At 32.5% G+C, this 72089-nt stretch overlaps 2 protein-coding genes across 2 annotated transcripts; one reads left to right on the forward strand and one right to left on the reverse strand.

Annotated features, from left to right (window-relative positions):
* Positions 1-9494: 9494 nt before the first annotated feature.
* LOC129225942 (adrenodoxin-like) lies at positions 9495-19257 on the forward strand. The gene is made up of 4 exons (XM_054860488.1): positions 9495-9804; positions 13099-13211; positions 16705-16846; positions 18194-19257. The coding sequence occupies exons 1-4, from the start codon at positions 9644-9646 to the stop codon at positions 18321-18323; spliced, it is 546 nt and encodes a 181-aa protein (XP_054716463.1). The 5' UTR covers positions 9495-9643; the 3' UTR covers positions 18324-19257.
* A 2530-nt stretch (positions 19258-21787) lies between these two features.
* Positions 21788-53932, reverse strand: LOC129226415 (kielin/chordin-like protein). The gene is made up of 7 exons (XM_054861016.1): positions 53818-53932; positions 52130-52261; positions 49743-49946; positions 45742-45762; positions 37252-37479; positions 25416-25460; positions 21788-22172 (listed from the first exon to the last, which is right to left on the reverse strand). The coding sequence occupies exons 1-7, from the start codon at positions 53864-53866 to the stop codon at positions 22039-22041; spliced, it is 813 nt and encodes a 270-aa protein (XP_054716991.1). The 5' UTR covers positions 53867-53932; the 3' UTR covers positions 21788-22038.
* Positions 53933-72089: the final 18157 nt, after the last annotated feature.

Raw genomic sequence — 72089 nt, forward strand, 5'->3', positions numbered from 1 at the left:
CATTTTCAGAAGAAAAAAAAAAGAAAAGAAAAGAAAACAAGATTAAAGATTGTAAGAAAAACAATTCGCACACTATGTTTTTCTCTATTGAAATTACCTGCACATATTTTATTGATTTAGAAATTTAGCAAATTTCAACATTTCTAATAGAAGCATTATTAAAAGTACATGCAATATACCGACAGCCCGGTAATCACTTTCAGAGACGGCAGTTTCGTCTGCGTTATGGACTCATCAGTCTGACTTGGGTTTTTTACCTGGCCCCCCCGTACGTGCCAGGGTAACAGTAAGTTACCCTGGCACATAAACCAGGCTAGAGCCAAGGCAGAATTACATGCAATGCACCGACAGCCCGTTTTTCACAGACTGCACTATTTTGGGCGCCGGGAACTTTGGGCGACGAGCATTTGGCACAATGTGCTCGGTGCCCAAATGCTCAGTCCCCAATGTTCTCGGCGCCCAATATACCCGGCGCCCAATCTTCCTAGACCAAGAATAGGAGATTCGGGATTTCTCCATCGTAAATTTTGCGAAATTGATGATGTCCTAAGGAATCAGTTTTAATTTATTTATGGTGTTTAAACAAACGGGTGGGGCTGAGGGGGACGGGGCTCTTTTCGGATTTTTCAAAATTGAAGTCTTAAAGGCTCAATTTCAAGCTTTATTTGGCAAGACTGGGAAAGGGGGTGGATAGGGGACAGGAATGAAGATATTTCTCGAAATTTCTACGAACTTTTTAGAAACATCCTAAGGGGGGGGGTGAAAAGTTCTTTAGGTGGCGCTTAGCTCCCTTTTTTTTCCACGCCAATTGACAGTCACAACAGTGAAGTAATTAATTTTAGTAAATGAATGGTTAAATCGTTAAATGTGTTTAAAAAAGTAATTTTTTTTTTTTTTTTGGACTTTCAGGAAAGTATTATGCATATTTTTTCCAAAAATATTATTATCAGACACAATTAGAGGTAAACCAGACCCATGTGCACCGACAGAACCAAGTATGGGGGGAGGGGTTGCACTTGCATGCAAATCGCGTACAAAAAAAAATTTTTTTTCATCAACTTTTTTTTCTTGTTTATTTTTAACTAGCTGCATTGTCCCGCTTTTTGCACGTTCTACCTCGAAACAAAAAAAAGTTTTGTCAAGTGACGTGTGTTTAACATTCATGCTTCAATTAGAGAAAAAAAAATAATATAAAATTTCCCGTCAAAATACATTCTCAAAGAAAGAAAACGGCAAATCAAAAGTTCCCGAAAAAAATTAAACGCAACCCCCAAGAAATACAACTAAAATCCTAAAAAAAAAAGAAAGAAAGAAGATAAGTCGCTAAATAATAATCGAAAGGGGAAAATTTTACCTTAAAACAAAAACAAAATTTTACTAAGCCACAACCGAGAAAAAAAAAAGGGGGGGGGCAACCTTCTGAACGCTAATTTAAAATGAGATCACGCAAACGATAATTTTCCGCTTTAAAATTTCTGTTCCATTACGCTTCACAGTGCTTTTTAATTTTTTTTGTTTGATGATTTTACAGCTTTTTTTTTTTTGAAACTCGAAGGAAATGAAGTGACTCTATGGGTGTTTTTCGCGGACTTTCGAATGGGACCTGAATCAAAGAAATCGGATAACTATTTTAGGTGGAAAGAACCATTTAATGCCATTTTCGGGCTTTAAAATTAAAACTCGAACGGTTCAGTCCTTTTTTGGCGTTCGAACCCCCCCCCCCCTACGTTCTTTTTCGGGTGCCCAAGTACCTTCCTGCCAAATTGGTCGAGATCCGACGCAAACTGTGGATTTGTATAGAGAACATACACACATATATACATACACATATACTATATACACATATTCTTTGTTTTATTTATATAGATTAATTTATTTACTTTAAAGCGAATAAACCATACCCAGTGGAACGACAGCCCATGAGGGCCCAAGACTAATGTGCCCATATCAGTTTTCCTAACTAAGGGCTGTGGGGTGCAAAAGCACAGGGGCAGATTTACAGTCTATTCAAAGGGGTGGCGGTTGAAAACTGTGAGAGCCCCCCCCCCGACTCGTTATATGCCCTCCCCCCATATCCTGTCTTTTAAATATTAATCGCTTCTAACGAATTTTCATCCCCTTGGTAGTGTCAAATCACCCCTTTTGGGGGCGATCCCCACCAGGGTTGGAAACAACTGTTCTAAATCATAACAATATCTTATCATACCAGTATAGTGTTGTCCTGGAAGAAAAAGGTTGAAAAACACATATAGAATAAAGAAATTATCAAAATTCAAAAAAAGGGGAAGAGGCGAGCTTAGGTTCAAATTAAAAAGTGGGTAACGCTGTCCATCCTCGACTACACTAACTTTCTAAATTTAATTTAAAGCAAATTGTGGAATGTACTTGATTAAAATTAGTAGCGATTGCTAGTAATTCTTTCAATTGTATATCATTAGTTTCAGAAAATGACGGTCACGGAAGGAGCAGTCGCCCCCCACTAGTAAACCCGCCACTGCAAGAGCAGATGTTTCGGTTAGGTGGTCAGCCTATAACGTGGGACCCCCAGTGTTTAGTTCCCAAGCACGCTTGGTACTCATTTTATCAACCAACTGAAGGGATGAACAGCTGAGTCGACCAAGCTCAACCCGGACGTGTGGCGTGAAAGTACTAAGCGTTAGTGCCGCCATTCACGAGCGAGCCGAATAGAGCCGAGCCATTCGGAGTCGTTCCATTTGGAATGGAATAAAATTGTAACCGCATTCACGACCGCATCCACACCGCACCGTGCCAATGTTTGTTTTGAAATAGAAAATCGCTATTCCTGCATTTATTTGAAATTATTTGGATGTCCTTGGTCAAATAACGTCAATTTAATGATAGCTAGTCCTCAAATAGCTTTGTATACGTTTATCTCCTGGCTTCATCAGCCAAATTTCTTCATTTATTTGTGTAAACGTGTCTTGATTTTTTACTAAGATGAGGTTAAGCATTTGTATTCACATGTTTGTATTCACAAGATTTTTCGTTGCAAACATAGATCAGATTACCTTTTACTGAAATTCGCTAATCGTTCGCCACAACGATTGACGTTTCTCGAAATGTGCTATGCAAAACTACCTTGTTTAACAGACATTTGAAGGTAAAAAAACTTACATTGCCCATTTTAAGATAATTTATTTCTTAGTTTTATAGCAACCAACAAGGAGAGAGCCATTAACTGAGAAGCATTTTCTAAGTCCTTATCGTGTACTCTTAACTTCATAAAAAAAGTCGTCTCTTTCTTTTATGATCTATTTGAAAAACCTGACACATGTGTACATACATTTACAATTACTCAAAAAAAAAAGCAAACAGCTTGTCGCATTTGCTTTAATGCTGTAAAATATAAGTTTGTTAATATTGAGTTACTCCCCTAAATTAAAATTTTTCATTTCAATAAGTAATTATTTTACCTTCTCGTCCGCAGCAGTATTATATTTTTAATGGCAATTTTGTTCACTATGCATGCAACTGAAAAGGACGCATAACATGTTTATGGTAAGTGACATAAAGGGATAAAGAGAATTCGTCCCAATGGTCATACGATGGTGATTGCCTGTTAATTCAAATTTGGCTTTCGCTTTTGTTGGCTTTTAGGATGTATCCCTCAGTAGTGGAAGTAAAAAAAAAAGAAAGGTTTGTATAATTTTTGTTTTGCAATAATGACTTTGCTTTATCATGCACTTTCATCAGTGGCGCACACAGGAATTTTGCAAGGGGGAGGGTCCAAGGTCGAAAGCGCAATTCCTATCTCATACACCAATATGCCGTCAAACATATCGACTTGATTTTATCAGTGCCCGAAAATGGAAAACAGTAAAAAATAAACTTGAATAAGTAATTAGCATCATTGAATGAAATACACAAAATAACCAGAGAGCAAAATAATTTACACTTTTACATTTCTCATAATTAAAAAATAGATTCAAGTTCATAGAATCTCTTTTCAATTCTCTTTCTATAATGTCAAAACTAAAAACAGGGTTATTACAGTGTATTCATTTATAATCACCGTTGCACTTCTAAAAGGCAATGCATTATGTGAAAAGTGCATAATATTTTAAAAAATGTTTTAACACGAGGATTTTAGTTTTTCACTCATTGGAACTGAAACAATTGTTACCTGTGTTTGAAATTATTTCACATGCGGGGAATTTAATCAGGAAAAAAAAAACGAGCTATGGGAGGGGTCCGGACCCCCTTGTGTGTGCCACTGACTTTCATACTACTTTTATATTTACTGTTTTGAAATGTTGAAGTTATGCAATTTTAATTTCTAGGAAAACAGTTTTTCTTTGTTTAATGATTTCTGCACAAAAAATTATCTTATAATTTTATGTTTCCTTTAGTTTGTGGTAGGGGCTATGATCACTTGTGATTGAAAATCGGACATTTATGGAAACTATTTTTATGCAATGCAATTTTTAGTTTTAATTTAAAAAGAAAAATTAGATTTGGTGTATGTACTTTATTATTTTTCTCTATGATATTGTTTCATTTATTACGGTCAGGAAAGGGTGGGGAATTGTCATAAAATCCTGCTTTTCAACTTATGTACGTAATAAATATTTAAGACTTCCTGTAAAAACTTCACATATGTTTTGAAACATTACATTAAGAGAACAAACACATTGCATTAAGTTTTCAGAAGAAAAAAAAATATATTTTATTCACTTTCTTTTTCATATGTAGTTATGACTGCTTTACCCCATGTGGTGAGGTAAAAGGAGTGGTACATGGGGCAAGGTGGTCATAATTAAACAACAGATATACGACTATTTTAAAAGAACCATAAAAGTTAAAACGCTCGACACAGCTAGTTCTTTGAAAGAAATCGGCTTGATTTAATTAAATTATATACATTTTTAATGCCCTGTAGTCATAAGTTGGCTCATTAAAGATTTATAGATGGCTGATGCACCAAAAAAGATGCAGGAAGAGATGATTAGGGTAAACTCTTCATCATCAACTTTTAATGAAAATTTGACTATGTTGGATTTTAACGTGATTATTAATTAAATGACCTTCTCAAATACATTTGGGACATAATCTCAAAAATCGAGGTGGATGGCCACAGTAGAGACTCCCTCCTTCCATTTCAATTTGTATAAAATTACATGAGAAAAATGTAAAACATATTTAAGTCTGTTTTTTTCTGTAAACACAATAGTCGATCTGTACTTTTATTTTACGATTAGTTAATAATTGTGAACTTAGAAAAGTGGAGACCAATGCGTCTTTACTTTTGAAAGTGTGGAAGCATTCGCTAGATAGAAAAATAGTAAGTAGTAACTGATTATCTTGATTATTTGTAGTTAGGTAATTAATATGAAATAGTTTTTGCTCTCATGCATCACTAAAATCTCCCGCATAGTGCTTAAAAATATTGATTTCTGTAAGTTTCTGTTGTTTTTTTTTCGTTTTGAATACGTTATTTTTTTTATTATTCATTTGCAAATGTTGATTCGAAAGTTTGTTAGCTAATATATTTTTCAGCTTGATATTTTCTTTAGACTTATGTTTGATTTTTTTAAAAAAGGAAGAAATAATCAATGGTTTTGAAGAAAAATTATAAATTTTTGGCTTTGTACGAGATGCCTCTGAGATTAATGATTTTATGGTACATGTGGGGACAAAAAGGGCGTCTTTTTATCCACTTGGAATTACGAATTTTCAAAAAAAAAAAAAAAGATTCCGATTTCCCTAGTACACAAGGTTTACCCTAGGTTAGCCTGGTACACAAGGCATACTGATTCACGCTTTTGGATACAAGTTGGCATTGGTTGCCTTTGTTCACAGTACATGAAACTTTTTTAAAAAATGAAGCTTTCTACGCAGCCAATGTCATGAAAATTCTACAAAATTTGAGCGAAAATGAGAGTGTTCCGATTTCAAAATGTTGTATAAGTAAATAACACCATTGCTTTTTCTAAGTAAAGAATTGTCTGCAGTAAAATTTGGAAATTGAAATTTAATTCCTTATTGATAAAATCTAAATATATATATATATTTTTAACATTCTTTCGACTATTTATATTTTAGTAACATAGTCTTTTATTTGATGTGTGCAACTTTACACCACCTGGCAATAAATGTTCACTTTAAAAGATTAATGTATATAAATGCTGTATGAATAAACTTATTTTGTTATTACGAGAATTTTTCTTATTTCAATCTATGTTTTTTTCTGTAAAGCCAGTACCTTCATAAACACACAAATAATAAAAAAAAATCAAAAGCATTTGTTTTTGAACGAATAAAAGACAAATAATTAGCATCAATATTTTCAGAATATTGACAATTAATGTTTCTAGTTTTCTCTAAAATTAAATTTTGTTTATAAAATTGACAGTGGTTCCATAAATCTCCTACTGAAAATAGAACACTGCTACAGTGTATAATTACTAGTGAATTGCCGGATCATAAAAATGTAGATCCGCAAATACATATATGGACCTTGAATTTTTAACCCAATTTGATCCTTGTCCAAGTGTAAAATTTGAGATGAAAGGTATTCCCGTAAGGGTAAAAGCACGATTTATTTAAAAAATCAATCCGTAGCAGAAACATAATCAGGAATTTGATTTATTCTGAAAATAAGTTCTACGAAGAGAAGGGGAGTGTCGGTAAGAATGAGACTGCATTGCATTTAAGACGAAGTAAAATGTGAAAAATTATTTCTAGCTTGGTCTGTAGCTATTACTAGTAGCTGCTACATCTGCTGGCTAGAAATAATATTTCGGCATATAAATGCTGTTGTTCCATTCCTCTCGACCTGCCCTTACCGACATAGCACTGCCAAGAATATTTTTACGAAGAGTAATCGGAGAATTCTGTCTCAATTTTTCGAAGAATGGCTGGAAGAGTCGATAGGAGGAATAGTACAATTCCTAAATCAGTATAAAAAAATGCTGAAATGTTACCTTATAATATCTTTAAAAAATGTAAAGCTAATTCAAATTTAATTGTATGTTATTTTATAGTTATCCACATGTAGAATTTCAAATATGTAATAAGAGTTTATGGCTAAAAATCCATTTAAGATCTACTAATCATGATATGGATACAAATCTTTATTTTCTTTTGGATATCTGGCACATCGCTATCAATTAAAGACATACAGTTAGGGCAAACCTAACCTGGCAGTATTGTAAAGGCTATGCAAATCTCAATCCAACCATTTCATTGCTGCCAGGTAAGGTTTTTCATAACTAGTGCTGCAAAGAAAGTCGTGCCCCTTCTCCCCCCCCCAGGAACATTTGGTTTTAATATATATTGTCATTCCAAAACTGTTATGACCAAAAAAAAAAAAAATCAATCTGCACTAGTGCAAAATTTATAGCACACATTTTTCTTAACATGAAAATATGCACTTGATTATTCATTTAATTGCAAGAACTTAATAAGGTCTTCGTAAGAAAATTTAGCTGAGTGCTAAGAACCATCAATATCTGCTCTTACTATTAATTTCAATGAAATCTTTATCACTAAGAAAAAAGAATTCATATTGTTTTGTTTGTGTGCAAAATATTAGAATGACTTTCTTTTTTTTTCTTTGAATTCAAGAATTTAGGCATGTAGGATTTTCTTTTTTTTTTTCAATTGATGAAATTGAAACATATCAGAATATGCAGTTTTTAGTGCAGCATTATGTAGCACTAAAAAATGCTTACATTACAGTTATGAAAAAGATATTTAAAGTATGCTGTAAAAAAAAGTCAGCTTTAGTGGTTACTAACTAAAGTTGATGAACAGATACGTATAAAATTTTTAGCTTTTTTTTTTTGACAAGTATGAATAATGTGCTGCACCAGTTGGTTTTAGCCATATAAAAAAAACCTCACCTTGAGTACAATCTATTGAACCTAACAACTGTTAATAAAACCTATTTATTTCATATTGTTACTTTTATAGGCTCTAATTTTTGAAAGTAGTGAGATCTTACGAGTTAATCTTTTTCATTTCCAATTTCTTGTTCTCCTACCTCTGTTTACGAAACGCATTTTCACAAACAGTAATTGGTTTAAATAATACTGCTTTTATTTTGCAATTTAAATACAAAATTCCCTAAGTATTATTCAGTTGTGAGAAAATTATTGAAAAATATTTGACCCTTGTCAGATTCATTCTCATGCGTTTCATTCAAAACAAATACAATATGCATGTAGAACATATGACGCATTTCTTAAACGGCAACATTTTGATATTGAATTTGCTTTCTTTTCCAATTGCAGAGCTAAAAGTTGAAAAAAATATATCCATTACATGAGAGAACATGATTTCATCAACAAAAACAAATATTGCATCACGATTTTCACCCCTCTGCTACCTCTCTCAAACCCAGGGAGCTCAAATCTCATTGGTTGATATCAATTAGTCGCTTCAAGTACATACGATCTCGACTTCCCACTCCAAGCGGGTTTTCACATTCACGATGCGATGGAACGGTCGAAAATCGGCGCGGTGCGATGGATTTCAGCTCGGCTGGATATCCAGCGAGCCGCGATACGCCATCCAAATGGATGAGGCGTTCGGCATTCACGACCGGATTTTGGAGTGGTGCCGCGCCATTCGGATGAATGGAGCGCCCGTGAATGGCGGCCCTTAGAGCCACTGGGCTTCTTTAAAGCGAATAGTGAGTTGTATTTTTAGCTTTGTTGAAACTATTCGGCGAAAAAAGTTAAGTAAAGGAAAGGTTTTCAATATGTAAAAAATAAGTAAAAGGAATTTAATGTTAAAAAAATCTAAAAGTGATATTACTTTTTATAAATCAACTAATTTTATTTTAAAAGCCTAGGGTTGAAAGTGAAGCTCTTGAAGCAGCCCACTACCGGTGCTCATGGACTGGAAAGTGAACCATATTTCCCTTGATATATTTTGTAGTTTTTCCAAAGTATTAGTACACTGGTGTGCAAAAATTAAGGACGAGACGGTTTTTTCAATATAACTTTGTACAAAAGCTTTCCAAATCAACACATTTAATACCGTAAGATCCCCAATACGTAAGGACATGTGTAATGCAAGCAACACTTACTAAAAGAGAAATCAGAGGGATAAAAAGAAGCTTTATTGAAAAAGTAGCATGGAGCGCAATGCGACTGAAGGCAGAAACGCCAGGCATTCTAATATTTATAAAACATTGAGTCCTCTGTGCAATAAACTTAATCATGATGAGTTTCGTGCAGTCATACACAAGCGTTTTTTTGAATTATTTAAAAATAATTGCAGCATTTATAAAAACACAATAATAAATAAGGCAAATTCTAAATGAATAAAGAACTTTTTCCTGGTAAAAACAGTACTGAAAGGAGTGCCGGTGTGAAGATTTCTGCAAATAGGAGAAATGCGCCGGAAAAGCAGCGCTATTCTGTGAGCAGCGCTACCTTTCGAAATTTTGAGGAAACAGCGCACTACCACAATTTTCGGTAATTGTTACAACTAGCACAAAAAAGAGCATGACGGGTAAAGAGAAATTGGCCACAGGCTTTTTTTGTTTTTATCAACACATGTAAAAACCAATACATAATCAGAGAGGTGTGCGATTGTACGGATTGAAATAACAGCGCACTTCGCTGTTGGAGATCAATTGTTTTCAAGAAATTTTCTTATAATCTATTTCAAAATGTTAAAGTCATCTCAAGTTATCAAAAACCTTGTTGCAGTTAACAAAAATGTTACTTCAAAATTGTTACAATCCAAGTTGAAGTGTAAATGTTTTGCACATTCTTGTTATAACTCATACCGATTTATATCCACATCGTTTACATTAATGAAAAAAGCTCGGTAAGTATTTCTTTAGTTCATTTCACTCTCTACAAATGCTGAATATCTTGCTCTATAAACTCTAGTGTCTATAAACTACTTCCTTTTTGATCAAGAAGAGATATAAATTTTTTTTTATTCTAGCACTGACTCATTCGGAATCCCCCATTTGTAATGTATTATTTGTCAAAAGCATTTGGTTAAAATTCCTTTAAATATGCTTTTTGGAATAAAATATATTTTGTTTCATGAAGGAACCTTATTTTCACAATTGATTCAGTTTTGCATCGACGTTTTTTTTCTGGTGTTTAAGTTTCACTTAACTTTTTGTTGCACTTGTGAGCACAATTACTCTGCTCATGAACTTTAATTTCATTCATTTCGCCTCACATAACCATTTACTTCAAAAAATCTTGTTTGAAATAATACCTCTTGTATTTTCCTATCAGTTAGTGATGTTTTGTAACATAATTATCGGCAAATTTGGAGTTGAAGCAAATTTAATCTATTTAATAAGTTTTCAAATATCATTGGGGGAAAACAAGATTTGCAGTAGCCTGTTATTAACAGGCCTGAATCCTGGATGAAATGCAAAACTGCCAAAAAAAAAAAAAAAAGAAAAATCATATGGGCTTATAGAGTCCTGTATTATGATGCTTTTTATATTGTTAATAACAGCATATATGTAAAGTTAATGCAAGTGGTGTGCAATTATGGAACCAACGTTATTGTGATAGTATCATGATTAATAGTGATACACACAGAAATATTTCAAGGGCAGGGGAGGGGGGTTCCAAAATTGAAGGCCCACCATCCCGATATCATACTGCAACTTGTACCTAAACAGAAATTCTTTTGCTTTTAATAACTACTGAGATCAAAAAACGATAAGTAAAGAAAAAATAGTGAATAACTACTCAGCATTAGTTAATAAAATAAATTTATTAATGATAAATACTTAGTTAAAATTCCAGAAAGAACAAGAATGAATGTATTTTTGTCATAGTTAAAAATAAAAACAGAGAAGCAAAATCATCATTTATAGAACAATTTATGTTCACATGCAGTTCAATTTCCTAGGGGAATGAAGGGGGAAAATAAATTTTTATTTTACAGTAATTAAATCTGAAATTATTTTTACATTAGCTTGGAATTATTTTATGTAATACATACATAGGATTATAGTCAATCAAATAAACTAAAGGGCAATGGGTGTGGTCCGGACCTCCTGTGGGCACCACTGATGATTAATGAATTTGTTAATTATGTTTACACAAAAGAAATTTTCTTAGTTCAATGGTTTTTTTTTCTATTCAGTAAGGAGAAAAAGAGTCTAGCTTGCTTTTGCAAGTGCAAAGGGACTATGATATTTGCTTGCTATAGTGTTTAAAAAAGAAAGTTTGAAAAAAAAAGCCATAAAAATTCATACATAGGGACCCTGATTTAACGAATTCATCAGGATGGAAATTTTTATGTTCTAAATGGGAGCTATTTATACTATCGGTGTGAGAAAAAAAAATGCACATACCTTATCCAAAAACCCTAATAAGCAACTGCACAAAAATATCCATAATTAGAAAGTGTAAGGGAGGGTGGACACCTTGGGACATGGCCCACCTTGGGACACCATACATTTCAGCTTAAATTTTGTAAACAGAAATTGGTTTTCTTAGGACATCATGACAGCAGGATCAACTCTTCAGTGTTCTTTGGAATTTCTCACATCAACGGTTAAGCACCAATCTAATTTTCTCTGTTTTCAGAGGTTCAGAGTTGCATTCAATGGGTGGTTTCATTATTGAAATTTTCAAGTAGAAAATTAAATAATAAAAATCAAAGCATATATGGAAATTAAAACATGTCCTTTCATAATAAATTAAAGATTAAAAAATGTATTGTACTGCTAAACCTAGCTTTTAAAAATTTGATACATGATAACAACCTAAGTGGGGCAGGTTGGGACACACAGTGGTGGGGCACGTTGGGACAATGTCTCATCAGTGTATAGTACAGGAAAAGCCTATTTCATTGTACTTAATAAATTTGATGAAGGGTTTAAATGAACTAATATTGAAAAAACGGCTTCTACTCTTAAAACCTGCTGCAGAAAATGTTCTTAGTAATAAGATTTCAATTGGAGAGGCTGCTAAAACATAGGATTGCATAAAAGAGCTCTTAAGATGGTATATTGTATAAGTAAATTTAAAATGAATATAGAACCTACCTAATGAAATTTGTTAGGCTGTAAGTTTGGAAACAAAGATTTTTTAATCAATTAACATTAGTATTTTTTATTTATTTAAGTTTTTTTGGTCGTGTCCCAAGGTAAGTGGGGCAGGTTGGGATGTTATAATGACTTTTTATATTTTATTATGAAAATTTAATGTGATGAAATAATGGAGTAAAATAAAATTTAATTGAAGCAAATACGTCCAAATCACATGTTCAGTAAGTTTGTTGAAAATTGATTTTCTAAAAATCATTGTCTAAAAAGTATCCCAAGGTGTTCCCACCTTCCCCTACACTCTTTATTCAGTATTCCGTGACTTATTACACTAATTCAAAATTTTAAAATACTGAGTAATACATGTTTGAGAATTTCCTTGATACTTGACTCGAAACTGTTCTTTTTCGACTTTATGGAGAGAAGAAAATACTGTGTCATTTACAGCCTGCTGCATGTGACATGTTTTTACAAAAATTTGAAATTTTGAATTAAAATTATATTTTTTACAATCATGAGCATTTTTGTGTGCAAGAGCGTGTGTAGGATATGGATGCAACTGCTCAGCAGGAGCCAATTCCAGTGGGCAGCACTCTGCTGCTCGTTGGAGGAAAAGCATCGCAAGGGGCCGGTCAGTAGGTAGAGCCCATGTCCAAAAATCAAAAACGGAGACAGCCTCCTTCAGCAGTCAAATGAAAACAATAATTAATTTGTAATTGCTCTAAATAAGAACTGAGCTGAAAATCAACAGAAATTTTATGAATCTCAAAAATATTGCTCTCTTTAAGCAGAATTTATTTGTTAAAACCCATGTTATACTCTTATGGACTTAACAATGTACCTTCCAAATCCTCTTTGCTAAAACTAATGGCTCATTAAATCAGGGCTCATTATAAGCAAGTTCAACTGTGTTAAAAATTAAAAAAAAAAAAAAAAAGAAGCAAAACTGTTTGTAAACTTTGAAATGATTATGAATAAATTTTTTTCTCAGCTGGCTATTCTGTGATGTGCTTAAAATGATGTAAAAATATAAAGCTTATTGTATGAGTGTTACTGATGTTTTCTTATGTGCAATATTTTTGTCCTTTTAGAGTTCCTATCACATTTGTCAAAGTTGATGGTACTCAACTGACTGGCATTGGAAAAGAAGGAGAATCTCTGCTAGATGTAATAGTTAACAATGAGTTAGATTTGTCTGGCTACGGTGAGTTTCAACTGGAAAAAAAATAATGTTTTCATCTTTATTTATTTTTTTCCATAATGATTATACCCCCTCCCCTTCCCGCCGTCCTTAGTTGCTATTATTTTGTCCTTTTTTTTTTGTTAAAAGTCCGGGACACAGGAGGAAGAAATTTGACTAATCAGATGTTTAAAAAGTAGAAGTTTCAATACAATTCCATTACTAATAGGTATGTAAAAAAAAATCATACTTCTTTTTAAATGTAAAAAAAATATATTTTTTTAATTTAAATCTTGTATACATTTTTTAAATTTCAATTGGATTTTATTTTTAAAAATATGGTTTAACAGCAAAGGTTCAAAATGATCGAATTAGTCGATCATACGATCGTCTGTCTTTTTAGCTTTGTTGTCATTGATGTAAATAAAAACAAAAGCAGTTAAAGCAGTTTTTTACTGCTGTTTCTGTTGTCAGCAGGGGCATATATCTGGAGGGGGACCATAGCTCCTCTCAAAATCTTGTGAGTTTAGGAATTTTTTTTTTTGAAAAAATAAAAATAAGAAAAATTTTTTGAGGAAAAAAAAAAGCAAATAATACATGCATTTTACTTTCAAAGAAATTTAGTTTTTAATTGGGTGAGGAATTATATTCCTTGAAGCAACTGTTTTCGTCCTAAAATTTTGCTCTCTCACTTACATCATTTCTTGATGCTTACTTAAAACAACTAATCAACTTCAGTTTTGAATTTAAAAAAAAATGTGAGCTTACTTCCTTTCCTGGCCTTCACTGATTTTTAGTACACTTAGCCTAAGATAGTGTTTTAAAAATTTCAGAGTCAGGCCCCCTTGCTGCCGGCGTCTTTAAAAACAGTAAAAATGACTTCATTTTTGAAAAAATCGGAAAGTAACATCAGCCCCCCCTTTTCCCCTAAAATTGCAAAAAATTACCATTCTTTACTTCCTTTTATAAAAAATATCTGTGACTCCCAACCTTCTTTTCCTTGCCACCAAAAATCTAAAACTGTTTCAGACTTGCATTTCGAAAGATTTTCGACAGAATTCTTCTTCCTCTCCATCAGAGTTTAAGTTGAGTTTAAAAATTCTTTAGCAAAAAAGCAAAAATTGGGGAAAAGTCTTTCGCAAAATGTTAAAAATCAGCTTTGACATCTTTAAAGGAATAAATGCACAACAGGTAATATTTTTTTAAAAAATTGGAAATGAAAAATTCAAAATTGTTCTTAGTATTGAGAGAGCAAACTTTATTTAAAAAATCTCAGTAATGCATTTATTGGGGGGGACATAGTGCTCATTAAGACAAAATATTGTTGAACTTGATAGCAGTTTACACATGTTAGCTAAGATTTATAAATAAGATTAAGATTAATAACACCATGCTTGCTTCCTCTCTCGGATTGAGCATCTTTTCCCCCCTTCTTTTTCTTATTATATTGGAACAAAAAAGCAAAAATGCCTTGTTCCATTTTTGCAGTTTGAATAGTATTTTCGCATTTTTCAAAAAATGCGACTGTAGTTGAAACCTTATCTCCGTCCTCCCGATGGCAAAACCAAAGACAGGTTAAATTTGAATTTTAAACTTTTGATATGTTTTAATTGAAAGCAAAATATTACACATAAATCCCACGATGCCTTTTATCTAGACATCGCTACAAAGGGAGGGGGGGAGGGCACCTGGGTGTCGCCCATCTGGGAGGTGACACCCAAAGCACAATTGCAAGTTTTTGAAAAATATGAAGCTAAAATGCATTTTTAAGACTACAAATATGAAAATTATCTTTGGGGAGGAGGGAGTTGACACTCCAAATTACAGACCCGGGTGTCACCCATGCTAAGTACGCCACTTCCTTATGTAAGTTTTATAAATTCAACCTATTTCTGTTGTTATCTTTAAGTTCAAACTTAATATAAAAATTTGAAGATGGGGTGTTGTGTTGGTGGTTTTTTGGAAAAATCCACGATCCCGCACTGTTTGAGGTGTGACCATTAGAACAAACATCCCAAACTAGTTTGACAAAAAATTTTGGATTGCAACTGCCAAAATGATCAGCTAGATCCGCCACTGGCTGTAAGCCCAATTTCTTTTCTCTTTACTTCAATTTGCATTGCTTTTAAACATCTTTTGTTCTCAATGCACATATATATGAATCATTTAAGAAAATGAAGGCATTTTTTAAGCACTTTTATTATACTTGGCCTGTTTTTCACAGAGTAATCTGAGGCCTGGTTTTCCTTATATCTCAGCAACTAGACCACTTAGAGACTTCGGGATTTCATTAAATGATTTGCTTAATCATAAGGTACAACTTAACGCTGAAAATTTAAAATTCTAAAACAAAATTAATATTTCACTTAGGATGGAAAACAGCAATTTTCATTTAATTTCCCCATTAAATGTTTAAATATAAAACCCATTGTTACAAATTTTGTTGCCTTGCGACAGTAATATTAATAGTAATCATAATGAAAATTTTAAATCAAGGCTTCTCTGGAAATAAAAATTTTGTTTGAAAACAAAAAACTTTAAAATAACAGAATTTTTAAAAAAGTACTAAACACTTTTCGTAATGCACTCAAAATGACAAAATAACTTATCTGGGACAGAAAGGACAATTTAAGTATTCCCGTAGTTTTCAATTAATCCAAGAAAAAGACTTCTCAAACGAAGAAAAGTGTGTTCAAGTCATTTCAAACTAACTTTCCCATTAAGAAAAATATGCATGTTTCAACACTCAACTTTATTATTGTAAGCTAGATAATGATAAAACATTCTCTATACGCCACTTGAGCCGCACTTTTTCACCGAAGTCTTTTTCTTGGAATAATTGGAAACTACAGGAATACTTAAATTGTCCTTTCTGACCCAGAAAAGTTATTTTGTCATTTGAGTGCATTATGAAAAGTGCTTAGTATTTTTTAAAAACTTCTGTTATTTTTCAATTTTGGGCACTTTAGACTCACATTAAAAGTAGTAACCATCTAAAATAAAATGTAGAAATTTTACTTTAATAATTAAAGTTATCTTGTTAAACTCTATTCTAAAAAGTATTTAAACCCTTAAAAATATATATGAGTCATAAAACATTCATAAATTATAACTGCAACATGAAAATGACCATTTCTGTGAGAATGAACCATTTAAAATAAAAATACATTCTAAAACTATGAAATCACTTTTTAAATAATTTCAATCAATGTTTTTTTTAATGTAATTTTAATTAACATGATTTATGTGTTTTTTAAACACTTGATTTAAATCCTTTTTTTTTTAAATTTGTTTTTGAGCAATCACATGTATGATTCTAGCCCAGTGAAAGTCCCAAAAAAGCTGTCTTGTTTCAGTTGATACTGTATCTCCCTTCTTTATTGAAAATTCTGCATTTCTTTACCTAAAATTTCGAACCTGTGGCATAGGTTTTAAATTTTGAAGTCTTCAAAAAAAGAAAAAAAGATTTATAAAATCTGGTGAATTTCATTGCTTTTTTGCTTGTTCTGTATTTCAGGTGCATGTGAAGGAACTCTTTCATGTTCCACCTGCCATGTTATCTTTAAAGAAGAAGATTTTCAAAAATTAAAAGATGAACATCAAATAGCGACTGATGAAGAATTGGATATGTTAGATTTAGCTCCTGGAGCTTGTTCGACGTAAGTTATTTTAAATGCGTGTAAAGTGTAGAATTATTTTGTCAAGGTTTTGCTAAGGAACCTCTATTTAAAGTTAGGTCTGATTTTTTCCTTTTAAATAAAAGTATGATGATCAATCCATTTGCATGGGTGCACTTTATACAGGGTGCTTCTGAACTCTTGGGCAAAGCTTTAAGGGGGGATAGAGGGGACGAGAGGAAGCAAAAAATATGTAGGAACATTGGTTGCAAATGCAATGCTTACATGCTACATGCACACAAAGCCAGAAGTTGATGAATGCAAAATGGTGATGTGTGCTGAGAAAGCAGAGGTACTATTTGGGTGTATTTCAACTATTTGGGTGTTCACAATTGAGCCTTCACAAGCGTACTTGACTCATCTTTGCCCAATTTGAATTTGTTGCTGAAGATGAAATAGATCCATGTGGTTGCAGTCCAATCCCGGCAGACGCGACATTATTGTGACAATGTGAAAGCCCTAATCTTGCTTTTCTTTTCAGTGGCACCCAGCAGATGCAGCTGAAGTGATACTTTCAATTGTACCTGTTGTGGTTGTGCTCATTAAATTGTGCATCTTTATCCCTCGCCCCCAACATATACAAATGATTATTTTTTAAAATCCATTTTTTTCTACAAAGTTGATATTTTTTATTTTGACACAAAATTATTCCTTGTATTTTAATATATCAAAATTAATAAAAAGATGTTCAAGTTTATAATTTGGGGAAAAAAAGCAAATATACGCTTAAAAATGTCACAGCTATGCAAATGGACTGAGCAAGGAGCTTAAACCTTTCAGGACTTATCTTTTTTATTAAAATTAATCTTCATTTAAAGGATATTATTAAGATTTTGAAAAAAAAAAAAAAAAAAGACTCCCTGTCCTCTTCTAAAAAATTTTTATGTTTTTTTTTGATGCAAAAAATAGTTTATAAAATGTTATGTTATGAATAATTTAAGAAATCATTTTAAAACATGCAAAATAATGGTAATTATACAGTTTGCAAAAATATTTTATGTTTGAAGATTTTCATCTAGAAGTATATATAAAGATTTGATTTCTTTTTCTTCAAGTTCACAGTGAAGCTCTATTTTAAAAGGAGCCTCTTTCTACTTACCAATAGAAATACAGTCGACTCTCTGTTTAACGACGCTCTATTTAATGACAGCTTTTCATGGTCCCAGATAGTCTACTGTAGTGTTAAAAGCATTCTATTTAAGGGATGCTTTCTACTTAAGGACGATTTTTTGTGGTCCCTTGAAAGTCGTTAAACAGAGAGCCAACTGTAGTAGTTACCTATCTAAGTTAAGATACTAATTTTTGATATTTATAATGTGTTTGTTTCAGGTCTAGATTAGGGTGCCAAATAACAGTTACTAAAGATATGTCTGGCCTTACTGTGACAGTTCCCGAAATTGTAAAGGATCAGAGAGAACTTCCGTTTGTATCAGAAACCGAAAAACAAAGCGGGCAGTAACTTTTTTACCTACATTGTTATATTAAAAGTTTCAAACTCAATCATTTTCCTTTATGCCCAAAAATATTATTTAAATTATTTTTGTTCACAAAATTGAGTAAATTTTAAAGTGATATATCTCATTTTGCTATATTTTGACTTTATTGTATTAACTATTATTTCATTGCTGTACTTTTTAAAAGTGAGCAATTTTAGTGAAGGGGAAAAATATACAAATGCAAAATTATAATGTATAAAATTTACAAATTACTAATTTTAGAGCTGGTAATGAATTAATTCTTTGATTGTTTTTCAGTTTTTTATTAAATGATTTATGTAAATATGTTGTTAAGAAAATTTATTTTGTACATTTAGTAAATTGTCTGTATGCAATAACATTTAACTCTAACTTGAAATACAGTTTCCTGTTTTAAGTTTTATTTATGTTCTTATGTGAAAAGAAGAATTTCACTCAATGCAAAATTTTGAGGTTTATTAAACTTGTATGATAAATAAAGAAAAATTTCTTCCGTAATAAATAGCCTAAAAAATTTCGCAAATCAAGTATATTGTGAGCAGTGCAGTTCTTGGCAACAATTTAAAAACGGATGAGATGATACAAGTAAGGAATTGAATTCTGAAATTTAGTCAATTCTCAAAATTGATTTATTTATTGCAGTTATGTTTGGCCTTATCAAAGTCAAAAGATGCATTTTTTAAATGTCATGATCATCATGTTAAAATAAATGAATTTATATTTTGGAAAACTGTTGTGTACTAAGGAGGGTATATCGTTTATGACTGTTGAAATATTCAGTCATATTTCTATTTTAGTATTTTTGATAAAAAAATAAAATAATGGGTCTTGCATGAATTCTGTAAAGTGTAAATGTGTGTAAAAAATATGTGCGTTTTAAGACAAGTTGTTTATAGCACTTAGCATTCAAAACTATTTTTATACAGTCGACGCTCGATATAACGACCATCTCCGTCCCAGAGAAAAAGGTCTTTATAACGAGTGGTTGTTATAAGAGGTATAAATTTAAAAAATGTACACCATCATCATGCTTGCCCAAGTAAATGCACAAATGTTTTTTATCATAGGAATTTTTAGAAAAGTCGTGTGCAAAATATTATGACAGAATATTAAACAAGTTTTAAAGTAGAAAATATAGGGAGGAAAATGTTACACACTTTCAGATCTACTACTACTACTACTACCACAACAATTTCTGAAGATAAAACCAGAAACAGAGGTCTGCCTTTTTAGCGGACGTGATTTTTGAAAAACATTATTTTCTGTTTCAGATATAGGTGATAAATTGTGTTTCTCTTGCTTTCCAAAGAAACATTTAAAAGTCCCTCGAGAACCCCAAACTTTAAAACCACTAAATTCAAACACCAAACTACCAATACATCTGTCAACTCCCTTTTCTTAGGATTCTGGAATTTTCTCGATTTTTCCTCCCATTATTTTTTCCTCCCATTATTTTTTCTGTGTTAGCTGTGGTGAATGGTAATCTCCCCCCCCCCACCCCCTCTTAAAGTTGGATTTGACATTGAAAACTTCAGGCAGATGTCCGTAAACAATAGTCAATGTCATTTTAAGCTACAAATTTGTTTTATTGGAAAGAACACAAGAAATAGCGTCCGCTGATTCGGTCCCTGTATTAGATTAGACGATACAGAACGGTCGTTATAACGAAAGCAAATTAACATAGAGTTTATAGGAACAAAGTTGGGACTTCTACCACTGGTCGTTATAATGGGACGGTCTTTATAATGTGTGGTCGTTATAATGAGCGTCGACTGTACTATCTAAATGCTATAAAAAATGTGTAAATATTCAGGTAAAACATAGCCCAAAATTTTACAGAAAGAATACCAATAAATACATAATGTGCTTATTTAATATTTATTATACATTTTAATATTAATAGTTATTGAATAGTTAAGTTTTGTGTTGCAATTTCGTTCAAATCAAAACTAATTTGGTTTTTGCGGTAATTAGTGGTGATTGGAAATGTGAACATTTTTACCGATTAATTTTGTTTTTTGTCATCTGAATTTAGTATGAAAATGGTAACTGAATCAAAAGTTGAAGCCATGAATTTTAAAATAAATGCTATCCTAACATCTATTTCAAAATTGTATAATTAAAAATTAGTTTTGAATTAAAGTTTATTACTATTATTCTTATATATCATAACATTTGAAATGTATGCAGTATACATGTAGTTTTTTCTTTCTTTCTTTTTTTTTTTTTTGAATGTACAACATATTTCTTGGTATCAAAGTTTCTTGTTTAAATTTGGTTGATGTTGATAATATTAAATGATGTTTTTTATCTATTGTATTATGATAATTAAATTCCAGTAGTTGTATGTGTTTTTTTTTTTAAAAAAGGCTGTCAGAGCATTTCTTTTTTTATTAATACAAGTTATACAAGGCTTTTTTTTAAGCGTTAATTGTTTTAATTTGCTATTTTTATTATTTAAGTTTATAAGTAACATTTTTGATAATATTTGCTTTACATATTTTTTATGCTCACATGCTGCGTATTTTCGATTTTGAATTTGCTAATTATTTTAAATTTGACTGCAAAATGATATAAAGGTGAGTTTAAGTCAAGGTGGTGAAAAGGATTAACATTCAAACACTTAAAATAGTGGATAATAATAAATGTTCGGTTTTGCCTTTGTAATTGGGGGAAATATTTTCTTGTTTTTATGAAAAAAGCTCCAGTTATATCTTATAAAAAATATTATGATCATGAAATTCATTTGAATAACTCAAGGGATTTAAGGTGGCAAAAAAAAAAAAAAAAAAAAAAAACACATACACTGAAAGAACAACAGAAAACTATGTAGTCTTATAATACATGTCCCTATTTATTATCGTATTTGACAACCAATTAGACTTTTTTTAAAATTTCAAAAGACGTGATTTTTTTTTTTTTTTTGTAATTCAGAGATTTTTTTCAGAATATCAGGAGGAACTGAGCATATTTGAAAGAAACTTTTGGAATTTTAAAATACATTCTTATCGGTTATAAAATTAGTTGCATTTACATTATTTGATTACTATAACATTTTTTGTATTTTAATATTTTAAAATTTCACATTTGGAGTTTTGCTTTCCCCCCTTTCACTTCATTCCAATAAAACTACACTAATGTTCCACAATTTACTTTTAAATCCAAACTGATACTAAGCGATACTACACTATTTCTTCTTTGATACTACATTTTCAATATAATAATATCAAAGAACTTTTGGCGCATTATTCAAATAAATAATTAGTGTGAAACAATTTTATAGCTAACTTGACACATTTGAAGGGAACTCTGACAAGCCACTAAGAGTGACTTTTCGATCAAATTTTTTGTTTCTCGTAACTAAAATTGAAATAAACATGACAATGGAATATGTCATTTCGAGAAAAACATATCTACTTTTAGCATTGCAGAATATAGAATGTATAATACCTTTGAAAAAAGTTGAAAATTGGCCGACTAAAAAATTCACATCATGTGGCATATCATTCTTGCCCCAAGCCCTTCATTTATTTATTAAATGTTTTTAAAGCTTTCCTTTGTTGTATGAGCAAAATTAAACACAAGGAAATAACATTATAATGTCAAAAAACAAAAAGAAAAGTGATTACCATCTTCTAAACTATGATTAAAATTATTTATTTAAAAAGTACATATTCATTCTTAATAGACAAAAAGATTTTAAAGCTGCTTTCTAATGCAAGTAAAATCAGGAGGAACTAAACACTTGCAACTGATTCTTTGACTGGTGTCAGAGTTAAGGAAAACTACAGATCCACGTGCGTAATGCTTTCCTTGGTAATAACACAGATCATCTGAAAAATAAAAGATCATTATAAGATAAATTAAATAAGTGTCATGCATCAGCGGTAACATTACAAGTGCCAACAACGTTCTTAATTTGGATCACATTAAGTAGATTCATTTCCTTTTAAAATTTAATTCTAATGTCTGATAAATTACTTTTATTTTAGCAAAAGAAAAAAAAGTTGTTAAAAGTGAATTTTATTTTTTTGCTGATCAACCTCCACTGTTTGTAACCCCCGACACACAAAGGAAGGGGGTTATAACTTTGACATGTGTGTGTCTGTATCTGTCTGTGGCACTCTAGCGCCTAAAAAGATGGACTGATTTTGAAAAAAAAAATTCAAAAGGAGAATTGATCGAGAGTGTTCTCAGCTAGGTTACATCTTCAGATGGCAAAAATTAACCAAGGCATCAATTAAAAATCTATAATATAAGTTTTCTCGATTTCTGCTGCCAAAACATTAAAAGTTTTTAAAATTTAGTACCAAAATTAAAAATAATTTTTTCTGCGTCTGATAGAATGTGTTTGAAACTCAATTATAACGTTTTTTAAAGCAGATTTCAAATACAACTAAGCCTTTATTCACATGATTAGTATTCAAATTCATTGTTGGCCGGCAAGGAAAGAAAATTTAAAACTGTTATCTGTTGCCAGTTTCTATTTGTTAACAAATAAAATACTTGTAATTGATTTTTAATAGTATAAGGATTTTAAATTTTCCTTCTTGATTCTACATTTGCGACTCAGCCGGAGGTTTTTTTTTTAATTTTAGTTACTTCTTTATAAGGAATTCTCCAAAAATTTTTTCCTTTTTCTTTTTTGCAGAGAGCCTGTTAGTCATGTTCTGACACTGCCTACCTCCCTGAACTTTTCATTAATACCGTACTGATTTGATGTTATATGGAGATTTGGGTGGTTCAAAAAAATTTTTTCTACTAGAGTCCAGGACACATCCTAATTTTTTTAGACTTACTAATAGTATTATGCTGTGAAAGTTTTAGCTTCTTACTCAAATTTTAAGAGGGTACTCAATGACCCCTTAATTTAACATTAGCCATACCATAGAAAATGCCAAAAATTTGAAAACATTTAATTTTCCCAGCTGTTTTTTTTTTTTTTGTAAATAATCATTTTATTACAATGTATATGCATATTGTTAGTGTATATGATAATATGTAGCATTGTTTTTTTCAGTTCAATCTATTTTTTAACCCTCCTCCCCATACTAATGAAATTTGGGGGAGGGGGTTGAGCACCCTCTTTCAGTTGAAATAGGAAGCTAAAATTCTTCCAGTATATTACTATTCACAAGTTTAAAAATATCAAGGGGTGTCCTATTATCTAGGAGAATTTTTTTTTTACATGTATTTTTGAACCACCCTAATGGAGATAGTAATATTGAATCAAAGTATCAACGCCTTGTTGCATCACATTAGAATTGCAATAGTTTCTCAAGTTGATAATTGTTTTATAGTTTCAAAGGAAAATAACAGCTCTTATATCCAGTAATGCAGTTGGAAAAAATGTTTGAGGAACTACCAATAGGTTAGATAGTTTGAAACCATACATATTTGAGTTGTTTTTACAATAAAATACCAAATATTTTGACAGACGTCATTCTCTTGTGTCTCCCCCAACTACAGAATCGATTATATAAGGGTTAATTTTGAATCAAAATGAAGTCATTTTCTCAATTTGATATTCTTTCTATGATTTCAAAGGTTAAAAAAAAAAACTACATTTTGTTACATACAGGGTGTTCTGTTTTAATCTGCAAGACTTATTTTCGCAACGGTTAGTCCTAGATGTATACTTCCAAGTACAAAAATGTTCAAAATCAGATGCAGGGTATTGAAAGTTTGCAGTGGAAATAAAAATGAGTCAAAAAATACAAAATGCCACTTTTTATACGGGCCCCAGGTCCCCTAACTTATATTTAGGAAAATAATCTCCATTGAAAAATAATTCCAACACAAAAGTTTGTAATTAGTATGGCCAATATTCACGGAGATATGAAACACAACGTTTTGTGACTTACACCAGTTTTCACTCGCCGTCAATACCTTTTGGGGGGAAATATAGTGGTTAACAAGTGTTTAAAATTACATGTGTGCATATAGTGTGATTTTTCAAATTTGAGTTTTTGTAGTGTTTTTGCGCATCATGGCATAACACTTGCATTTATTTTTGAATAGCAATGAAAAATATCAATACCTTGTTTCTCTTACTTGGACGACATGTCATTCTTCTGAAATAGCGATAAGTTCCAATCTCATCTACTGTATGGTCCCTTAAAATTTGAAACTGGGATGACTCAAATTTTAGTCGCACAATTGTCAAGTTTTTTGTGTTAGTGTTTTCAATGGAGATTATTTCTCTAAATATTAGTTAGGGAACCTAGGGCCCATATAGAAAGTTAAATTTAGTATTTTTTGACTCATTTTTATTTTTGCTTCAAACTTTCAATATCTTTGAAATTCACCGCCAGCTCAGTCATTCCAGCCGAGGACTGCAGTTTCGTGCTTATTAGCACTCATCAGCCTGGCATAGGAAGTGAGTGAGCAAGGAGGTGGAAAACCTCTTAAGGAAGCCAAGAGAGCCAAACAAACTGGTAGCTCATATAGAATTAGCACTGACCACTGACCAGACGAGTGACGGAAGCAATGGTTCAGTTCAACTCGAAGATTGAAAGCAAGGCATGGTATTTTCAATAAGTTACATTTCATGTATTTTTGCCTTAACCCTGGCTATAGGGTGGTAACTTACTGAAAATATCTTAACTCTGCATCTGATTTTGAACGTTTTTGCAATTGGAAGCATAAGTCTAGGACTAATGGTTGCGAAAATAAAGGTCTTGCAGGTTAAAACGGAACACCCTGTATACTTAATATGTATTAAAAAAATGTTACATCATAACTATATATAAATTGTTCATATATTGAAATTCAAATTAAGAACAAGTGTGGATACTGGTTCAGTAGGGAGGTTTGATCTAATATCGGAATCATCATAATTTTGAGAATACATTTTCTACTATTATAGAAAAATATAAAATAGATATTATAAAATTCTCCGGGAAAATTTTTTTCTTTTTAGTGCCATTTCTAGGTTTGATTTGCTCTTGTTTAAGTATTTAACAGTTTAAAATAGTGGAATTTTTTATGGAGGAAAAAAGCATCCTATAGGTTTTGAATTCTTTATTCTACTCAATTTTAATATCGCGAAAGCAAAGATATAAATAGATAATTACCTTTTTCTTTTGGAGAATCTACAGGAGTTGCTCCATATATTTTTCCTATTAAGAATATAAAGAAATAAATCTCGGCAAATAATTGAATCAACAAATAAATAATACGTTTTAGCATTAACTCTGATTATGTGCCACTTTTTCTGCAAAAAAAAAAAAAAAATTTAGACAAAAATATATGACATTTTCCCTCAGTGTTCAAAAGAGAGAGATGGGACACCCACAGTAGCATAGACCATATATTTCATCTTTTCTTGAGAGAGGGATCAAGGGTGTATGCCTTATATGTATTGTGGAAAAAAACAGTGAAACACCCCTTTTGAATGCATCTTCTCAGAGATGGAAACAATGTGCTACCGTAACCCCATCCTAAATGATTGGTCTAAGTGAAAATACCTTAAAACACTTCAATATTTTTGCAAGTAACAACACTGTTGTTCAGCAGTAAGTTACCGCCCTTGATGAGTCCATAACTGCAGGATGAAACTGCAGTCTGTGGATATGAAAGCTGTGCTATTGGTATCTTGCATGTAACAGCTGTTGTTTATAAAGAAAGCAAAGTGGTTATTGTCCTAACTTCAAGAATTTTCCCCGTGATTTTTTCACAAACTAACAAAACTCGAAATTCAATGTACTGTTTATTTTTTCATTGCTAAAAAAAGTACAGTAACTCCGATTACCCACGAGTCATTTAACAAGGTGGAACACGTATTTTCGTAGCAAAAAAAAACACCAATGGCTTTTTTTTTGTAAAAAGTAGTTAATATTAATTTAAACTCATTTGTTTTTGTTTTATTTATTTACTGCTGCATTGCTCCACTTCGCACGGTCTACCTCGAAAATAAAAGTTATGTCAAGTGACTCATGTTCAACAATCAAGCTTCAATTAGACAAAAAAAGTAAAATTTCCCTTCAAAATAATCATTCTTAAAGAAAGGAAACAAGTAAAAAATTACCGAAAAAATAAAAGAAAGGAGATAAATTGCCAAATAATAATAAAAAGTGGAAATTTTTACCTCAAAACAAAAACAAAATTTTATTTAGTCACAGCCGAGAAAAATCGCTTCTTGATTATCATAACATGGAAAACGCGGTACAAAATGCACCAAAGAGCATCATTTGTGACGTCATCAAGACCACGTCTTGTTTGCAAAATAGGACATTTAAAAAAATTAATTAAAAAATAGGTGTTGGGAAAATGAAAGAATTTTCTGGGTCCATGTTTTTTTTTTTTTTTGCTTATTTTATCAATTTCAGTGACTAAAAGTACTACTTTCGACTGAAGGAAACAACCCCATTCCGCGGGTATTCGGGAGTTTACTGTAAAGACATTTTTTTTTAAAGTTTTAAAATCTGTCAACTTTTTGTTTCTGTGGTTTTTCTTTCTGTTTCAGATTGGTTCTCAGATAGCAATCGTGAAGCATTGTTGTGTAATCTTCGAAAAATATACTCAAAGGTTGCTGCTGACGCTCTTTAGCGCGTCAAATGCCCCGAATTCCCGAATTAAAAAAATAGATGCTGAAAATAAAAGGCGTCTTAAGGAATTAATTTTTAAGGAACGGAGGATTGCAACGTTGTACCGTATTACCCCGCATTATCCGGCATGCCGGAAAAAAGCGAGGTTGACCGGCATGCCGGAGAATTCGCATTTTCCGGCATGCCGGATAATTAGAGGTTTATTTTGCAACAAAATAAAAGTAAATTTCCCCATTCAGTTCAATCGGAAAGCATGAATAAATCCCAAAAGTAACCTTCTTTCAAAAAATAAATAAATAAATAATAAAAAATGTGTTAATTGCATATAATATGTGCTTTTTATTTATGGCAGGTCATTATTAATGGATTTAATTATACCTATGCCAATAAAGAAATTAATTCAGAAGCAATCATCGTTACTGCGATTTGTTCATAATTTTTGTAAATAAATTATTTTAGGTTCCTTTTAGAGGGGCAAGTTTAATTTTTATTTTTTTAAATAGCTATGGTAAATTCTGTTGCACTGGTTAAGGGGGCGGTAACTTACTGCTTAAATGTTTGCTTACTTAGTTTTAATTTAATTTTTATAAAATTATTCGTTATTAAACAATATTTTACTTGTTAAAATAACAAATAACATTGTCAGCAAACATTTTTAAAAATTAAACTGTTTATTACTACTAATAAGATATGTATAAATCTTATATTCATTTTTAAGCAGAACATATATTTTTTACAGAAATATTTTTTTTCCTAACCTCGATTTTTCCGTCATGCCGGAAAGGACCAGGCAAGTGTTACTGAAAATCTGGTCACCCCCGAATTTTGCGGCATGCCGTATAATGTGGGGTAATATGGTATGTATCTTTGGTACTGCAATGTTAATAAGAGCCCATTTCCAAACTTTCAACTTTATCGTTTTAAACTAATGAATCAGAATCAAAAGAAAACTTGTTTTTGTCATTGAAACTAGATATAAAAACTTGAAAAAATGTGGGTAATGGCTGCGGTTTCAAGATTTACCCTGACTCCGAAAAATCGCAGATTCGGCAATGCATCAAGTGAGTCAAACGATATATAGTAAACTCCCGATTATCGGCGGTCGGATTATCCGCCGGTTTTTTCACATTTTTTTTAAAAACCTGTGATGACTTACAATAATACTTTTTTTTGTTAAAATTTTTAATATGTACTAATATTATAGTCATTAAATGTGTTCTAACTTATGATTGTGTTATTGTTCGTTTTTAGCTTTTATATATATATATGTTTTTGCATTATTTTTTTATCGTTTTTAGCTATAATTTAAATGTACGTTTGAGTGTTATTATGTTTTTTAGCTATTGCAAACAAGTATCGTTTCTTATCTATTATTCGGATTATCCGCGGTTTTCGCTTATCCGTGGTTACCATGCCACCCTATTCCATGGATAATCGAGAATTTACTATAGGAAGTTTGGAAGGATGTTAAGAAATATCTCGACAAAGAAAGTGAAAACAAATGTTTGCTTAGAGTAGGGTATCTAAGGGTATGAAAGTGTTGCCATATGACAAACCAGTATATCAAACGTAACTTGTAAGCTTAGGGTTAAAAAAAAAAAAAAATCAAACACACCGCTCTTTACAATGCAAGCTTGCTTTGTCAAACAGCATCCTCAATTCCTCATGTCCTTCAAAACTCATCAAGTCGATTTTTTCGTAAACCAAGGCCGTTTTCGTTCTCCGTGCTTTTTCTTCTGTCTCTTTTGGAATTGGTTGCTTTAATGTTCGAACAACACTCAACTTTTATACATTTGTTATAGAAGTATCATCGTACTAAGCCAATCAAATGTAAATTTGTCTTTTTACTGAATGTGTAGTTTGTTATTAGACATCTATGTGACGAATTAATCCACATGATTGATTGTGTGAAATATGAATTCATTTTCAAAATTGAAACTTGGTTTTTAGAAAATGTGTTCACTCTCTCTACTGTACTATTCGACTCTGATATTCCATGAAACGTGTATGAGAGATGCTGCACTAAAGAAAGTTGTTAAGTTTCGCGACTTTTGAAGATTTCTCGTCAAATTGAGGTCAAGAATTAGTCATGCAAGTTTAATGATATCTTGTCAATTTCCCGGCAAGCCAAGAGAAAGTTACGCTAACTGCTAGCTAAAGCAGTAGATCAACTTACAAGTGAAGCTTCAAAACTGTGAATTAATTTTAAATTAAATTCAAATGGAATAAACGCCAAATTCAACAAGATTACAACCACATAGGAACACAAAAATAATATCAGTCTACGAATTTTGTTTCATGAGAATTTTAAATTAAGTAAAAGTAATTGATACTGAAAGATGGATGAAGTAAGAGTTAATGAAGGAATTCAAAGTGATAGCAGCTACACAGCTTGAACAGGCTAGTCATATAAAGAGTTTCAGGAGGGGGCAATTAAACCGCTCTGACTTTGGGAAATTAACGTACTTATAAAAAGTGGGCGTGGTTTTGGTTGTTTTTCGGTAAATGCATTGAGTATACACCCTTTGACTCCTCGTGGAAAACGTCAAAATGACAGGCCCAAGCTTAAATTAAAGTTTGTTTTTTTGAAACAAGTTGATTAAAGTACGGGCGAGAACTTGTGTCAATAATTTTGCTGCAGCGTTGAAACATTTTTTACTCCCTTTTTCTGCAAAGTGCAAATTTCAGAAGTTTTGCAAAAACCAATTAATTATGCAAAATAGAGATAGAGAATAGAAAATGCATTCATCTGTTTGTTATATGAAATTCTTTTCTTTAAATTAAACAAATTGTTCTATTTTCAAAGCCATTGAGCTTGTAGTGATGGTGATTTTGGTGAGGTAAATTCGGAAATCAACGATGAAAAATATTAAACCTGTATAGCATACTTCAGTTTATTGCAGTGTTATAAGTAATTGATAACATACTAACAAAAGCAAAAGTAGAAGCAGCTGTAAAAATTGCATTAAAATCAAAAGATAATTTCGTAGCAAAAAGTACATCGTCTTGTAAAATGTACATCGATTTTCATTTGTTTTAGATTAAGTTTTGAGATAACTTTTTATCAGCTCGTTGGTGAAAACTGTTGAAATAAGGTGTAGCGGTCGAATACGTTCGTATGACGTTACATTGATTTGAGGAAACGGATATACTCACTTTCTGCTTTTCAAACAAGAACTACTCTTTTTTTTTTTCGCCATTTGTTAGATAAGAAGTCCTTGAAGCAGTAGCAAGGGGATGAGTAGATGTATCGAAGAAATTGCTTCTTCGAGTTTAGATAAAATGGATGAAAACTCATTGGAAATAAGAGTTTCTTTCAGGGGCACTCCAAGCTTAAATTTCTGGGAGGGCAGAAAGTCTCAATTTGCATGATTGGAACTGCAAATTTTGCCGAATGAAACTCCAAATTTTACCGAATGATGATAGTTTTGCCGAATTGTCAGATAAAATTTGCCGATTAAGGAAATTTTTAGGAGGTCATAGTGACTTCCCTCACAGTCCCATGCCTTATTTAAGTTTCATTTTTTAATTTGAATAAGGTCTCGTATCTAATTTGATTCCTATTAAACACTTTGAACTAGGGATGTGTCGTTCATGCAGGAACGGGTCAAAAAGAACGAATCCTCAAAATGAACGGATCCGTTCGTTCACTTAAAAAATGAACGACCGTTCTTTTGAACGGTGAGCAGTTTAAAACATCGTATTAAAGCACTTATGATAAAACCATTTTTTTCTGCGTTCATCTTCAAATTTTTAATTCTCAATCATTCTCAAATTTCTTTTTTCTCGGTGCAGTACAATATATTCATTCGAGCCTTTTTACTTTCTGATTCATTATTGATTTTTCTGTTCATTTGCAATTTTCCTTTGTATCCATTAGTAATGTGTTGTATAACTTGTTTGGGCTACTAACAAAATGTTTGGACATTCCACTTTCTGTCCCACACATCCGCTAAAATCCATCTCACACTTTCTATCACCAAAATTATCTCTAAAAAAATATTTTATCATTTTTCTGGCGATCCTTTTGTCTTCTGTAACAGAGGTTCCCAACCTTTTTCTCTTTGCGAACACCCTGTAACATTTGAAAGAAATTCGCGAACCCTCTGGTGTTAAAATTAGTAAAATGTAAGAAAACGTTAAAAAAAACAGCATGTTTGCTTTTTATTTTTTCAAAGCAGTTCATTGCAATAAACAAAAACATAATAAACATAATCGTAAAAAAAAAGCTAAATTATGCTGACGCGTATGCAGCATGCGGTGTTTTCAAAACATTTTTTGAAGAATTGCCCTGCATGGATTTTTTTTTTCTCGGAAATAAAGCTCATAGAAATGATCCCAACCTGGTTTTATGCTGAAAAAAAATAAGTGGAAACATTGCAAAACAAACTTCTAGGGAAAAAAAAAGATCGTTTTCGAAGATTGTTTAGATATTTTAGCAGGAATAACATTATGAGTCTCCCAATTTATAACAAATGTTCATGCTTTTGAACTTTTCACCCCTCTAGCCATACAGAAGCATGTTAATGGTTAATTTAATGCTCCCTTCTTCTCCAGATAGAAATAATAGCTATGAAGCTGTCGAAAACTAGAAAAAATAGGGGGGGGGGGTGCCATTTGAAAAAAGTGTTGGGTGATGGGGGAAAACGGAGGTCATATTTGGATTAAAGAGATCATTTTACATAAGAATCAGCAGGACTGGTGTCAGCAGCATTTTGAAGAATTTGTTTTGCCGCGTAAAATTATTAAACCGTTGAAAGATTTTTTAAATACTTTTTTTGAACCAAAAAGTTTGATTCGTTTTGAAATTTAAAAAGTGCAGCAACTATGAGCATAAATTAAATATTCCGTTATCTTTTATGAAAATATTTAATAATCCACCATTAAATTTTTTTTCGCAAACCCCCTTCATTGACCTCACGAACCCCGGAGGTTCGTCAACCACCGGTTGGGAAACAATATTCTGTAACATCCCTATCAACTACTATCTATATTCGTTTGGCTTTATTTTTTACTAGTCGTACACGCACGGCTTTGCCCGTAGTAGAAAATTAAAAGGACTTTTGGTTCGCCTGTATATTTACAAAAAATGTATGGTGAATTTCTCGCCAATTGTTGCTCATGTTACGGTTCCACGTTATGATAACTTGGCAATTTATAGTCCTTCTTATGATAATTTTGCTCGGGAAAATGTTCTTAAAATTGGAATAGAAAAAGAACAAAATTGAATTTTCGAAAAATCGCTTCGAGGTGCACATCTCCATGCCACAAACTAACTTTATGACGAATTTCATGAAAATCGGCCGAACGGTCTAGGCGCTATATGCGCGTCACAGAGATCCAGACAGAGAGACTTTCAGCTTTATTATTAGTAAAGAAGATAAAGATAAAGAAGACTTGCTTAGCGTCTTCCAAGTCTGTTATTTTACATTCAATATCCAAAGATTTTTAATAAGGATTATTACAGTCAAATTTATTTTCCCCATTTGAAAAGGTGTTGTGTTTTTTTTTTTCTGTTCTCATCGGTACTGTGCAATAATTTTGAAGCTCCCTAATATTTTTAGGTGGGTTTTTTTTATTAAGTTATCTGGTAGTTTGCCTGAGCTACCGATATATTTGTTGTTACTTTTTTCGTTGTTCATGGTCTCTTAAAATACTATATGTATATATACAGTGCTGTAGCTGGAAAAATTTAACAACTTCATTTTTCGGCATGCTGATTTTTGGAATGGAAAAAATATCTCACTACTCGGAAGCTGAGAAATGTCTTACTAAATGAATTATAATTGTTTTGTACATCTAAACCCGAGCAAAGATTGTTTGGATTTGTTTACCATAGGCATATTTTCTTACATTTAGATCATTTTAGCTATTTTTCCTTCAAGGAATATTACTGATCCAATGAAACACTTCGAATATACGTGATTATATCTTGCTAAAAGACCAACTGCAACTTTTTCAAATGAACGAGTTGAATGAATGGATCAAAAGAATGAACGATCCTCTGATGAACGGATCATTAAAAAGAACGACATTGCCCACCTCTACTTTGAACTGAATTTCATGACTTCAAGAGCTGCAACTCTTTCCAGAAAATCTCTATGAATTGCGATTGATTGCCCTGTATTCTAGATTTTCACGGAATACGTGGAAAAAACACACACGTTTTTCTCAGTTAAAAAAAAAAAAAACTTTACGATTTGTTACGAAGTTCTTTAAAAAAGTTAAGTTAAAAAAAAGACAGTTGTTTAGATATACATTTACTTAGAATAGATTAGGCATTAGGGAATTCAGTTCTCATAACTTTAGGATCATTTACTTCTTTCAAATAACGGTTCTAGGAAATATAACAATCAATTTCTTTTCATGGGCGCCCATATGCAAAATTGTAAGGGGGGGGGGGGGGGGCTCAGAAATTTTAACCGTGGTTTAGCAGGATATTTTCCCCTTGGAGACAGATTTTAGAACAGATTAGAGTCATTAAAGTTTGACATTTTTATTTATTCATTCATTAATGGCTGGAGAAGAAATATTTTTATATTTTTGCAAAGAAAAATGTATTAAAAGCAAGAAATTTCTAATTTTCAAGGGGGGAGGGGGCTCGGGCCACCTTGCCCCCCTATATGGGTGCCTTTGTTTCTTTTGTCTCACTTTGAGCTGAGATTTGCTGGTTTCAGGCTGATATTTTAACCAGGGTTATCAATTTTTATTTTATTACTGTATCCACTTCAATTTTGACAATACTTACAGAAAAAAGGTTCTTCATTCTAGTTTTGTAGATAAATGTTTGCCTTCAACAATGCTAATGATTTTGCGGAGTTTGTCAATAGCTGAATCTGAAACCTGGTTCTTAACCACTATGTAATGCATACTTTCAGACTCATTTTTGTGATACTTCGATCCTTGAAAATGAGCAATGCATTCATTTCTCCATTGCTTCATATCATATCACTGACTACAGTCGAACTCGCTTATAAAGAGCGCAAAGGGACCACGATATTTACTCGTTATAACCTAGTGCTCGTAAAAAATGAATTTGTGAAAAAAAAAAAAAAAAATCACAAAATTTCATCATAGTTGCTCTTTTCCTTCTTCTTAATCACTGCGCAGGAAAGAAGTTGGTTACTTTGCTTTCAACTGTCTGAGTGTCTCTCGTGTCACTGTTTTTGAGAAATACAAGTATTATGCACACATATATGATTTTTTACTGTTTCTTTACAACACAAATTAAAAAAGTGCTGTCATCTCTTGTTCTCGGGATTTATAATTTATTGCTAACTTTGGTTGACTTTTTTACGTTAAAGAAAATTTACCAAAAAAAAAAAAAAGTAAAGCTGAGCTGGAAGTCAATAGAAATTTCATTAATCACAAAAATGTTGCTCGCTTTAAGTGGGGTTTGCTCGTTAAAACCGAGTTCTGCTCCCATAGGTTTAACATTGCACCATCCAAGTATTTCTGAGTTCCTCGCTTAATCCCGGTAATAAGTGTTTCATTAAATCAGGGATTCTATATCCGCTATAATCGAGTTTGACTGTACAACTCTTTGAGGAGGTAAAATCAGGGACGGATTTATAGTCGCTTCAGGGGGGGGGGGGGGCTAAAAATCGTAAATGCCACCATTCCCGTAACATAGGAGGGGGGGCGGTAGGGAGTCGATTACTTTCTCCCCCCTAGAGCTTTTTTTTTTTATTACAAAGTGAACATTTTTCGAACGGGGCTCATAGAATGTGAGTTCTACACTCCGGTTTTATGCCGAAAATAAGTGAAAACATTGTAAAACAAGCCCCTAGGAAAAAAAGATCGGTTTTAATGATTTTTTAAATATTTAAGAAGGAGTGCACCCATGAGTCTCCAGGGGTCTGGCCAGAGGATATTTGGGTCCGTTAACGGACCCTTCACAAAAATCCGATCAACCAAAACGGACCTTTCACAAAATCCCGATCAAACAAAACGGACATTTCACAAAATCCCGATCAAACAAAACAGACCCTTCATGAAATTCTGATAAACAAAATGGGATCTGTCACAAATTGTTTATTGAAAGAGCAAATCTGAAAGCAAAATAACGCATATTTCTGTGTATAAACCGATAATTTTTGGAACCTTTTTTTAAGTCAAATTAGATTGATCAGCTTATACAAAATCGGCTAATTTCGAAAAAAAGAAAGAAAAATCGGCACTCTTGCGATTCTCCGATTCTCCTGCAAGCGATAAATAATTGCTACTGCCAAATAAATATAATGGTTGTTTGTTTTATCACAGCTAATTAGCAGCGGTGTTATTGTAAACTTTTCTGAAGAGGCATTGGTAAGCACTTTTCTCCGCTCATGATTTAATAAACAATAATAATATATATCTGCGAAATGAACTTAGAACTGCAAAGGGATAGTAAGGGTGAGGAAAAAATATGATCGCTTCAGATAGGGTTACCAACTTCAAAACTATCACCACTTAGCGTCTGGCGTTGAACCTTTATAATGACTTGGTTAGAAAATATTCTCATCATTTTGTCCGCTTGGCTTGTCAATATTTGCGTTTTTATGGGTGCGGTGCGATGTTTAATTGTTATTTTGGGAGAAAATTATATGGGTTTTGATTTTTCGATGCTAACAAGGATGATTAACTTTAAATAAACTCTTTTAATTACCGTTTTTTTTTTCTTTAGATGTCTACATTTTGAAAAATGCAATCTTTTAACATCCAATATGAGAATCATATTTTAATCTTTTTTCAAGCTAACTTCGCTTTATTAGGATTCAAATAAATGAAAAGTCTCTTTATTTCTGTTAGAACTCTCATTTCAAGTTTTTAAAGCAACATTCCATTTTCTGTTATGAGTCAAAAATTAAAATGCTGAATAGATGGTTTATTTTATTTTATTATTATTTTTTTGGGGGGGGGGGGGTCAACTGTGTCCACAGATATTAATGATATGTTATCATAGGACTCTAAAATGCAATTTAAAAATATTTTTATCAAAAATATTTCTTTTACAAGCCGTTTTTATACTTTTGATGCCTTCACTTTGAGAATTGCGATCTCTTTGCATCCGCTATGGGAATCCGATTTTTCGAATTTTTGATGATTATTACGCTTTGTTAAGAGGTAAACAATTGAAATATCTTTTTATTTTCGTTAAAATCACGGAATTTATAAGTTTTAAACGAAATTCTGTGCTTTTTAAGAGTCTTGGGTCAAAAAGTTGAATGCTGAACCCTATTCTGAATTATGTTTTATTTATTTATATTTTTGTTACAATTATTTTAAATACTGTACAGAAATATATCTAGTATAACTTAGCATAATGCAGAATAGTAGATAAATATTGATACTTGAAAGAGCGATGCCCCCCCCCCCCCCGCCAAATATCAGAAAAAAATCCAGAATGATTTTCTCATCATAGAAGAGGAAAACACTCAACTTTAAGTTTAATTGATGCAGTTTGTGCCATCTCTAAATTCTAAAATTTCGTTTTTAACAAAAAAAAAATTTTTTTTTTGAAAAATTTTTTGATTTTTCACAAAATTAATTCATTTTTCACAAAATTATTTGATTTTTCACAAAAAATGGACCCTGTGAAAAATCCTGGACAGACCCCTGGTCTCCCAACTTGTTCCAAATGTTCATGCTTTTGAACTTCGCACCTCTCAGCCTCTCAGAAGAGTGTTAATCGCTAAAAAATGGTCCTTTATCTCCAAATGAAAATAATGGCTATATGAAACTGAAAACAGTTGAGAGCCATTTCTAAAGAGTGGGGCGTGTAAGGAAAAAACGGCAGTAATATATTTGGATTCAGAGGGTCATTTTACTCAAGAATCAGCAAAAATTATGTCAAAAGCACTTTGAAGGGTTTTCTTTTCTTTTTTTTTTTTTGCCGTACAGTGCTGTTAAAAAAGAGTGGAGAGATCGATCTTGGATTAAATTTAAAAAGTGTGTAGCGCCGACCATTTTCGACTACATTACTGTCTAAAACTAGTTAAAAGCAAATTTATAGAATTTACTTGATTATAATACAGTAAAACCTGTAAAGTTGACCACCCTTGTAAGTTGGCCACCTGTCTAAGTTGACCGCTATTTTCAGGCACAGAATTAGATCTGTGTCACATAATTCAACCTCTATAAGTTGACCACCTGTTAAAGTTGACCACTAAAGTAATGCACCGTAAGTGGTCAACTTACACAGATTTCACTGTAGGAACTATTGCTAGTAATTTCTTCAATTTCATATTATTGGTTTCAGAAAACGACGGTTACGGAGGGGGCGATCGCTTCCATCGCCCCCTAAATCCGCCACTGGGTAAAATAAAAGCAATTCAGAAACATCTGAAAACAAAACTGATTTTTTCTTTATAAAAAAGCTTACCGCATTCCGTCCCTGTTGGGCAGCAGGAGTTCTCTCCGTAGATGAGCAGACAACCATTGCGAATATCCTTTGCGTAGATACTAAGTATTAAGCAGTCAACTTTTTTGCACCCAGGTCCATTCTCCTTTCCGTTCCAGTCTCCTGTGCAGATGCATGATCGACAAGGGTCCTCTGTCGGAATAAACCTACCGATATCGTAAGACTTTCCATTTCTTACACAAGCATTGCCTGAAAAGAATATCCACTGTTTTACAGGAATCTATGAATTTCAAGACTGTATTACCTATTAAAAAAGGTAACAATTTTTTTGTTGAAGTCCCTTCAGCTTTTAGGGTTTTTAAAAACTTTTAATACTTAAATGATTTTAAAACCCAGTTTTACTCAATGCATTCATTTGTTGGATAGCAGAACAAGCGAATTTTCCTCTGCAACTTGCTGATAGAAAGCAAAGATGGATCAACACTTTTAAAATAATCCGCTGAGTAGGATATTAAGGAATTTTTGGGGAGCATCATAGATTTCTCTTTTAGACGGTGGCCAATCAACACCGTACTAACACTTGGCATATTTCCTGATCTTTCTAATTTCGTTCAAAGCCGTAGTCAGAATTTATTTTTTTGGGGTAGGAAGCTCTCCCTCTCCCCATTCTAAACCATTTCAAGTCTCGATTTAATTAAAAATCATTGCATTTCCGTCTTCATGGTAAGTATCAGAGGCGTAGCTAGACCCGACTTTCGGGGGGGGGGGGGGGGGGGTTACTTCTTTATATATATATATATATATATATATTATATATATATATATATATATATATATATATATATATATATATATATATATATATATATATATATATATATATATATGTGTGTGTGTGTGTGTGTGTGTAATTTTTTTTTAGTATTAAAGAAAATAAGAGGGAGGAGGTAAATCTTACATACTTTGGAATGGGGTGCCCCAATTCCAATACTTGTGTCAAACAAAACAAAAGCAAAGATTTTTTTTTATGTTATGGAAAATTCAACTTTTTTTTCTTTTTCCTCCATTTAATTTAAAGTGAAATTTTCTAGCAACGGTCTTGTCAAAACCAGTCTATCTAAATCAGGGGGAAAATCAAATATCTGATGAGCGTGTTCCGTTCATTTCAGTGTGACTGCTTAATTTAGCGGCTAACACACATCTACAAAAGCTGGCAACCCTGAAAACTAATAGATACTTCCATTTTCGCCTGTAAACTGGATGTTTGACTTTCAAACTCATCCGTGGTCAGACTATAAAGACTATTTTTACTAACTTGGTTTGCACTAAAAGTATGAAATAAAATAAAAAAAAGACTTCTTGAATTATAACCCGCAAAAAATGAAATTGCTTTTCATATTGTTATATTTATATGTTGCTTTTTATGTATTTATATTTATGCTAATTCTAAAGCAGCTAATAAAATTTGAACGAAAAAAGTTAGGGAAGAAATATAGGCGGTAGAAAGTTATTCGCTCAAATGCATACCATCTGTTCTCCTCTCAAGTCTTTATTTTTAATTTTATTAGCTGCTTTAGAATTTACATAAATATCTATTTGGGAGAGCAACAGCAATTTTCGTGTATTATAAACAGAAGTCTTTTTTATTTTCTACCTTTTAATGCGAACCAAGCTAATAGAAATAATCTAGATTCATTTCGTTTTTAAACATTTTATTCATGTAATGCTATGCAGTTTTTCTTTTGAATTAAAATAAAGAAGGGTCTTCTGAAAACCCATCGGACCCTTCTGAAGGGTCCGATGGGACTAATGCTGCTTTGCAGACTGTACTTCGTTTTCTTCAGATGACGTTAACTTTCTCTTTTTAGAGCAATCCTTTTCGTCATTTTAATTTTTTTCTTTGGGTTTAAAAAAGCCTGTTATCGCTTTTGCAACAACTTTCACTTAGAATGTACTATTTTAAACAGACTGTACGTTTTCAAAAGAATATGCAGTAAATACTGGCTGAAAAATCAATGTGATTGCAATGGATACTCTAGTTAGCAAAGGTCGTTTTGACTATGATCTATGACACACACGAGACCAGACCAACAAAAACCTCTATCGCTTCGAATTCCGGTTATGCTATCATTTTTGAATTCGGAGCCCAATGATCTTTAAAGCAGCAAACAAAAACATTTTCTTCAACTCAGAAACAGAGGAATTGTCTTCAAGAGCTGCGGAGGCATGGAAAAAAGGAGAAATGCATTCCACGAATAGGCTTTCCAGGAAGATTAATCAAAGGACAGTCGTTTCGCGCACTTTCTTGGCAGAAGAGTAAAGGGGGTGAAATTCACAGGTTTGACATGTAAAAAAATGAACATTTCAAGTTCATGGTTAAAGGTCATTCAAGTTAAAAGCCATTTCGCTCTGTTATCTGGATTAGTACTGTTCTTCGGTTGCTCTCTTTCTTAAAATTGTGATTCCTCAGAAAACCGAAATGATTGGAGTGAAAAGAAAGTACACTGTAAAAAAAATTCGGAAACGTTTCTGAGTATATCGTGCAGCTGCGGTTCATGAAATTTTCAAAAACGTTTCTGAGTATTTCGGAATTCTCTTTCTGTAATGTCCGGAAACGTGTCTGAGTATTTCGGAATCCTCTTTCTGTAATGTCCAGAAACGTGTCTGAGTATTTCGGAATCCTCTTTCTATAATTTCCAGAAATGTTTCTGAGTATTTTGGAATCCTCTTTCTGTAATTTTCAGAAACGTTTCTGAGTATTTCGGAATCCTCTTTCCGTAATTTCCAGAAATGTTTCTGAGTATTCTGTGCAGCTGTGGTTCATGAAAGTTTCGAAAACGTTTCCGAGTATTTCGGAATTCTCCAAACAATTTTCAAAAACGTTTCTGAGAATTTCGGAATCCTTTTTCCGTGATTTTTTCTAAAAAATAATTCTTTTTTAATAGTATTGCATGCCATATCAGTTTCAATTCTTTGATATCTAAGAGCAATGAAACAAGCAATTTTAGAATCATTCGTGGATTTTTTTTTTCTGAATTTCTAATGACAAATAGCATGGTTAACAGCATAACATATGCACAGTTATAAATTTTTGAAAATTTCTGAAATAATATAGTAGTTTCATTCATAATCACAAAATCGTCGGGGGAGGGAAGGGGAGCACTTTCTCAAAAGTGGGATTGTTTGTTAAACAATATTAAACTTCAGTTTTTCTCTCAATATTTTCAAGACAAAATTATCAACATATTGTATTTTTAATGCAGAACTTAAAAACATATCTTGTATCAAACTTGATAGCTTTTATTTTCGGATAAAATTTGACAGAACTTACCTACACTTTTCGTTCCGAAATTATTTCACGTCAAGTCAATTTCTTTGACGAACAAAGTGTACCGAAAAGTACCAACAGAGAAATTGATGAATTTAAATATGACACCAAAGTCCCCCTGCTGGAACCATTCGGGTTTATTCCTCTGTTCTTGCCCTTTTCCAGTTTATCACAAATATAGATACTTAATCAAAATAGGTTACTGATTTAGAGTGTGCGCAAAATGCATTATATATTTTATTTATTAAAACATTGAACTCTATTACATGATTATTCCATTTCATATATACGAGAGCTCCCCCCCCCCACACCATAAGAGTGATGGTGCACCCATAAAATGATATAAAGCGCCCCCCACCTTAAAAAAAGCAACCCCTTGAAAATGTCAATGGCACAGTCTGCGTGGTGAACGCCCCTCGTCTTCTCACCATATGTGCATTGCATATTAATAACATAGTATTTAAAAACTGATCACTTTTAAAACGATGACATGAAATAATATTACTTTTTATTTCAGCATGTAAATGCAGCTGTTCCATTTTTGCCACTGACTCATTTTTCCTGACTGTCCTACATTAAACTAGTATATCCACGAAGGAAATGTTATTTTCGGAACTAATGTCAAGGAATTTTTTTTATTGTTAACCACATTTAACAAAATGAATAAGCAGATGAATTAATTTCATAACTATGTTCTTACTAATAGATAACATGGTCATTTTCTAATGGTATAAATATTTTTAAATGAATGAATAAATTATAATAAAAAAAGATAAATTATACCGGCACATTTTTTGTGAAGCATAATACAATACTAGAAAATATTTGCATTACCATATTTCTAATGAATTAAACAATTGATTTTTTTTTTCTTTTTGAACCAAAATGTATGTACATCCAAGTATTTCGAAATAACTTTTCTGTGATTGCTTCTCAAATATAAATCTTACTTCTTTTGCGTAATTAATCAGTTTCAGTTAGTTACAACAAATAGTACACCGCGCACATAGGTATGTAGGATAACTTTAAATTAATTCGATAAACCCAAAAACAGTTACAATTGGAGCCTCATCAAATGCAAATCAACAAAAATATAAATGTATATAACAACATGTTTTAAAATATTCATTAATACTTACAAGTGAACATGAGCGGAAGAAAATCTAAGTACCTCCATTACAACTGAATAAGTAATCCAAAGGGTTTCGTTTCCTTAAGTATAAACACGGATGTTGAAACTATTCACGCTTGAACACACAATATATATCTAATTATGGTCGCATTGGAAATTGTAAAGAAGCAAATGGTTATTAACTAACTTAATAGCTGCGTACATCGTCTAAAAAATCAAGGGCAGTCCAAAATGCAAAGGCGTAAAATTAGTTTCGACACATTTTACTACTCTCTAGACATGAAATAACAAGCAATCCAATGCTTCTGCAGCAACCATAGATAAGAAAAAAAGAAGTTCTCGTTATTTCCGACTCATTGGCGCCTGTGTTGGAAGGATGAAATAGGTTTCGAAGCGTTGCGTCATCACTTCCGCTTCTAGATATCTTGAAATAACAAAAAGCTTTCTGAATATTGAGGAATTCGCTATTGGATGAAGGATTCCTACTATTTCGGAAACGTTTCCGATATATTCAGAAACGTTTCCGAAATTTGTTACAGTGTATGAGTTTTTTTCAAGTGATGAAATGGCCAAATTAGATTTGCAGCAATTGCTAACCTCAAGAGGATAAATAATGAATCCAAAAAAAAAAAAAAAAAAAAAAATCAGGGACCAAAAAGCAGTAAAAGATTTTTTCTTGAAAAAGATATGATTAAAGTTTCTTTTACCGTCAAAATGATGCCTTAAACTCGCAATAAAGCACTTAATAATGTAATAATAGAATAAATACCTAACAAAACTAATAAAGAGGAATTTTAATCAAGAGCCCATATTGTCTTTAGTATCGATTTCAAATTTTCCCCATCATATTTCAAACTTCTATAAAAAGTTTCTTAAAGCCCCCGTATCTCAAAATCTCTTTATCTCGATTTTTTTTCTTTAATGTGAAATTCAATATATATAGATTCGACTGTATGCAATATTCCCACTGCGCGGCTCATAAAATTAAACATATTTAACAATTTGCAGAATCTACGACAAAGAAAGGCTGCATGTACGTGGATTTAATAAATCAATCTCATTTCTAAAGCGAAGTGTCAAATTTCACTCAATTATCAAAAAATTGTCGCAGCAGAGGGAGGCGTCTTTATGCTTGAGGGTCACACATGGAGCAGATTTTCAATGGAATTGGGGGGGGGGGGGGGGCGAAGTGAATTTGTGACCTTTGTTACTCAGAAAAAAGTCGTTTTGATTTTTTTCTCTTTCTTCTTTTTTTTCTTTCTTTTCTCTCTTCTTTTTCCCTTTTTTTTGAGACTAACGTTTCGGGGGGGGGGGGGGGTTGTCCCCAAACCCCCCCCCTTAGCTACGCCCCTGGTAAGTATCTATGGTCAGCGCCTGATTAAGGCTTGGGCACGGGCCTAGGGCACTAACATTTGGGGGCCCCAAATCTGCTGCTATTTTTTTTTTAATTAGGACAAATCAAAATCGTACAATGACAAAAGCAAATATTAAGTCTAAAAAAAAAACATCTACTTAAAACTACAACCTCTTACCTGACAAAGTCACTTCAAGCTTAATATTATGTTTTTTTGCATTTTAAATGCTATATAAGATATATTTTTAGTATTTAGATTGCTACCAGACAAAAGTTTGACAACATTACATAATATTATAATGTGTTCATAATTTATAACGTGATATAAGACATTACCACATTTGGCGTGGATGCAGTAAAATACTTAAGTATCAAAATATTTTACATATAGTATAAGTAGGGGGGGGGGGAGGCACCGAATGAAGTTCTTACCCAGTATCCTCAAAAGTCTTAGTCCCTGCCTATGGGTAATATTCATTTGAAATTTAATGTAAATTTTGTATAAAACGGAATCGGCTGTTATACGAATACATTAAGAAATTTTTCATGATATCAACTCACTCTTGTGATACGGCGGTATTATTTTCTCCTACCACTTTAGCACAACAGAATGACGTATACCGCGTAACGCTATTGTTAATTATTCGGTGGAAGATATGTAGTGACCTAATCCTCGGAAATCCCCTCAACCGTTCTCTTTTTAAATCATATCCAGACTACTGCGTAATTTTAGGTCGTTCGGTATCAAATGCAAATTATTAACTTTTGCCTTCAAAATCTTAATTGAAATTTCCATTGAGTGAAGTAGTTGTATTTAGTCGAATTGTACAACATATATAGGTCTACGAAAAGTCATTTCCGATTACGAAAAGAAAGAGATATATTTAAAACTATTTAGTTTAAGATAAAATTTTCATCGTTACTTTTGACTTCTTGCTATCGTGATGGCCATTTAGAAGTTCAATTTTTGAAGAGCTTGTTTTTAGAGGCGAAGAACTCACACAAGTAGTGATGCTTAACATTTTCTTCATTTTCGAATATTTCAATTGGGGGAGGGGGGGGGGGAGGGAAGAGAGAGAGAGAGAGAAATATGTGAAAATCGGATGGTGCAAGGTCTGAGTTGTGTACCAAGAGACCAGCAATGTTCAACAGAAAGCAAATCACGACAACGAAGCTTTGGTGAAATACCAGAAAATGGCAGAGCTAGACTAGAAAACTCTTTAACATTCATCACACTCCACAGAAATTGCACTCACCGGTTTTTACTTATCTCTCACTTTTTTCTAGGAAAAAATTCAGAAATGAGGAACATGTAAAGACGACCTTAAATTCATCTACTACAAATACAAGGGGTTTTTTTGAAATTGGATTTACAGCCATCGCGATAGCAAGAATTCATAAGCATTGACGGCGATTACCAGGGTGAAACCCGGGCCAGTAATTTGTGATGACAACCCCCCCCCCCCCCTCTTGAGACGCAAAAGAAAAAAAAAATCTATGTAAACATGAAATTTATGCAATTTTCAGAATAACTACATTTATGTTATAACGAAATTTTAAATGGGTTAATGTACAAAAAAATAAAAAAATAAAATAAAAGTGGGGAAAAGGGGAAGGGGGGGGGGGGCAGGGGTCAAATTTTCGGAAATTTTTCAAATTTGTAGTCTTAAAAATGCATTTTAACTTCATATTTTTCAAAAACTTGCAATTTCACTTAGGGCGTCACCCCCGGCGAGTGACACCCGTGGCGGACCGCTCCCCCGCTCCCCGTCGTGACGCAACTGCAGCAGGTATTATTGAATGTATTAAAATTGCATCATTTTATACCTTTTCATAATCCGACAGAACTTTTTCGTTCATCTAATATTTCCAGTGCAGTAAAACCTCGTTTGTCAGGCCCTCCGGATTATCCAGATTAAGTTTGTAGCTTGAAATTTTTTTGTTCACGTAGATAATCTTAAATTACGTTAACCAAGAACGTTATAAGTACATTCGCTTTTTATTTTGATTAATTTATGGTGATCTAACTAACACCACTGCAGCTCGGCTACAATGATAAAGCGTTCCGTGGTTACGTTGCACTATAATGATAAAGCGCGTTGCTGCAACTTATGTTTGTTGTCATTAAATTTGCTTATTTAAGGATTTACTTTGTTTATTACTCATTCTTCATGGATTATCCGGATTTTCGATCATCCAGATTGTATTTTGTCCCATTAATCCAGATAAACGAGTATGTACTATTAGAAACTGATTTCAGAATGAGCTAATGATATTATTCATATCATATGAGGCAGTGAGAAGCAAACGGATGTAAGTGGCAAAATTAAAAATTTGGAGATAACCAGTACACATGGTAGGTGAACCTCTGCTCTGTCTTGGGGCAAGAGATGGTACTGGTAGCCCTGATAGTTGCTGCTATACAGCATGATTTAGAAAAAAATTTCTATGAAAGCCCTACCTAAGAGCTAATCTTTAAACGCGTTTTACTCAAAACTTGAAAATGTCCACTTGCATCCCTTTGCTTCTCACTGCCTCATATGTGGATTTTATAGAAATAAAAGTTATTTCTCGGGTATAAGAGTCTAATTTCTCAATCATTTTCAAAAATATTCTTAATAAGTTGCATTTACTTAACTTAAAACAGATTCCTGTTTAAAACTTCTGGTTAAAAAAAGGATAAATCTTTATACTTACGTAATTTTTCATTTTTGTGGGCTGAAATGAAAGAAATGTGTAATAGTTATAATCAGCTTTTTAGCATATCTTTCTATTGATATACATGAAAGAACAAGAAAATTAAAACAACAACACACAATAATAAATTTATAAAACAATTGTTAAATTAAAATGTACAGAAGGAGAAGTTTCTTTCCTTTCTGTAAAATCGAAACTGTCCTTGATTTCTTAACTGAGATTAGACATATAAATGAAAATTATGTTTCAGTCTCATTCAAAACGATTTAATTTAGTGTATTTCAACCACTAGCCTGCGCATCGACTCAAGTCTACGAATATGCGAAAATTTTAATATAGTTTAAAAAAATTATGCAATCTTGCAAAATTTGGATTTTTTCACACGTTTTAACCTTTAACGATGGATTCTCATATTTTTTTTTGTTTTTTGAAGCGGAGATTCCACATAGAGAGTAGGGTTTCCAATCCCGTGCCAAATTCAGTCCCGCGGGATTTCGGGATTGTAAGGAGCCAATCCCCCGGGATCCCGCGGGATTAATTGATTAATTAAATTTTAATATCAAGAAGAAAAAGTTGTTTTTTTTAGGAAGGACTGCTTTTGTTACTTGAATTATTAGTTTTCTTGAATCCCGTACATCAAGTGTTTCGGACTACAAAGACAACTATTAACCATTACCGTTTAGTACGCAAAATTGCGCCCTAAAAATGTCCAATGCGTCTTGACAAAGCTCGTATGGAATTTGAAAGAATTTTAGCTCAAAATAATGATGCGCTTGATGAAAACCAGTGCTGTTGCTTTACAGCAGTTGGTTTTACTGAGATTAAATTATTGTGGACATTTACCAAAAGATCCCCATTAACTTAATCACCTTCTGAAATAAATTCTTTTCTTATACTAGGTTTTTGCAGAAGAACTGCAAATTTCGAACAAAAACGATGTCTACTCTACAGCACATTAGTTTTGCTGTCTCAAATTTAAATTGAATGGAGAATACCCTTTTTCTTTCGTTAATGTTTTTGGTTATTGTATCAGTGCATTTGATTCATTACAGCAGGGGGTGAATGCTGGTTGGTTATACCGAGTCGCAGTCTCAGTAAAAGTTTTTGGATAACTTCGCTAATTTACCTCTCACTTTCAAGAAGCATTCAAAAACTTGAGCAGTTTAACTTACTGCACTGTCAGGCTAGTCATCCTATTTTTCATCCAAGTTTCTGTCGCCTGTTTTAGGGTTGTGCCGAATATATAAACAGTTTCAGGATTTTCATTGCTTTCTTCTTTGGAGAAAATTATTGTGCACTTTTTGTAAGTTTAAGGTTTTGCGCGCATTCCTTAAACTTACAGAAGTGCTCTGGCATTGCATTCTGACTACTCCAGCGGATTTTGCAACTTGTAATACACTTTTTCCGTTTTTTTTTAAAGCGTAATTTTCTGGATTTTAAGTAATAGTTTTTGAAAATTTTTATAAATTTTACAAATTTTCTCAATTGTTGAACTTACGAAAATTGAGACCTCGACTGAGAATACCAATTCAATCTCAAAAACATGTACTCGACTTTTATTGTGTTTTTAATGGTAAATCCCCGGTTCATCATATATGAGACACAACGATATACGAAGTGATTCAAATTTCAGATGATGCTTGTGAAAATAATCGTTTCACGAGCTGCAAATGTTGGAAGACGTTTACTTGGGAAAAAAATGCGGGATCCCGCGGAGTTCGGGATCGGGAACCCTAATAGAGAGTGAGAGATAGAAGTTCAAACACTATTTGTTACGATTTCGTTTCATGTTTTACTATATGTCTCCCGGAAGAGTTTTATGCACTCTTGTTGCACCCCAAAATGTTCAATGTTTTCTTATACTTCTTGGTACGGAACAAGATGATCTTCCGTCAGAAAAAAAAAAAAAAAAATCGATAGGATATCGGCACCAGTAACAGACAAGGGTCCAATAACAACAGACTGTCGTAAGTTTGGATTGTAATAATAAGAATTTTAGGCGGGTGAAACTGATGTTGCCGTGGCCCATGAATACGGTGCAACCATCTAGTGTTATCAGAGTGAATTTTATGAGCCAGTTGGTATTTACAGGGCAGTGGTGGAAGGTTATGAACAGCTACCACGAGGTCTGCCGGTGTTTAACGTACATTTAAATTTAATAAGGATTTAGTTTTAAAAATAGAGAACTTGAGCACATTTCGAAGATACAAGGGAATTTTTCCCATTACACATCCTTTCCTCGTCCTTTTCTTTTCGTCCGGACGAAAATTGCGTCCATCTGTTACTGGATATCATCAGATTTATCGGTGTTTGTTACTGGGGATCGGACCTTTTTTCGAAATTGAGTATATGAAAATAGAATTAACAAGTTCAAAGGATCCAGAAGCAGCCAAATGTTAGATGAGATGTAGTTGCAGGAGAGGAAATTAGTTTAAAAAGTTTAAATACATTAAAAGGCTCAGAAAATTGAGTTAAACCGAGAGCAATGTTTTAAGCATGTCTGTTACTGGTGATCTTACCCTATACTTGGAAAATCATCATAAAAAACTAAAAATGTGCAATTGATGTTTTTAAACAGTTTTTTAACTGCAGAACAAGACAAGCTCTACGCATTGCCAAAGAAGCTTTCAGATCTTTCCTCATGACGTCAACCCCAAGTGGTTTCTTTTCATTCTGTGAACAAAATGTTCTTTACTTTTTCTTTTACATTTAGTGATTTCATTTCTTTCTTTTTTGAACTATTTGTTTTGGACGTTTTGCTAAATTTCTTTTATGTTAAATAGTTGTGTGCATTTTAATCCAATAAAAGCAGTAATTTTTTTTCTTTTGCAACCGCTACTTTCTTACTTACTACGGGGAACACAAATATAGGCATTTTTTTTTTGCAATCTTAATTAAATAAAAAAGTGGCGGTTTTTTGACAAATTTTTGTTTTTCTTAGGGAATAGGTTTGGAGGTTCGGTTCAAATAAATGAAGATAGATAGGTAGTTACGTATAGATTAATAGGTACACAGATAAATATAGAGATATACGTACATGCGTAGATTGTACAGATCGATAAATAGATCCAGAAAGAGGTAGGTATAGATTTTTTTAAATTAATGTTTGAATAAATAAATAAATATTGATAAATATCATTGCCAAATTTATTCAAGCAGCCGATGAAGGCGGCAATCTTTACGAAAAAAGGTGAATGGCTTAAAAAGCGAACTGCTCATGAGTAAACCAAAAAGCGCATTCGTGAAAATCCAAACAAAAAACGCTTTAGTAAAAACTAAAGAAAAGGCATCCCAAAAAAGATCATAAAAATGAAAATTGCGAAATAAATTGTCAGAAAGAAAATTCAACGTAAGGAACCAAGTTGAATTTATTTCATATATTTCGTCCTTAAAGGGTACGTGAAGAAATAGATTGCCTTACTTATGACAAACCGATACATCCCCAAAAAAACAATTTTATTAATTTAAAGTTTCATTAAAAAAGAGAATTTTGACTTGTTTCGTGTTGTTTTCATTAAAACATACAAAGTTATTGAGTCTCTCTCCTTCTCACTTTTTTTCCTGTTTATTTACTGTCGACCATATACTGATAAATAAGTAAACTGTAAGGAAACAATACTTTACGTGCATTGAATGTCGCAATTTACAGACATTTTGCAAATTTTGAAATTAATGATTTTCTGCAAATCTTGATCAGATACGGGGAGGGGGGGGGGGAGAATTATGATCATTTTTAGATTTAGGGCTTAAAAACGCAGAAGAATTAAAATTCAAATTAGAAACCAAGAGCCCTCATCTCCTAAGTGTAGAACTGGTCCGCTACACCCCCTCGTATTCCTCGAATTCGATCCGAGGGAGAGCAAAAGACTTAGAAGCTAAAACAAGCAACAATAGCAGGCTTGTTATTTGAACCTCACAATTACTTTTCGCAAACATTAAAACATACTCTACTTTATCGCTATGACATGTTATTGATTAGCAGAAAAGTCATTGTTACTCACGGCAAAGTTCTTCCGGACAGCACTCATCCGGCAAATATCCCATGTAGCACGCTTTGTCTTGCGGTTCCCAATCAGGACAATCAGTCGATGCACATTCTACCGCGGCATCCCCATGACTGTCAACATAGCAGGTGCAGCTGTCGCATTTATTGAGGCCTTTAATGATTTGACCATCATGGTATATTTCACCGTTGTGGACACATGCTACAAACAGATGGTCGAGTTTCGTCATTTGCATGGTGAGAAAATATTATTTTTTAAAAAATTATTTCCAATGTCAAGTACAAAAGATAATACGGACAGCCGAAGCAAATTAACTAATGAAAAAATAAATAAATAAAAAATAAGGAATAACAAAAGAATGACAGTAAAAAGATGTCTATAGCCCATTTGGTATCTTGCTACCCCAGTATCGTTCCCATTAAGTATTGCAGTACAACGTTAAATACATTAATGCGATGTTAATACTTAGCAAAGCAGTCATGGCCAGTAGCAAGGTGGAATTTTGCTACTGCTTTCATTCTATGTCAGTCTGAAATCTTTTGGAGATCAGTATAACGCAGTAAATCGGAAAGATTATTACTTTAGAGCACCTCAAAATAGAACTAAAGTTATCCCATGACAGAGGAGAGACCCTTTTAGAACTGACTTTATTTTTAGTACACATTGGCTGGAAAGCTTCAGCTGCTTTGATAATTTGTTATATGCCGAAGCTACTTTAAGCCTTTAAAATATAAAGTTTAGAGCTTTCTTAGACAATAACTAGTCTTCTTCTTCAACACTAACTCAAAGTTCATTGAGTGGAACAGAATCAAATGAGCTTTTTTTAATGCAGATGATATCCGAAATCAGTGTCATTTGGTGAACGGATTTTGTGCCGTCGATTCAAAGTCGTTATGAGTGGGCGGGGAGTATTCCTTCTCAAGGATTTTAAAGGGTTTCTCGAAAGACTAGTAATGCTTTTTTAAAATCCATGAAATATTTGCACTGCGTTTTCGTCATAGAGGTGGTTTCTCGCAGAACTTCCCTTTAAGAGAGGAAAATATTCTACGTTGAGAGAGATTTTTCTACGTGAGAATATTATATGTCGTCTCTTTTAGCAGCGAATACAAAAACTCATCATTTTGCTGTGTTATTTTGTCCCTCACAACAAAAGAAGTAAATTTCTCCTGAAATGAAAATCGAGACTTTGTTCAGTTTACCAAAAATATAGGCAACAAATAGGCTGATTATATCAACAGACGTCATGCAAAACATTGAAAACTGCTAAAGATATTATTGTCTTTTGCTTCAACTGAAAAAACCCTCAATTCATCTCTAAGTTCATACAATCTGACAAACGTGTTGATTTCGGACAGCCAGCGTATTTTGTACTGAAAGGTAGAGATTTGTGATAATTGTTCATATCTTCATTAATCTTGTTCAATAGTGTTGACTGGAGGCATCAAAATTTGAAGAAAAAAAAACTACTTCTGAAGCTTTATTAAGAAAAATTTCAGAAAAATTTGTTTCTTAAAAACAGATGGTGTTATTATTATTATTATTTTGTAACTTTTTTATGCTGGCATAACGAAATAACGCCTACTATTTCAATTTAGAGCTGCACTTTTTATCTCTGAAAGTTTCTCTTTTTCTGAAATTACTGTAGAAAATAATAATTTCATGCAACTCGTGGCGGAACCTTTCTCATCCTTCGGCGGAACCCAGGGATTCGCGATACACACTTTGGGAATCGCTGAGGTAGTGTAATAATGAAAAAAATCTTACTAAGTAGCAGTCGAAAGAGCATAGTAAGATATGTTTTTGGTCGCAAAAATTGTTTGTCTTCGTCTCCCCGTTATAGAAATATGAGTTCTAAAACTCTGCCAAATTTTTTTAAAAAGTCGCCAATAGCGAGTTTTGGTGAAAAATGTCAGATATCTGCCACACGCTTTGCAGATGAATGTCCTGGCACATGAAGACAGTGAAATCGCGTGGTATCTTCCATCTCTCTCCAAGTTATTAAATTTGGCAACTTTTCAAAAAAGTTACGGATGACTTAAAGACCTTATATTTCGAAAATGGTGAGGCAAGGGCAACTAATTGATGCATAAAAAAATAATATAAATAAAATAATAAAATTAAAAAAATAAGTAAATAAAAATCACTATGATTTTCGATTTGTTCCAAGCTTCGCCGATCTTTCAAATTTCCTCCCCGTTTGAAAAACAAAGGGAGGGGGGGGGGGGGGATTTTTTTTTTTTTTTTTGTCGGCAAAACTGCAGAGACAAAGATTTTTCAATTGCTATCCTGCTACTAATTTAATTATTTTTTTTCATTCTTACACAATTCGTATGTTTCTCTGGTTTGAGTTAGGTGTCATATTAGTTGAATGTTTGAATTCTTACTTTTACGCAGTTCACTTGTCATTGAATCACACGCAAATCGGATCGGGCAATTATCTTGATCCAAAATTGGCTTGCAGTTTTTCTGTGCATAATGCTGATAGAATCTCCATTTACAATTCTTTGAAGAGACCCCTGTAACAAAATATAAATATTAAAAACATTATCATCTTAATAAGTTTTCAATACTTCTTTATACCTTTACATTGAACTAAGTTTCAAGTTCTTAAAAATTTATCTTCAACGTCATTTTAAGTTTTATTGAGAATTTTACCTCGAATAAAATCTCACCAAATTTGATAGTTTAGTTTCGCACAAGCTCAAGTGCAAAAGTAATGGGGTTACTTCCGAAATTTTAAAAGTATTTTTTTCTGAAAGAGCATGCTTAAAAACACAGGTTTAATCTTTTTATAAGAAAGTTGACAAAGTTTAATATTTTTTAACAATTATTTTAATCGATGAGCAGATTGAAATTCATTTTTTACGCTTCTGCACATGACATCACAAGTGATGAAATGCCATTCACTAATGCCATTAGCGCACAGCTCAAATTATCATAACCTGGTAACGCGGTTGACAGCAAAGCGTAAACATTTAGCACGGCAATGATGGAGCGCGGCAAAGTAAATCACTTGTGACGTCATAAAGACCACGCCTTATTTCCAAAATCGGACATTTAAAAAATAAAATAAAAAATAATTGAAGATATTTCTGAATTGTGTACCGATTTGTTTTAATAAATATAGTTTTTGAAAGGTCAAGAATTTCCCATTAACAGTTCGAATACCGGTCGCCCCCCTATCGCCCCCCAGAAATTTATCTCTCCCTAGAAGAGTTCGATTGCCCCTTTGGGGGCGATTGCCCCCAGGTTGGGAATCACTGAGTTAGATTGACTTTTACTTCGAAATGGTTAATCCAGTGGTGCTCAACCTACGACCCGCGAGTCACATCCGGTCCGCTTAGCTGATCTTTGTGACCCGTAACAAATCGTTAAGCAAGATTAATGACAATGTTACAAATTATGAGTCAAATATTCAGAAATAGGTTTCTGTAAAACAGATGCATTTAAAAAAAGAAGCATGGTATTGATAACAGTTGATGTTTTTAAATTTTATTTCCTTTTTCATATCTCCCCATGCTATTGAGTTAGTTTTTAAACATTTTGAAAGTTTACATGTCTTGCCAGCGAGAATCATTTTAATTTGAGGTGTGGCCCTCAGATAGAAGAAATGTTGGGTATGACTGTGTTAGATAGACAATAGAAAGAAAGACTATATCCAGTTTCATGAATTTAAAAATTTAATCGATCAAAAAATTTCAGTTTCAAAGAATAAGATTAAATTAGATTTTGTTGAAAATTTCTAATTGTAACTATTAGATTGAATGTTAGAAATGTAGCAGTGAATTTAGTTTCCATAAAATAATTTTATTCGCAAAAGCTTGTATTTATCAAACACTTTTTGAGCTATAGTTATACATCAATCCATAATTTCAAAAACATTAACAAAGTAAGATGAAAATCATCTTCCTGAAATTGTTTAATAACTATAGTACTTTCAAGTAAACTCATTTTAGGATCAAAAAAGAACACTCTATTTTCATGTAATTTTTTTTTAGTTCCATCTAAATACGGCACCAAAAATACAAGATAATACAGTTTTCACATTAAAAACGAATTCAAAACTACTTACATGATACCTGCAAAGTAATCAACAAACAAGTAACAAAAAGTTTATCCATGATCGCACAGTTTTGCTAAATTTTTAAGTAAAAAGTACTATTCCTCCCAACTTCGTAGAAAAGCACACACACAAGACCATCATTTCACTTCACTTTATTACAGAAACAAGAGAGAAATAACACATGTTGACTAGATAACATAATTGTTCCAGTATATAGTTGATAAAATTGTCAGTGTAGTAAAAGAAGGAATATGATAGTTTTTCGTTTGAAACAGATGTTAAATAGAACAATACCAATGCATATATCATTTCACGGTTTTAGAAACACTTCCGCATTTTATTTTCAGCACGCAATACAGTAAAAATAAGCTTAGTCATTTTCCCGTTTTATTGTAATTTTTTGTCATAAATGTTAATAATTTGATGTGTTTTCTAAAAATTTAGGTTACAGGGATTATTTAGTTTTTTTTTAGAAATTTGATTGATCTTTTGTGCAAATTTATAGTGTAATCTATATTATGACAGAGCTAAAACCGTGTCTGTCTGTATTTTGCAATGAGTCAACAATATTTGACTGCTTTATTTTAAATTAAAATTTGGAACGAAATTCACTTTCATAATATAAACAAGCAAGCCCTGATTTTTCCCGGAATTTTCTATATTTTTATTTGAATTTTAATTACATGCAAAACTTACACTCTCATACACTAATTGAGAATTAAAGAAAATTTTTTTGCATTGCTTCAGATTTTGCATCATTTCAAAGCCAGTAAAATATAACACAAGCTGAGACTTACTCAAAGTTTTATCACGATTGGACTGCCTGCAGTGTATAGACGATTTCAAATTTTTCTACAACGAATGCTTGCAAAAAATTGCCAATAATTCTTGTTTCCGTTTCATCAAGGTAAAGATAATGTGTACTTTAGTTTCATGAATTATTCCATATATCCTACTTTCGTTGCAATAATAACAAATGATAAAATAAATTGAAATCATATTGGGAGGTGAGGAGGAATGACTTGGAAAAAAAAAATAATAATGAAAAGGACTAATGATGGGATGTACAGAAGTCGAGAGGCGGAAAACGCTTGCTCTGACAGCTGCTTGAGAGCAACAAGGTTGTGGTGGGTGAGTTTAATTCCCACTGGTACCCTGAACCAAGGCCGTATCCAGAAATTTTTTTCGGGTGGGGCCCGGATTAGCACATTGCCCTAACACACACACACAGTGGCGTAGCCATGGGGGGATAGGGGGGTGAGAACCCCCCCCCCATGAGCCCCAAATAATCCTTTTTCAGTCGAACTTGAAGGGTTCTGTTTATGGGTTAAAAGATTTTTATTTAATATAATAGCTTTTATGACGGTAAAAAGCTTATGTCTTTCTGTTTTTCGCAACATTTTTTCTGTTGGAGACAGGGCTTTCCTTCTTATGACGGCAGTATTGATCAAGGTATTTTCAAAGAAGAGATTGGTTTATAATATCCTTTGTTGTTTAATTGATAAAGTGTAATATATATATATATATATATATATATATATATATATATATATATATATATATATATATATATATATATCACAAGCTGAGACTTACTCAAAGTTTTATCACGATTGGACTGCCTGCAGTGTATAGACGATACGTATATATATATATATATATATATATATATATATATATATATATATATATATATATATATATATATATATATATATATATATATATATATATATATATATGCTTTAAACTTCAGAAAAAATTAACTCCCCCTAAGGATTTTTCCTCGCTCGCCACTGCACACACACACACACACACATATAGTATATATAGACACACCAAACGCATAAAAATGTTAACATAGAAGACTTTTTGTTTCTATTTTTAATGATTCCACTGTTTGGACTGTTGTTATTTTAATTTCATATTATTTTTATTATTCACCTTGTAGTGGTAAGGATAACAGGAGAGTGTCCCTTTAAGTCGGATGTAGAAGATCAATAATTTCAGGGGGTCCGGGGGTTTTCCCCCGAGAAATTTTCGAAAAAAAAAAATATGTATTTTGAGGCCTTATATTAGGTAATTAAGACTACAACAATATGAAAAAAAAATAGGTAAACAAAGTCTTTTAAAAGTTATACATTCTTTTGCAAATCAAGATCAAACAAAATAAAAATTGCTTGCTCGACAAATAATGGAACTTAATGGACAGAGAGGAAAAACGAGAGAGGAGAAAAGAGAAGCACTTCGTCATCTGCTCATATCGGCTTTTAGTGAAGTTTGTTTTTGATCACTCCCCCTACCCCCATTTTTTTTTTTTAATTAAATGCCCTACAGTATGAAAATCGTACAAAATAGTTTAAAAGAAATGGTGTAGACATTCAGAAAATAAGAACGGAAGAGTAATATTCTGGCCATTTGGACAATTCATACTTTATTTTCTTGATAAAATACAAAATTGAAGAACTTTTCAAGGAATTTCAAAAACTTAAATAATTTTCAAAGACTCTCGAACAGTTGAAATTATTTGAAGCTCTTTATTTACACTTTTCAGAAGTTGATTGCACAGTCTTACAAAATGATTATAACTTTGTAAGACACACCCGTTTTAAGTTAAAAATATAAGCAACGAAATATTTCTGGAAACAAACTTTTTTTTTTCAATCACAAGTAGTGCAGAAAATGAAAGAGAGTAGAGTAAGTGTTTTTTTTTCTCATACTAAAGGTATTAACAGTAAGAGTAGAAGTAAGAAAAAAAAAACAAGAAATAACAAAAGAACTTCGATGATACTGAATTCGGCATTAAATAAATGCAAGACAAAAAACATATCAGTCACAAAAATGATCTTGAAAATTATGCTACAAAAACGCGAGAATCGTGATTTTTGCATTTTTTACTCAGGATGTATCAAGGAGCTGAATTTGGCACATCTTGGTAACAAGATACTCGCCTGATCGGAAACTAGGGGCGCAGCCTTTGGGGAGTCCCCGGCTCGTAATCAGTACAGTGTAAGTTTTATAAGAGTTTTAGGGGGAGGAGGGCAGGGTCGTGCACAGAGGGGAGAAGGGACACCTGTTGGCCCGGGCCCGAGCTTAAATGAAGCCCAATATCTTTAAGCCTAGGGTTGAAAATATGGATAAACAATATGGAGGGGGCCCAAAAAAAGCAGTTGTGACAGCCCCAAAATTTCTGTGCACGCCCCTGGAGGAGGAAGTGCACAGAAGTCAGTTTGGTAGACTTGAAAAGTCTACCGAAGTGACAAAGGGCCTGCCTTAACACTAGACTGCCCTGAATTGAATTGGGAAAGAAAGCCTAATTAAAGGTCTAAATTTCAAGTGTGCCTTGCAGCTAATGAGAACTGGAACTGCTTTTTCTGTATTTCTTCAAAATAATATAAATTTTGAATAGTAGCAAAATTAAGAATAAAAAAAACTTTGTCATATTCCTTTTCTGACATTAAGAATTAAAAAAAAAAAAAAACTTTCTTCTGTTTTACGGTACAAAACATTTCGGGTTTCGGGGGGGGGGGGCCCGGGCCCGTCAGGCCCCCCCCCTCTGGATACGGCCCTGCCCTAAACGGATTTCCTTCTCTTTGGTTTATAAATCTTTTCTGTGTATTGGTCCAGAGAGAAAGTGCTATGTTCGCAGTTTTCTGATGTAAGTGAAACTGATCAGCTTCTTGTAGAGAACAGAATATTTGTGGACAAACTGAGCTTTATATAAGTAAACTTTAGGGCTACCAGAACAGTCTTGTCGTTTGCTCGGATCAAACAGCAGCCTGAGAAGAAGCTTCTATTTCAGCAATAAGTCTAAACTCTTAATCAACTTTTATGTTCCTTTTTAAGTTGAACCGTGATATCAGAGCGTTTGCTTGATCATTTGAATCGGTGGTTCAACTCTAGACCATCAAATAGAAAAACGCAGATCTGTGAGAACACAACACTAATAGACTATGAGCAAAAATAAGGAGGGAAAGGCTCGGTTAATGATTAGGACATTGCATTGCGAGAGTTCTGTAATTGTGACCAACTTGGTTTTCTGCAGTGGACAGGTAAACCTCAGTGTCTACAAAAATAGTTTTCAGGTATATTCGAAGAAACGGGTTTTTTAATCTGGACAGCTTTATTTTCATCGGAAACCAAATGCACAAGTATTTACAATGAAGTAAAAGAAAAAAAGATGACAAAAACGCAAAAAAAAAGGGGGAAAAGATGACTTTTCAGATACTGCTCTTAACCTTCCCAGGGCAGTATTAACAACAGAGTTCAGAAATATATCTGTATGAACAAACCTCTAAGCAAGCTAGACCATTAAAATTTATATGATAGTTCGAAACATAAAAACATAAAAGGGAGATGCTCTCTTCCTTTGAATTTCTCCATGCATTCTTTTTAAGGATACATTCTAATTCAAAGCGATCTTTTTGTTTTCAGTTGAATAATGGACCCCCACCCTTTTAAATTTAGATCCATCTGTATGCAAATCGGTCTCAGTAAATTGATATTGCTATGTGTAACGGAGGCGAGATGCATAATGCGAACTCATCAAACCTGTTCGACAGTTACGAATGTAACTATAAATGTAAATGTAAAGTTTTTGCTATTTCATTACGTATTGCTTTAGTGTATAGCATCCCAAGACAGAAACCCATTCATAGAGCAGGAATTAAAACGGAGGGAGCAAGTCCAATGATTGGCTAAGCAAAAGCTGGGCAAATAGCTCAAGTCGTGTGTCTCAACAACGACGAATGGTTGACACGTTTTGCGTGAAACTAGTGAATGAAATCTGATTTCTTCCAATGCTTTTCGTTAAAATCTATCACGTGACTTGGGGTCTTTCCTTCACGAATGAGATTCTTCACTCCCTCCATTTTATCTCTTTTCAATGGACCCATTAGCTCAGCTGTTAAGAGCATCGTATTAATAACGCGAAGTGAGTTGAACTACAATGTTTTTTGAATTTTCATTCTACTATAATTAGGTAAGAAGTTACTGTAATTTGTAAGAACACACTTTTATTTATTTCGTAAATTTTAAGTTTTTTACAGGTTTATATTTTGAACAATTTTAAAAATAAAAATCTATAAATTGAAGGGACTAGTCAGAAATAGTGAGGTCAAGAAGATGATTGATCTGACCTGAAATTGCTCACCAACATCTTCTTCTTCCCTCACCTTTTTTTTAGCAATGAGCTATCGTGGTTATGTTCCGATAGCCTGCTTAGTAGTATACTGATTCATAATACACAGAATGTGTATTATGAATCAGACGTTATTTATGTGTTATCAATAAATAACGTCTTGCACAGAAGTGCTGTTTTTGAATAGCTCATCTGCACAACAGTTTAATTAATTTTCAATTAAATATTGAGCTGACTTACGAGAAATGGCTTATAAAAGTAAGTGTTTCCTCAACGTCCTCTATACACAAAAAGTAAATTTATAAAACCCACAACTACCCAATTCAATCCTCGTTACAAGCTGCAAAATACCATTTTTTTCATTAAAAAAAAAAAGAAAGAAAGAAAAAGCAAAATTATGTGACACTTAAAGGAGGAAAAAAAAAGTAGCATTATTAAGTCTGGTACTCGACCTATTAGCTGAAACGATTTAGTACGGTAGATAATTTGGAATTTCAACTAAAAGCTTTAAAGTCACGTTTAAAATTTCTTATTCCAGTCACAAGATTGTAGTATAATCGTTCTCTAAAAAGGTTATTTTAGATCTGTTCGACTAAAGAATGACCTCGTTCATTACAAATAGATAAAACACTTTTTGATAAGGTCCTAAAAGGCATTATCTCACAGGATATCAGGCATTTCTTTCTCAGCTGCAATTATATAATCTTTCCAAGGTTGAACATGGCATTCACCTCAGAAATTGCTGGCCTAAGAGCTTAATTTTATCACTAAGCAGCTAATGGAAAACTATTGTGCAATAAAGTGCACTTTTATTGCCGAAAAATGTAAGAATGGAAACCATTTAAACTACTTGTTGCATTACATTCTAGACAGGAAAAAAAAGTATAGTAACACATTGAAGTATTCCAATATAAAATGGCAACTAAAATTCAACATTAATTGAAAGTATTCTCAAATCTAAAAACTCAAGTGAAAAATTGAAAAGGTAAATTTTGTAAATTCTAAAACATGTTAAGTTTTTGGCCAGCACCAAGCCGCTGGTAGTGATTGCTTATTGCACGTGAAAAAACACAAACGCGAATAATTTTCTCCTTGTGTTCAAATTAGGGATTCCAATCCCGCGCCGATTTCAGTTCCTCGGGATTTTTTAATTGTAAGGAGCCAGTTCCGAGATCCCGCGGGATCGACTTTATTCTTCTAAAAATAGAAAAAGTTTTGCTTTTTAGGAAGGAGATCACTGTTTTTGTTATACTTGATTTAGTAGTTTTTTGAATTTCGTACACCAATTGTAGAGCTTTACAAAGTCAGATTCTAATTAGCAATTATTGTTTGGTATGCAAAAGTGTGCCCTAAAAAAGTTCAATGCGTCTTAACAAAGCATTGCTCGCATGGGATGAGAAAGGATTTTTGCTCAAAAAATAATGTGCTTGATGAAAACACAAGCTGTGACTCCCTTCAAGGGCGCCCATATAGGGGGGGGGGGGGAGTGCAAGTGAAGTAGAAATAAGAACTTCCTTGCTTTTAGTACTTTTTTCTTTCCAAAAATGTAAAAACATTTCTACCCCAGCCATTAATGAATAAGTTATTAAAAATATCAAATTTTAATAAACATAATCTGTACTGAAATCGCTTTGTATGGGGAAAATATCCTGCTTTACCATGGGAAAAATATCTGATCCCCCCCCTTAAAATATTGTATATGGGTGCCCATGGCTTCAGTGTAGTTGGTTTTTCTGAGATTAAATTATTGTGGACATTTTTCAAAAGATCCTCATTAACTTCATCACCTTCTGAAATAGATTTTTCTATTTTTTAGCTTGATTTTTGCTCAAGAACTGCAGATTTTGAACAAAAACGATGGGTGTTGGATGTGTGTTTGGCTGTATCCAGTTTAACTTGCGTTGAGAATAAATACCCTTGTTGTTTTATAAACGTTGGTCATTGTATCAATGCATTTGATTCATTAAAGCAAGGGCTGAGTGCTGCTTGGTTTCACCAAGTCATAATCTCAGTCAAAGTTTTTGGATAACTTCACAATCATTTTACCTCTCACTAGAAAGATACATTCAAAAACTTGAGCAGCTTAACTTACTGCACTATCATGCGAGTCATCCTTTGTTTCACCCAAGTTTCTGTCGCCTCTTTTAGAGACGTGCCAAACATACAGTCCAACCCCGATTGAACGAATTCATCGGGACCGACATTTTTATACTTAAAATCGGGGTTATTCGTAATATCAGGCTGCGAAAAAAAAAAAAAAAAAAACGCTTATTTTATCTAAAAGCCCTAATAAGCAACTTAACAAAAATATCCATAATTAGAAAGTGTACACTTTTTATTCAGTATTCCGCAGCTTATTACACACTAGTTAATTTGAAATGTTATTGTATTGAGTAAAAGATTTTGACTATTTTCTTGGTACTTGACTTGAATTAGTTATCTTTAGACTTTATGGAGAGTAGAAAATACTGTGTCATTTACAGCCTGCTGCATGAGATATGTTTTTAGCTTCCATTTCATGTAAAGCATTAGTTTTAATGAGAGTTTCATTATTGCTTTCTGCAACAGAATGGTGGATATTCATTGGTGGCCTACTCGCTCGCCAAACAATGCTGAGTTCAAGAAAAGTCTTTTTCTACTTCGCACAAGATGAATATATCATTTGGAAAAAAAAAAAAATCCAATGTTTCCTAACTTAACATAATAACAAAAAAATTTTTTTTTCTTCGGCTGTTAATATAATTCGTTAATTCGGGCTTTATTATTCGGTAAATAGGGGCTTTTGCCTTTTTTTAGTCGGGGCAAAAGAAACATTCGCTAAAACGCGAAATTTGTTAAAAAGAGGTTTGTTAAATCGGGATCCGACTGTATAAATAATGTCAGGTTTTACATTGCTTTCTTCTTCGGAGAAAAATACTTCTGTTTTTATTTCTTATAAATTTTCAACCTGAATTAATATAAACTTCTCTCTCTCTCTGTTCTAATTTCTCATTTGTTTTCAATTTGAAGTAATATAAACTTTTTTTTTTCATCCTGAATTAATATTATCTTTTAGTTTTAGAGACTAAAACGTTCGAACGTTGATGAACGGGTTTGTGGAAAACACCTGAAAAATTCACTCATATTTGCTTTTTTCTGCACAGTACCAAAAAAAGCTGATTAATTTGCATTGAACTGTAATATTGTTTCTTTCTTGCTTGTCTTTGTCATGACCCCAAAAAACATCGTCATTTGCACCCGACTTCAAAAAACGCTTGAAAATTTTCTGCACATCAAAACATATTGAGTCTAATTAGGGTAGATTAACTTCACATTTATCGTTGTAACTTTCTGTAATATTTCTTTCATTTGTATCCTATCGAAATTAAGCTATAATTGGCGTCAACAGTTGTATACTTTTCAAATGCTTCTCCACTCCATCAATTTTTTTTTTTGTACAATAGATCGTCATCACTTGTTTTCAGGATTTTTGACTCATCACTAATAGGGAAGTTTTTGATTTTTCAATTTTATTTTTATATGAAAGAGTAACATGTATGAACATCATAGGTGAAAAAATTTTTGCGATACGATAAGTAGTTTTTTTTAAATTAAATTTTAAAGTTCAAGCGATTGTGACGTCAGATGGCACAGGAAGTGACGTCATGCGCTCTTCCGCCGCGGGAGAAGCCGAAGGACGTGCAATTGGCTTCGACGAAGAAACGTAAGGCTTACCTCCTCGCATTTAACTCCTCGCGTTTCTCTGGAACGTTCAACCTCTCATCCTCTACACTGTCAAAAAAATCCTTCTTTTTACGCTACATTTTCCTTCATTTTTCGACGAAAAATTATTGTTTTCCGGTGAAACGAAAACTTTCTGTCAAATGGGCGCGCGCATGCGTAGTTGACATTTTTACCATTCTAAATTCTACACTTGCCGTGCCGACTGCCCGCCAAAATCAAGACCTGACAACGGCCATGTGTGAAAGTGAAGTCCTGTGACCTCAAGAAGTACCTTCAATATGAATAATCTAGTTATTGAGTGAGTACTTATTTTAGAGTTTGATTCCAAAAATATGTATTGTTCCTTTTTACTGGAAAGCAGTACGTAATATAGCTTGAAAGAAAAAAAGTTAATTTCGCAGATGAGTAAACGCCGCCATATTTAAATTTGTATACAAAACAAAGCTTCCATTTATATTGAGCAGGAACTTAACAGGGCTTCTGCAAAGCCAACAAATGTACTTTTATTTGAGTTTACTGAAAAAGGTTAGAAATAAACCTTGGGACTTGTTTGAAAGTCAAATTGTGGTTGAGAAAACGATATTTCAATATTATAGTATTTACGTAAATTGATTTTACAGTAGCGAGACAATGTTCATTTTGTAAACTTTCCATTAAGCCTTGAGAAAGGTTTTTGTTGAAAAATTTCAATTAAGCAGTGTAATTTCGTTTTAATACAAAGTTGCTTTTGTTGAAAATGATAATACAAATTCGTATGCTAGTCGAGTGATGTTCTTTTTAACCTGGACTATGAAACTTTAACTATATGAAAGAATAAATCTTCGTTTATATTACTTGAAATAATTAATAAATAAGTAGTTTGAACGAACCTTTTAAATTTCTCTATCGATGTAAAATATTTTGCTTGTGTTATGAAATTTAAAATATTCTGTTATCATAGAATTTGATTCTTATTTTCATTTTAAATTCACAGCTCCAGCTCTATAAATTTTGGGTCCCCCTGCTAAAAATCAGTCGGGCCCCTAAACGCTCACTAAGTTGCTCTGCCCGCCCCTCAAAGAGGGATTGTTTTATGTTTTTAACTGCTTCAATGTTTCTACTTAAATTTTGAATTCATTTATTTCAATGTTTTATTTATTTATTATTATTGTTTAAAAGTTTTTAACGTGTTTAAACGCTTCTGGGTAGCTGTGTGGAGTTTTTATCCTGATTTTTAGAAACTCATTTTATTAATAAGTTATATCAGCAAGGAAACAAGTCTCAAGGCCGTAGCCAGGATATGTTTTCGGGGAGGGACATGGTCGGGGGCAAATGTAGTTCGAGACATGTAATACAGGAGGAAAATAGCCTTTAAAAAAATATGTTTATTATGTTGTTTGCAAAAATTAAACTAAAATAAAATTAATTTGAATTCTGAAATTTTAAATTCAAATCATGTTTTTCGCAATCACGAGTTGCGATAGGACCCTACTCATTGGTTACTACCCCACTCACTTGTTTCTAGATACGGTTCCTGGCCCCCCAAGCCTGTCCCTCCTCTTAGACGGTTACGTGTGTATAATATGTGTAGACTTGTGTGTGCATAGACCTGTGTGTATGCACGTTTGCGTGTGTGTATGTGTATGAGCGTGCGTGTGTCTAGGACATGGACGCCACCAATCAGGAGAAGCATCTACCGGGGGCCAGTTACGTCTGCAGAGGACGGTGGGGTTGAAAAAGGAACCACAACATCACGGACGGTGAAATGAAAATAATTAGCAATTTTGATTGCTCAATAAAAAAATATTATCAAATAATTATTTTAATTAACAACTTAGTTGATTAATGTCTAATAATTAATTTATATTACACCAGAATTATTCATCAGATAAAAATGATATTTTTGTATAAGATCTCTGTCACTGCCAGGCCACTATCTGATGACTGCCCAACTCAACAAAATAAGACTTATATGGATGTAAACATATATATCATACTATGTAAACATATATCTATAATGTATCATACAGTGTTTATTACATGTTCGCTATTACAAATGCTTGCAAGGGGCCTCTTAGAATAACTTTCGGGCAAAAAAATGAAAAGTCACAATTAAAAAGTAATCTACAATTGACACCTCAAAAAAAAAAAAAAAAAAAAAAAAAAAAAACTTAAAGGATACAAATGCATCAACTAGAAGGTAAAATTTTTTGCATGAAAAAACATAAATCCTTTACTTGTTAATTTATTAAAATCGACTAAAATCAAGCATTTAATCAAAAGTATTATTGGGTTAAAAATGAGTTTTGATCATGTAAATTTGTTGCGTTTCTTATTGATGTTTTAAAAATGTCCTTCTTTTCCCCTCTTTTAAAAGTCTTATTCGTAATAAGTCATTAACATTCTGTGATGGACCAAGGTGTAAAAAAAATAAAGACTTCTTTGAAAAAAAAATTTAAAAAATGATCCAAAAAATAAATAAATAAATAGATCAGATATACACATCTTTTATTTAGGTCGAATGCTTTGATTTAAAAAAAAAGACAAAATAGCTGCTTTGATCTCCCACTTCTTTGATGCTCCAGCCGCCTTACAGGCGGCTAATTAAAAATTATTTTCAGGCTGAGTAAGAGAGTATTTGAATAGATGAAAATGGTTAAGTGAGAATAAAAACGTATGGACATAATAAAAAGTATGGGACGAAAACATAATGGGGAAAATAAACTTAAGCAAAGGAAAGTTTTAGTGACTAATTTTTAAACGGCAGCATAGTTGGAATTCAGAATCTAAAAAATATGTATCCAAGAATTTCGGGGAAGGATTTGTCCCGACGGTCCCCACCCTATCTACGGCCCTGTGTCTCATAACTTTACATTGAGTCCGCCCCCCCACCCCATTCCTTGCTTATGTGCTTTAGTAATATGTGATGATTTTAAATTTTTCTCACATTTGTACCAAAATATTGCAAAAATATATTGAACTGTTAAGACTTGATCACAGTTTTTAATAATTTATTTTGTTTTTATTTATTTGGTTTCTTGGGATGTGCCCCCCCCCGGTGGTGCCCCCCCCTTAACAAGCGAGGGTAGGCAAGGTAATTCAAGCGAGGGTGTTCAACTATAATATTTCTAGACTTGCTGAAAATGAATAGCTGATACAAATGTCTTTTTACCGTTTTGTGATTAAGGCTTTAACAAGAGAAACTTTCTGTTTTTTAAATTTTTCATGGAAGATAGAATTAATATAATTCTTGTTTCGGTGCGCTTTCGCAGCTAGAAGCCATCAACACTTAATATCTTTTCCTCAATAACAACTAAAGATTTTTCTTGTCATAGTAAAATTGCAGTTGGAAATCAAACAGGATATTAATCTGAAATGAATTCAGTCCAAATGAATTAAATTTCATTTAGCATTATTTTTGGTTTCAAAACTTGGTTTCAGAAATTTGCGTGTAAAACGAATAATGCATATATGTAGGTGAAAGCTCAAATTAACGATAATTGTTCATGTAAACGAATGAAGTGATAATTGGAATAGAAATACTAATTATAAAATTATATAGCATTTTAAATAAAAATCAAAATGTAGCTAAAACACTAAGAAAAGATCCATTTCAGCCAACAATTCCACTGTTATAAAATATTTACTATTTGTGTCAGTGATATTTTTTCAGAATGTTAAGGAAACATTTTTATGGGGTTAATATCCAGCCCCATTAGGCCATGTGTTGATTATTCCTTTTTGCATTGAAGTTCTTTGCTAGCTTTTTTTAATATTCAAATTTATGAAAAAGCCATGTAATGTAATGTTGAAACAACATCAACTGAATATATGTAATTTTAGCATCATTATAGATTTTTAACCAGGGACGCACTGAATACTCGATTTTAGTCTTACAACACATTGATATATTAACCTTACTGTAGCTAATTCATTTAAGTATGAAACATTAACCAGAAAAATACAAGTTCATATTATCCTACCAAGTGTTCAAAAGTCGATTTAACTGCTCATTTTGTCTATAAAATATGCTCCCGAAAACATATTTTCATTTCGTAAATAATAGAAAAGGTGATCAATAATATATGGAAGGAAACACTTAGTATGAATTAAATTTTGCAGCATTTTAATTTTTGAAGTTTTATAGTCATAGGAAATATTAAATAAAGATGTACCAAATACCGTTTTGGTAGAGTACAGAGCGGGGTTGGCAAGTTTTTGCCGGGGGTGGAAAAAACCACGGTTTTTACTGCCCGGCAAAAATAGGTTTTTGCCAGTTTTTGCCAAAGTGGCAAAAATAGGTTTTGTATTAACAACATACGGACAGTTTTTTTCCCTTTTTATACAAAAGTAAAAGCATGAAAAGATTTTGATGAAATTTTAATTTAATTATTTTTATAGTTTTAAAAAAAATTAAGGTTTAACTTACTTTTAAAGTTATAGAGCATTTTTACTTTTAAATTTTTAAACATTAACATAAAATTTCAGTTTGTAACATTTAAGACAAATAATTTACTTACAATGAAAACGTAATTAGCTTATTTTTATAACATTTTTTACAAAATACTAAATATCTATATAAAGTATACTTAATCAAGATGCAACTATAAAATAAAAGAAATAAAAGTTGAATCATTCTGAAAAAATTGTTTTAGCAAACATTTAAAATCTTAAGTTTTGCAATCCCAACATTTATTTATTTATTTATTTTTCACCTTATAAATTAGAAGTAACATGGAGAGACATAACTAAAATATTAAAGTGCATTATTTATATTATATTGTCACTATTTCTTGATTAACAATATAATGCTACTTTATTTGCAATTAGGTTTTTGCCGTTCTTTCCATTTTTGCCGGTTTTTTCCATTTTTGCCATGGTTTTTTCCACTGTCCCGGCAAAAATACCTTTTTGCCGGCAAAAAAACCCAACCCTGGAGAGTACTCCGTCAAGTACTAATTATGCTTTAAATGAACGATTGACATACATGTGATAAATTTTGAACTCATATTGAATAGCTATATAGACCTCCATGTAATAGTTTTCAAAACAAGTTCCAGCTAAAATTCGATTTTATTTAAAATATTATGTTTATGTCGAAAACTTAACAAAGAAGTTTTTTTTAATTAAAAATAAATAAATAAAAAATATGATTAATCAAGTTGGAATTAATATGAATTATATGAATCTATTATAGTTCTAATCATTCGCCAAACATGAATAATGTTTTTAAGCAATAAAACAATGTTAAAAACACAAATGTTCAGGAGCACTCCTGACACATGTTTTGGCGTTACAAAGAATGCTTTTTCAAGTCATAAAATGTAAGCTTATGGATGTAGACATCCTTTTCTTTTTGTCATTACAAATACTTGTACTTTTTTATTAATTGAAAAATGTGTATTGAACAATATTTAATTTTTTACAACTACTTGGTATTGGCCGAGTCAGTAGCATACATAGCATCCTCGCGAAGGGAGGGTGCACACTCTAAAATAAAATAACACTATGTTAAAATTTTTAAAAATACATACGGAAGCGTGGGGGGGGGGGGCAAAGAAATCTATGTATTATACTGAGCTGAGTACCTCATCAAAATTTGGCCCAAGTATGAGTATTTGGCGAATTGACCAAGTACTTTGTACATCTCTATTAAAAACTCATAATTTTCTTGAAAAAATGAGTTATTTTTTAAACAATTTCATATTAAAATGAAACTATCAAGAACTATTTGTGCTAAAAAATTGCTTATTTACATATTAATTGATAATCTGTTTTAGATTTTCCCGATGTTGATGATGTGTAAAATTGTCCTCTTAACACCTTTCTCGGGACTTTTTGGTAAGTTCATATTATATTTATGTTGGAACCCAGCGTCAAAGTTGGACAATGTCTGAAAACAAATGCCCACAACATGAATGGAGCATGAGTAAATGCCAATGGGGTTGCTTCTAAAATTTTAAAAGTATAATTTTTTCTATAAAAGCATGCTTAAAAATATAGGATCTGCCCATTTTTTAAATAGATAATTGCAAAGTTTAATATTTAAAAAATTATTTTAATGGTGTGCAGATTCAATTTTTCCTTTTTTTGCTTCTTTCTGCTCATGACATCACAAATGATGAAATGCCATTAGCGCAGAGCGTAATATTTAGTTTGCATGTTCACTCACATTTGCTGGCACTGCTATGGTTGATAGCAAGCATAGAGAACAATATTCAATTGGCTTCTGAATTATCATAACCTGGAAACGTGGTAGACAGCAAGCGTCAGCACCACTAACTGGAGTACGGCCCAAAGTTGATCATTTGCGACGTCATAAAGACAACGCCTTGTTTGAAAAATTGTACATTTAAAAAAATAATTGAAAATTATCCATTTAAAAAAAAAAGATTTTGCTTGCTCCATGTTATTTTTTTGCTCATTCTATCAACTTCAGTGGTGAAACGTAGTACTTTTGACTGATAGAAACAACCCTATTCTAAAATTTAATTTCGGAATTTGTGCATTTAAATTTCATTAATTCGCAATCGGGCAAATTAGTAGTGACCCAAGTCCGACTTCATATTTAAAAGATAGGTGAAATACTCCTTACATCTCTAAGCCATATAGATGTCAGAAGAGTCATTTTTAACTCTAGGGTACTTAACCTATGAATGGAATGAGTTAAAATTTAGCTTGAATGATGTTAATTGAATATTTACAGTTAGAAAAGCATTTCCAATAGTCCATAGCGAAAAAATATGTTCTAATGTGACCAGTGGCGAATTCAGGATTTAGTTCTGGGGGTGGCTGAGATCATTAAAAATGTATGTCTCCTTGACATCACCAAAAGTTCATTGATGTAAACGAAGTCGTTTGAAAAAAAAATATGTTTTTCAGGAGGTGTCAAGGGCTAATGAAATTTTCGGAGTCACAGTTGAAATTATCTAAAATTTGGTGTTTAGTGTTAAAATTTTAAAATTTAAATGTCAGTAAAAAAATGAAATTTTAAAAAATAAAATTTGTAGACATTATTTCTAAGCAATTTGAAGGCAAAACTAACAATTCTTGTTGATTATGAAAATTGTCCATGGCAAATGCAAGTCACTAAATGTAAGTAAGAAAAATCGTGGACTAATATTTACAAAAAGGGAAAACGAAGATAAAATTCTGAGAATTGACACTAAGCGCATTAATTAAGGAGGTCTGAATTTTTTTTTCTGTTTTTCTTCTTTTTGAGTAAATAAATTTTTTTAAAAGGCAGGGAAAAATTTCCGAAATTCGACAGGAAATTTCGGAAAACAAGTATCTCTATTACTATAGCAAATTAGTGTATAAACCTGAGGGAAAACGATTAAAATGATAAAGATAGGATGAATATAGGAAATTATATATTTTATTATTTTACCTTAAGATGCATACACAATAAAAAAAAATTCTAATAGAAAAAAAAATTAGTTATAGTCTGGAGGCGGCTGCAGCCTCGTAGCCGCCCCCCTGGATTCGCCACTGAATGTGACCTAATTTTATTCTTCTGTGACCAAAATTCATATGAGCTCAATAAATAACTTCAAAAAATTTCGTCATTAGTTTTGTCAAAAGTGTTTCTGGGTTGGGCCACAACTTGTTATTTTTTTTTTAATTTCAATTTTGATGTCACAAATAGTTGATACCTCTTACTTTTCGAGTCCTTAGAGATGATGTATTGCTTATTTTTCTCTTATCCATACTGATTTTCCTTTCCGCTATTGTCTCAATTATGAATGCTTATGTGTTTCCCCAATCTTCCAAGAGTAAAATTAGACTTAGATCAGCACTCATTTGCCGGATCAGGAATTTATCAAATTCAAATGCACCAATTCTGAAATAATGTAAAATTTTGGACTTGGAGCATAGCATTTGTCAATGATCCATTTGTGTTATGAGCAACTTTTTACTTTTTTGGACTTTGTCGGATTTAAGAATTGGGTTACAACATTGAATTCATTCAAATGCTAATGCATGTCACTCTGAACAAATACATACTTGAATTAAAATAAAATGTTTCATTTGGATCTTTGGTGAGCGTTTCTTGGGAAAACTTTATGGCTTAAAAAAAAAATTTCGTAAAAAGTTTTTACGAAAATTTAGTTTTCATTTTAGGCATAAAAATGCAGTCGATGTAAGAAATTAAAAAAAAAAAAAATTCTCTTTAACTCATTGCTTTGCTTATCAAGTTGCTTAAGGTTGATTATTTATACAGTACTGCTCCTTAAAGCGCGTAGTGTTGCAAGATTGTGTAAGGAAAAGTAGCGGATATTTTTTGCTGTGGCTGACAGTTACAAATTTTATTGCTGGCTAGTCCTAGAGAGACTTAAAATTTTGGCCAAAATTGAAAAAAGTTTTTTTTCTGGATGACTCAAAGAATCTGCTTTGAGAACAAAAAGACTTTTGAAGACAATAAGATTGATCAAGAGAAAAAAAAATTGAGCCCACAGCATACAAATTTAATGACATTTTAAAATGCAATAAAAAGCCTAAGCAGGCGAAACTAATTTCCTTTTTCAGAGTATCTTTTTAATTATTCTCTCTGTAAAAATATTTCTATGTTGTACTTATATTTAATTTTGTCCCAACTATCTGTGTTATAGTTTATCCAATATGCACTGTTCCTGAAGAAGAAAATACAAATTATTCTTTAAAAGACTGAGAAAGGAACTTCCGATAACTCAAACTACCGATTCTTTGAAGGTTTTAGCCTGTCCCTAGGGGCTTTGAGTTATTGAGAGTTGACTGTAATGAGAAAAAAAGTAATTTAATGGTGTACGTGATTTTTTTAATCCAATAGAACCTGAGCTCGATTTTACTAGCCTTCTAATTGTTAAGAATCAAATGAGAACAATGAAATTTTCCCCAAGAATTGGGTGTTTCATACTTTTTGCCGGTACAAAATTTCCTTCCCCCTTTTCTCAGTTTCAACAATCTTACCGTTTAATACATTTAAGAGGGAGAAAATTTTAAACATCAGTAAAAAGAAGAAGAAAGAGTTCAATTCAGGGTTAGAAATAAATATACATTGTTGTGAGTTCATCCTATGTATATGGCGGTTCAAAGCTAGATAGACTTAAGAAGGAAATAATATGTGAATGTATTTTCTTTTCTTTCTTTCTTTTCTGATAATTGCTAATGCATCTTAAATTTTTTAAAACGGCGCTCATACACCCTGTATGAACTGGATAGAACATGTGTAATATGCAGTCTGCTGAACAAAAATCTCTTCAGTTGGGAGTCTCTACATGACATGCAGTTTTTAAAGATATACTAGCTGCGTGCCCGGCGTTGCACGGGCTACCTAAAAAATGTAAGAGCAGTCCAGTTGATGCTTTTGTAGTACACTGACACTAGTTTCTAACGCGTTAAGGAATAAATAAATGCGCGTAAAGCAAGGTTTGCAAAACACCAGTAAAACATATTTTTG

Source organism: Uloborus diversus, chromosome 7 (genome assembly GCF_026930045.1).
Source record: "Uloborus diversus isolate 005 chromosome 7, Udiv.v.3.1, whole genome shotgun sequence".
NCBI classification, from domain to species: Eukaryota; Metazoa; Arthropoda; class Arachnida; order Araneae; family Uloboridae; genus Uloborus; species Uloborus diversus.

What these genes read in the sequence shown, in the direction of transcription:
- LOC129225942 (XM_054860488.1), top strand. Translation starts at nt 9,644, where the DNA reads ATGTTAAAGTCATCTCAAGTTATCAAAAACCTTGTTGCAGTTAACAAA. An exon ending in ACATTAATGAAAAAAGCTCG is followed by an intron (nt 9,805 to 13,098) that starts GTAAGTATTTCT and finishes TTGTCCTTTTAG; the next exon opens with AGTTCCTATCACATTTGTCA. An exon ending in GTTAGATTTGTCTGGCTACG is followed by an intron (nt 13,212 to 16,704) that starts GTGAGTTTCAAC and finishes TCTGTATTTCAG; the next exon opens with GTGCATGTGAAGGAACTCTT.
- LOC129226415 (XM_054861016.1), bottom strand. Translation starts at nt 53,866, where the DNA reads ATGGATAAACTTTTTGTTACTTGTTTGTTGATTACTTTGCAGGTATCA. An exon ending in GATTACTTTGCAGGTATCAT is followed by an intron (nt 52,262 to 53,817) that starts GTAAGTAGTTTT and finishes ATTTTGTTACAG; the next exon opens with GGGTCTCTTCAAAGAATTGT. An exon ending in GACAAGTGAACTGCGTAAAA is followed by an intron (nt 49,947 to 52,129) that starts GTAAGAATTCAA and finishes ATCTGTTTGTAG; the next exon opens with CATGTGTCCACAACGGTGAA.